The 61,741-nt window shown below is 39.5% G+C and overlaps 2 protein-coding genes across 6 annotated transcripts; one reads left to right on the forward strand and one right to left on the reverse strand.

Annotated features, from left to right (window-relative positions):
- Positions 1 to 2,918: 2,918 nt before the first annotated feature.
- Positions 2,919 to 33,577, forward strand: RASSF6 (Ras association domain family member 6). Of its 5 annotated transcripts, XM_085304101.1 has the most exons (14): positions 2,919 to 3,033; positions 5,149 to 7,259; positions 8,695 to 9,049; positions 10,832 to 11,008; positions 18,650 to 18,739; positions 24,370 to 24,448; positions 25,475 to 25,626; positions 27,737 to 27,828; positions 28,275 to 28,459; positions 28,910 to 29,011; positions 30,297 to 30,348; positions 31,346 to 31,464; positions 31,549 to 31,646; positions 32,430 to 33,577. In XM_085304101.1, exons 5-14 carry the CDS (start codon positions 18,669 to 18,671, stop codon positions 32,503 to 32,505), a joined length of 1,026 nt encoding a protein of 341 aa, XP_085160227.1. In that variant the 5' UTR covers positions 2,919 to 3,033; positions 5,149 to 7,259; positions 8,695 to 9,049; positions 10,832 to 11,008; positions 18,650 to 18,668; the 3' UTR covers positions 32,506 to 33,577. The 5 variants fall into 5 exon arrangements, 4 of the variants coding, with proteins under 4 accessions (XP_085160227.1, XP_085160229.1, XP_085160230.1 ...); XM_085304103.1 differs by lacking the exon at positions 8,695 to 9,049 and having other exon boundaries at positions 5,149 to 6,444; XM_085304104.1 differs by lacking the exons at positions 2,919 to 3,033; positions 5,149 to 7,259; positions 8,695 to 9,049; positions 10,832 to 11,008 and adding an exon at positions 12,258 to 12,402.
- Positions 33,578 to 37,051: 3,474 nt separating this feature from the next.
- LOC146596312 (alpha-fetoprotein-like) lies at positions 37,052 to 50,220 on the reverse strand. The gene is made up of 14 exons (XM_085304147.1): positions 50,136 to 50,220; positions 48,683 to 48,743; positions 48,284 to 48,419; positions 47,134 to 47,336; positions 46,438 to 46,585; positions 45,546 to 45,643; positions 44,724 to 44,853; positions 43,715 to 43,929; positions 42,636 to 42,768; positions 41,772 to 41,869; positions 40,454 to 40,592; positions 39,442 to 39,665; positions 38,105 to 38,237; positions 37,052 to 37,096 (listed from the first exon to the last, which is right to left on the reverse strand). The coding sequence occupies exons 1-14, from the start codon at positions 50,218 to 50,220 to the stop codon at positions 37,052 to 37,054; spliced, it is 1,848 nt and encodes a 615-aa protein (XP_085160273.1).
- Between the last annotated feature and the right edge of the window lie 11,521 nt (positions 50,221 to 61,741).

Below are 61,741 nucleotides of genomic sequence, written 5' to 3' on the forward strand. Positions count from 1 at the left end.
GGGCTTCTGTGCCCATAGGCAGGGGGTTGTGGGTGGAGGCCCCAGCTGAGGCTGTCAGGGCCATTAAGGCCCATTAGTGCACTCCAGGCCCTGAGAGTGGGTAATCTCTGTCGCAATGAGATTGCTATTTAATGTGGGAAATACTATGTTTTGGCCTGTTTGTTCTTGCTAGAGGAGTTTGACATAGGCATTAAAGAATTCAGCTGGAAATACTAAAGGAGGAAAACTTTGTAAGACTCACCAACCTTTCTTCTTCACTTTCAGTTTCATGCGACTTTCTGCGATCTTCTTAAAGGTCTGTCTTGTTACCCAATCTTGCAAAAATCCTTTGCATAGAAATAAAATTGAATCTAAATCATTTCTAAGAAGTTAAGGAAAAATACAAAAATTTTCTTCCAAATTCTGGCACAGCAATAAAGAACAGCAATGCAGACCTTTCTGAATTTCTTGGCTTCCATTTTCAAAAGGAAACCAGGCTGTAGAGAAGTACTGCTGTATTTGATCYGTATCCAATACCTACCTCCCAATGTAAACAATCTTTACTACTATGCTAGGKGAAGTTATCTGTTCCATGCCAGACACTGAAGGGATTTAAAGTCACATGTGCTTGCCCTRGGCTTGATCCTGTGTCCCTCATCATCAATTTCCTGATGACTTGAGTGGTTCAGGATCAAGGTTTGTCCATCTTATCAGCTTCATTTGTGTGAGTAGAAATGAATCCTCTGAATACTAACATGAGTAATTGTTCACAGTATTGACTGAAAAACTATGCTATTTTACTGCACCCGTATTGATGAGCATCCCCAGAGATGCCGCTGAGCTCCTTTGAGGCAGGTATAGGTGTGGGCAATGAACAGTGTATGTCACTTCAGGCAAGGCACAGCAACCAAAGTTTTCTTACCCGTTGTTTGATTGTGAAAGCCTTTGGTTTTTCTAAAAGCTTGAGAGTGGTATGATTTTCAGAGTCAATTCTTTCTCTAAGCCAGTATATTTAAATCTCAAAGTGTGTACCCTTATCCATTAATTTCACCATTCCTTGGGTTTTTAATGATAATAATTTTGTTACTTTTGCTGAATTTTTAGAATAATTTGTTCACATTCCAAATGAAAGATGCTACATAGAGGTAACTTGTTACCATTAGCAACCATTGCTCACTTTTCTGTAGRGAAATTGCCTTTGCTGTTTAGCAGAAAAAAAGAAAGAATGAAGAAGTATGCCCCCTAGACATCATGTACAATAAATTTTAGAAGTGTTTCCTGCCCTCCCATTTTGATTTGGTACCTATTTTTGAGGAAGATACCATAACACATTAACAAATCGCTTTGGCAGCAACAGAAGTGTTGCCAATGATGTGTATGTGAGAAATATAGAATAAGACCTAGAATAAAAGGCTAGTTTCTCTGGCAGATTTTGAACTGCATGTTTAAAAGTTTTCCAGTCTGTTTTAAGATCCTACCCCAATACAATGTCCAAGCATGAACTTAAATAAATTGTGTTCTTAAGGATTGCCRTGTTCAGTAAGTATTTTACTCAGTGAATAAAATAGTCATGTGATTATGTGATTTTCAGAACTGGAGACTTAGAGCTATTCATATTTTATTTAATGAGATATAGCATCATTTATGATACTACATTAAAAGTAACAAGTAGGAACAAGTTAGTGCACACATAGACAAATCACCCAGGAAATGGCAAGTTATTTATTTGCTATTTGACCATTCTCTTTTCAACACGTGTATAGTCTGCTTTGGAATTCGTRCACGTAGTGTTTTACTGTATCAGTTTGGGGTGCTTTTATCTGGTCTTGGATGTTATCAGATTTTCCATATGGATAATAACTAACAAGCAGCATGTATTTACTGATGAAGTATCATGCAACAGCAGCAGCAGTAACAACGGTGCATGATAGATAGTGGGGGTCTCAATCCAGTATAAGTCCTCTCAGTAGAATCCTTTTCTAGCACTTGTTCTAGCATCATTCTCTTATCTGTCACATAATGATTTTTTTGTTGTCCATTTGTTCATTTACTGAGGATGATGTCCAGAAGGAAAAATAGGATCTATTCCGCATGCTTGTCGATGCAGGTGATCAGTGCTGACATGCCCCCTAGGAACTGCAATGCACCAGCATCCCAATCATTTTAGGTTCTGATAGATCAAGCAGATAAGAGCTCAGTCCTATATGTCATTATGGTGTTTGAGGGCAAGAGAGAATTTTGTCTCTTCACAGTCCAAGAACTCATTCATTCCAAAGTTAAATAGGGTATTTTTCCTGTCTGCAACCCTGGCAGAAGGAGCGTGTTGCATCTATTAGAAGTACGGGCTAGTAGGACATACCCATGTCTTGTTTTGTCAGGAATCAGCATTTTGGGTCCAGATTTAAGTGGGTTTTGTTTTTGTCTTTTTTCCTTCAACGATGTTTGGCTTTACTAGGAGTTTGGGGATTTCTCTTTGTGAGTGCTCCACCAACAACTTCCAGCAAGCAGCAGATTGCTGTCATTTCAGCATCAGTTACCTCCTCTGTCACCACTAAATCTTATGACTCAAATCAGACATCTTATGTTTCTCCTTGTTATTTCTTGCCCAGGAAGATCTTCTTATATCCCTGAGAACGGTCTCATTTTCTGTTTCACATCTATTCTCGTAGCCTTAGAGCAGACACCCCTTAGTCAGGGTAATGCTAAATATGTTTCTTCAGGTGCAGTCCAGCTGGCCACCAGTTTATTGTAGAGAGTGTATCAATGACATGCATCTAAGTCCATCCCTGCCCTCCCTATATTTTTCCTCTCCTTCCCTCCCTCTTTTTTTGCCCTGGGATGCCACAGTATAATGCAGCATAATAAAATGCAATTATAGTGCTTCATAAAATAGACTAATTATGAACTCAATTTTTTTCTCATGTGTCTTTTTTGGCCAGGAAGTGTGTGGAAGACCAGTAGCACAATGGTACCTATACATGAAACATCCTGCACGCAGCAACCCACTCTCTGAGCTTTATTCCCATTCAGTTTTCTGTGAAAAATTAAAATGAGGTAAGAAATGCTCAGAACCAGTGCTGACTACAAGTATTTATACAGGGAAAAAAATATGGATACCTCTCCGATTAATCCTTTTTCTTCTTTGTGGGCTCACGCAGGTCCACAGTTCCACCTTGAGGTGGATTCTGGCATAGCACCCTTTGGTCACTGTACGGAGTTGATATCTTGCTCTTCTCAAGGGTAAGATATAGTTCAGGACAAAGTCCAAAATCTGTTTGTCTAACTGAACTTTTCACTAGTTTGGAGTTCACTCCATCTAGACCATTATTTATTTGTAAGAATACTTCTCCTCTTGCACAGGAACCTGCAGTTGTCCCATGACTGAAGTTGTCCTCAACACTTTCCTCTATCTGTGATCATATATGAGTGCTTGCATCCTCAAGAAGTCACTGATGGGAGATTTGATTGATATGGATTGTACAGTATTTGTGTGCCTTTTGATGAGTTTTACGGAATAAGACTTTTTCCTTTTAATATAACTCAGATTATGGAGAGCAAAGTTTTCACCTTTCAGATTGGCTATGTATCAGATAGCACAGGCCCCAATACATATCTCTGTTGCATTTGGATCATCTCTCTCTGATATGAGAGGTGACCATTTATTCCTACATTCTTTTTTTTCAATTTTTTTAGTTATTCTTCTTCTCTATGAGAATAATTTCTCCTCCCCCCTTGACTGTTTCTTGAACAGTCTTCAGTGATGGAAGTTGCTCTTTTCCTCCAGCAAATCCGAGTGCCTGTTCTGCCTTGGTCACTGAGGTCTGCACATTCACTGATTCCTGCAGGAATCAGTCGTCCTAGCTGCTATATTCCAGCCTGGTACCAAGGCAAGTTTAAATGAGACGTTTGATGTCTGCTGTGTTGTGACTTCACATTTTACATGTCAGAGTTTGTATTCTTTTCTTCATTTTTCTGTGTGACCGTTCCCTGAACTTATAAAGATACATTTTGTAATTCTAAGAGCCTTTTTTACACTGTAGTTGAATTACGTGGGCTTTTAAAATACCTCTGCAACRTAAGTTTTAACATAGTTGTGATTGTCTCTGGACTCCTGACAGACAGAAGACATTCTCACCAGTGCCTTGGTAACTCTGGTGCAACGAGAAGCAGACAGCTCTATACTCACCATCAGCGGAAATTTTATTCCAGCTTCATGGAGTAACACGTGGTTTTGTGAAAAACAGTTATATCAGCCAAATAGCAGCATCCTTGGGGTTACACCATCCTGTGGTAGTTCCACTTGACTGCATCTATATTATCCTAGAACTACAGGGCAGGCACTCCTCACATCAGGATTTGTAAATTTTTTTGTCTGTTGTAGTACTGTTGACTGAAATTAAACATTTATTAGTATTAGCATTTATTTGTATTGTGATGGCCATATTTTTCAGTTATTTACAGACCATGTCAAAGGCTGACAAGTAGTCAAAGCTGTTTATAATCTAAAGAATCAAGAAAATGTAGAGAAGTGAGAAGAAGCCCAGTGTAAGAGAAGTAGTTGGCAGATCAAGTTATTCTCAATAGTATATGATCTTTACATAGACCATTTATAATGCAATATTATTTTCTGTAAGTTATTTAATGTACCAGGGAAGGTTGAAGCAGAATGTTTTTCTGAAAAGGGCTCTAGTGAAGAAAAGAATCAAAGAAAATCATACGAGATCAGTATGGACAGCCTAAGGAAGAACTGGCAGAATTTTTTTTGATTTTACATTCTCAAGGATTTGTTTGCAAAATCCAACAGCTGTTTTCTTCTTGTTTTGGCTATTGAATTAAAAATAAATAYGTATTTTTGCAAGATGAATGAGTAAATTTTCAGTTTAGAAAATTTCAATTGGAAATAAATGTTTGCAGAGATATTTCATTCCATCAGAAGTCATTTCCCACTCAAAAGACTTCCACAGCAAAGAATTAAAGTGTTTTTACACAGAAGTGCAGAGGCCCTGGTAGCTTGCAGAACTTGAGAGTATTGTAGAATGACAGCTATAATTTGGTACATTAGATGACATTTAAATACCTGGATATAGAAGACCTGGAGCACCCGCATTTGGACATCTTGGCTCAATACTGTTTTGATTACCTTCTCTGTTGTGTGTTTTTATTTTCTAGTGCAAAAGGAAAACAAAAGCCCAGYGTTAAAAATGAAGCCCTTTGAATAAACTCATCACAGATGCAGGATGTTTTGCGCTGCAACCAGTCACTCTGGAAAAGGAAGCCAAGTGGGAGCAGCAGTCTCAAGTACATCTCTGAAGCACGTTTTGCTGCAGAAGCCACAAGGGGCCACTGCAGCTCAGCATGTCCTGCCACCAAAGCCCCACTGGTTCTGGCAACAACCTGCCCCACTGCATCTGGCAACAGCTCAGCACACACGGCTTGGTCAGCTGACCTGCAAGAACTCCACCTAGTTTAAAAGAAAAGTGAGAGGTTTTAAGTAGGGTTAGCTTACTGCACTGAAGGCTCAAAAACTGCCAGTGCAGCGCAGTGTGTGATGCAGGGAGAGTCCTGCAGCAGACATCTGTTAGATCAGCTTAGGCTGCCATCAGACTGCAGTGCAAAAGGGCTACTGCTCATTTGCTGTGTGGTTCAAAAGCCCTGCTTCTTTCATTTTACATATCATCTTGTTTCCACTTACCACTAATACTTTTGTGTGAGCTGATCTTAATAGTGGTAGATAGGGTTTCTTTCTTAGCTTTTTAAGGGTGAAGTGTAATTATTGATCTCCCAAATGTCCAAAAGGAAAAGAGACTTTCCTAAGAAGGAAACACCCACCCTGCTCTGCCACACCAACTGGTTTTGCAGTATGCAAAAGTTTTGCAGTCCAGGCAAAGCAAAGGGCAGCAGYTCCTTAATGAACAGGGAACTAGAAATCAAGGGCCAGCAAGGCAGGGGTCTCACCAGGCAGGGACTCATCCTGTGGCAGCTGAGCAAAGGAACAGAGCACACCCAGAGAGCATGGCCACTTTCAGTCAGAGTCCAGATCCTCAGGAAAATTCATAGCAATGAATCCAATCCAAAGAGCCAGTCTACAGTCAGAGACTAGACCAACAAGGTCCAGAACCAGGCACAGGACTATGTCTGAGCTGCAGTATAGCTCAGACAGAGATTTAATGCCCAAGGCTGAGCTTAAATGAGTTCCCAGGCCTATGGGCAGAGGGGAGGTGTAGAGGTCCCAGGTGAGGCTGGTTAGGGCCAAGACCAGTGGGTGTGCTCAAGCACCTGACACTGAAATAGATTTTACTCTTCATTTTGCAGCATGCAGYTATATATGTATGTTGTAACCACGTGAAGTCTGTTTTGCTAGGAGGAAGCATACCCTGGACTCGGCAGGGCCTTACCCATTGCTGTGGGGTGGAGGAAACTGAAGTATCCAGCCCCAGAAGAATATTACCTTTGCTGAAGTTTCAGGTAACAAAGGCAGCTGACTATGAACAGTAGAGACAAAAAGGACTGTTAATCTTTGAAAACATTGTTATTTAAGTGTACATCCAAGACATAGGTGACAAAACTGAAATAGAAAAAGGACATGTACAGAWGGTGGAAGCAGGGACAAGCCAATTAGGAGGATTATAGGGATATTGTCTGACCATACAGGGATGGGACAAAGAAAGCCAAGACCCATTGTTTGGAGTTTAATCTGGCAAGGGATGTTAAGGACAGCAAGAATGGCTTCTTCAGATGTATCACATTCTGGAGACTAGGGAGAAAATCTGGAAGAAAAGGAAGACTTTCCCTAGGTCAAGGAGGATCAGGTTAGAGATCATTTAAGAAAACCTGACATCCGCCAGTCCATGGGCCCTGATGGGATGCATCCACAAGTGCTCAGGGAGCTGATGGACATCATTGCTAGGCCACTCTCAATTATCCTTGAAGGATGTGGAGATCAGGAGAGGTGCCTGAGGACTGGAAGAAAGCCAATGTCACTCCAGCCTTCAAAAAGGGCAAGAAGGAGGATCCAGGGAACTACAGGCTAGTCAGCCTCACCTCCATCCCTGGAAAGGTGATGGAACAGCTCATTCTGGATGTTACCTCTAAGCACGTGAAGGATAAGAAGGTGATCAGGAGTAACCAGCATGGATTCACCAAGGGGCAATCATGCTTAACCGATCTGATAGCCTTCTGTGATGGAATGACTGGCTGGGTAGATGAGGRGAGAGCAGTGGACATTGTGTACCTTGACTTCAGCAAGTCCTTTGACACTGTCTCCCACAACATCCTCATAGGTAAGCTCAGGAAGTGTGGGTTAGATGAGTGGACAGGTGGATTAAGAACTGGCTGAAAGGCAGAACTCAGAGGGTTGTGCTCAGTGGTGCAAAGTCTAATTGGAGGCCGACAGCTAGCGCTGTTCCCAGGGTCAGTGCCAGTCTTATTCAACTTATTCGTAGTGATCTGGATGAAGGGACAGAGTTGCCTCCTCAGCAAGTTTGCTCATGATACCAAACTGAGAGTAGTGGCTGAGACACCAGAGGGCTGTGCTGCYGCTCGGAGGGACCTGRACAGGCTGGAGAGATGAGCAAAGAGGAATCTTATGAAGTTCAACAAAGGCATGTGCAGGGTCCTTCACCTAAGGAGGAATAACACTAGGCACCAATACAGGTTTAGGGATTGACCTGCTGGAAAGCAGTTCTGCAGAAAAAGATACAGGAGTCCTGGTGGACAAGTTGACCATGAGCTAGCAGTGTAAGGWCCCTTCAAACCTCAATGATTCTGTGTGACATCATATGTGAAGAAAGTGGTACCAGGATGAACATTCAGATCCATCTTGTAAAAATGATCATTGATCTGTGAGTCTTCAATTTCAAGTTATTTCAATAGATATTTCTTAGTTTTTCACAAAGGTTTCTTTGTGAAAATTTAATGTCGGAAATGAAAGTATATAAATTCGGTGGAAACTCTGGCAGTGCTACTTAAGTGACTACTGTGGAAGAGCACAGGGGCCATTGAGGAACTATGCAGCTACCAGCTGCTGTAGAAGGCCATTTGGCTCCCCATTCACATGCCTTCAGTAACAGTAGGCCATTTACTGCTGAGATGCTATTCCCCTTCCTGCAATCTCTTTTGCATAAAATGTCAAGCCTGAAATTGCTTCCATTCTTGCACCTGTTAGAACCTGCGCTTTCCGCAAAGACCTGGAGAAGCATACCATACAACTCATGGTCCTAAAGACACTCCTATTTCTTTACAGCTTCTTAGCTGATTAAACTTCCTGTTCCTTGAACACTGCCTTCTGTGTGCAGCAGCTCACAGTTTCCCAAGGTGAGGGTTGCTTTCTATGAGTATGGTACCTCTCTTTGCTGCCAAATGCTCTGTGGAAGCTGGGACAACACCATCCCAGAGGCTGAATTCTCATTTCTAGTGGGCAGCTTGTTCAGACTTTTGACTTGTAGGGACAAGCGTGTTGGCTAGAAACAAGTATTACCTGCAGGGCTGCGAATGACAGTTTCAGATGGATCAAATTCCAAACTTGCAGACACAGCCTCTGAACAACAGTGCAGGGAAGAATCTTTGCAGAAATTCAGCATCTTCTAAACAGATATTGACTTATTTATGTTCCTTTGCACAGGAGCATGCCAAGTCCATAGTCCAAATCAGATAGTGACTTTATATACAACTGTGTTCCAGGTGCCTCCATTCTTATCTGGATTTGTTTTTCCAAAGCACTTCTAGATCAAAAAGCTATTCAGATACCTGCAGTGATGAGATCAAATTTTAGCCTCATTAATTCCAATGAAGCCTAGCAGAAGTTGTACATGTGTGACCAAGCACCAAGAGAGAATTAGCCCTTCGGAAGTTAGAGTGATCATCGTTTCATCCAACGCCATTGAAATGCCACCGCCTCTGCCATGGAGCTGATATATAACTGCCATCCACTGTACACAGCACTCACTGTGCTCTAGGACTCTGTTCAGAAGGGTTAGGGATTTGGTTGTCTGAATAAGAAGAAAAACAGTAGAATATGTTCAGAAATGTCATCTATGAGAGCAAACACTCAAGATGAGAATGCTGTGRAACAGTAAGTATATAAATGTATTTACTCTTTGTAAAGGATGCTAGAGAGCTAAACTCCTCCAAAAGGCGTTGTTTGATAGCTCAATATAAAAACAGTGCTATGGAAGGACAAGCAGTTGTGGCATCTGTGGGGTGAGCTTTAGCAAGAGGAGTTAGTTGTTAGACCTGAGGAATGTCCCAGTGTCATATACATGTCTGGACATTCACAGGGAAAACTGAGGAGTCAAGAAGTTCTTCAAACAGCCAGACACAAGGTAGAACCCCAGTGAGTCAGCCCAATCTGGTTTGCTTTGCACTATCCCCTTTGCACCACCCGCTGTGTAGTTTTCAAGAGCAGCTAAATAAACAAAAGTCACAGACACTCAAAGATCAGCTCTTTTAATGTCTGTTGAGGTGTTTTATGCAGTATGAAAGGTAAAAAGTTATCTCCCTATCTGGACAAGTTTTACAGTGTAATGCAGGTGGTACTTGCTTAACCAGTCAGTATTCATTATGGAATTGTTTTCAAGTCTCCAGTTTTCCTCTTTAAATGCTATCTTCAAGGCAGTTTGATGTACCACTGAAGTTACTTGTACAAAGCAGTGTACAGTGAAGAGCTGCACAATATACAGAGCTGCTAGGAGACAATCTGAAGGATGTCTGCACCACATAGCAGCTGTGGGCTAAGGAGTGTGGGCTAGTCAGACGCAGAGGCAGGCTTCAATTGCCGTGCATTCTCTCCATTCCCACCAGCCTCTGATTCTTCACTTCATAATTACATAGCAAGACCTATAGAATACTCTTTCTCATGCTGTTTCTTTTCAACCTGAAAATTTGTATCCACCAGGGTGTTACATACATCAGGCCTCTGAAAATCATTATGGCCTTATCTGCATAGGAGAAGCTCTGGTGTGTGACAGCTCTTTTAACARAGTCTGAAACTGGGTGCTTGAATAAATGCCTTTATGCTCTTCATATTGTTTATCTGGGCACTTGATATGAAAGACACTACAGTAACTGAACTCTTTCCAGGCATGCATAGACTTTTTCTTTACAGAGGCTCCTATGAAGATCAGAARTGTTATTTCCGTACTACAAGTGAGGAATGAATGCACAACATAAATTAACTGACTTGCCTAGTACTGTTTGGTGACTTGTGATTGAATCCCCTAGGTCCTGTAATGATGCTTTGTTAACTAAAAGATTTTTTTTTCCCCAGTGTTGGCCAAATTTCATCATTTTATACCATCAAGAAATTTGGCCCAAAAAATTAGTCATGGAAAATATGGAAAATAGTTTTATGTCACACAATCTTTTTATTTATTAAAGTGGTTTATAATCTCAATCTCAGTGCAATGTCCACTAAACTCATTTTCCACATCCTCCCTCATCCTTACAATTTTCTTGAAGTTTATAAATTCTAGTAATGCCTGAGTGCATAGGCTCTCCTTCTGTTGTCACATCCATTGATTGTCCAGAAGCATAGTATTGTGTGAAGAATTATGCTTGCCATTGGCAAGTATGAACAAAAATGATGTCTAGAAATCTAGGCTACTTTTTATTAACCACTCAAGTGTTTAAATAGATGATGACACAGGATATTTACATAAATGTTCTTTAACCCATATCCAACCTAGTACTGAACGAATTAAACATTACTAGGTGTTTGCTTTATAATTATGACTCAGCATCAATGGCTGTGGAGCAGGAATATTTATCTAAGCATTTACATTTTAGTTGTATGCTATATAATAGTGACAATCCTGAAGTGCAATTTATTAATTTTTTTTTTTAATATATCTTACAGTTTATATACAAGAAATGGGCTGCTGAGTTCTGCTCTGAGATTTGCCAGAGACTTATATGTGCTGAGAGTATCTCAGGATCTGGAAGTGTGGATTTTCAGAAGATGAAATTCTGTGGAAAAAGAGAGAATATCTTTTAAGATCTGGCCAGTAGAGTAGTGAACACTGACAGCATGTTGGTAAGCAGCTTTTTCCATATCTTCTTGAGTTCTGTAATTGGTGGGCACATTCAACAAGGCTTAGGACATTGCTGCAGATTGTATGTTAGAGATATTTTATCATTCATTAGACAGTGCTATGTACTGTAGACATTTTCCTAAGTCATGAAAAAAAGTTTGATTTTCATTGTATTCATTATAAAATTAACTCATTCTAATTATTGATAATCATTCTTGTTATGGCTTGTGTATTTAAAATGTGACTCTTGGACTGATTTTGAGTGTAGCTGAGACAGTTGTGTTTCTTCACGGARAACATGGAAAATAGATACCTATATATGTATTTTGTTGATTCAAAATCTATTGGAATTATAGTTATTGCTGAAGTTTGCTTCRTGATTTGGGATATCTTAGGATGAGGAGAACGAGGAAGGCTTGGACACAATAATTGCCCTCTCAAATACTCACACAAATCTTTGCAAAGCAAATCCTCTAATTTATACTCAAACATAAAGGCAAGTGTAGAAGTAACAGAATGAATAACTAGTTATTTTGAAATGACAGCTCCAGCTGCAGGAAGGTATGAGCCCTTAACAGGCATGATAGGGATAGTTTCAAGTGGGAATTTAAATCTGTATCTGAAGCTTCCTCAAAGTTTCGGAGAGTATAGATCTAGTATGACCATCATGTGAGCATTACAGAGGRGTGATCATGTGTGTAAGAGGATCCTCAAGTAGGGGTGAGGAGAAGGATTGTTGCTGTGTTATTTATTGAGAAGCCTGCTGGCTCTCAAGCTAAGATTCAAGAAGAAAGATGGTCCAGAGGATTCCTACCCTGAAGGCAGAAAGCATACAAATGTACAAGGACACAGTACCAAGAGACTTGAGGAAAGATGTGGATAGAATTGGTATGAGAAAACAATGTTTCACACAGAACGTGGCAGCTGAGGGATGCCAGGATTTGAAGGTATTTTGAGAGTAGAGAAATCGCAGCCTAGAATTGCTGTTAAGTTAGCCGAGTGTGTTGAAGCTGTGACTCACTTCCTAGCTGGATTTTCCTGGTTGGAGCAAGAAGCTGCATGACTATAGCTCTCTTCTGCAGGCCAGTGCTYTCTGGTTCTGTCCTTTGTTTCATAGCTCCAGGCCAAGAAAATACTTCTATGGCTTTATAAATCTCTGTAATTCTATATGGATAACTTCATGAGCGATAATCAGTGCAAAATCATGATGCCTGACTAATAGGGGTTCATTTTATTAGGTAGGATTTTACCCTTCCAATGATGAATCACAAGAACCAGGACACTGATACTTACCAAGGGCTTTCTGCCCAGGGAAAGGTCAGTGTCTGGGAAGTGCCATCTCCATAAAAAGTGTGGAAAGCATAGCCCTCAGCACATGAACTGCCACGAACTACAGGTCTGCTCCTTTTCTACTTATTCTGTGAATTTGGGGGGGAGGGTAGTGTCACAGAGCTACAGGTCTGCTCCTTTTCTACTTATTCTGTGAATTTGGGGGGGAGGGTAGTGTCACAATGTGATATGTGAGAGATAATCGTATAGCCTGCCAAAGATAGGAAAGAATTAGAATGGATGTATGTGCTTTGCATATTTACTGATTCAAGCTAATGAGTTGTTGCCTTGTTTCTCCTCAAGGCCATACTTATCAGCTGTGTCTACAAAAATCTATCCTATCACACAGGTGCTTAAGTTGGCACTTTGGTGGGATAACAGAAAATCATCTTGCTAAAGAATAGTAGATCCTTGGCAAGGTAAACCTAATTGTTTTTAATTTCTTTTGTTGTTGCTATAATCAAAATGATCTTCCCAACCATTGTTGTAGTAAAAAGGAAAGAATGGGTGAGGTGATCACTTGGTGTTTTATGTAAACTTCAGGTCTTGTCAGCTGAGGATCTGGGTTGATCTTTGCCTTGTACTGTCTGTCTCAGAAGGTCCAAGAAGAATTTTCTGTGTTTGGAGTAAATAGTGGTCAGGAATTATCCAGGCACAGCTATTTGCACCTAATGCTTGGRATTTTTGTTGTCATTATAAAACAGAAATCTGGTGTGAGCTTGTGTATACAGGGTTGTGCTTCTAGAAAGAGGAAAAAAAAAACAGTTCTATGAAGTCTGGCATGCCTCTGAGATCTTTCCATGGCCAGTCTGTTTATTCTGGTTGTGTACTATAAAAATAGAACAGGAATTTCTGAGAGTTTTTCCTAATTTTTAATAGTTCTTGTGGTTTTAGTGATATGTTTGCTAATGACTTGAGCTTAAGCTATGAAACAGCTGAACTCCAACTGCCAATTACTTATTAATTTAAAATTATTTGAATATTAATCTTGCAAGGAGCCCAAAATGCAGCTAAGTATTTAACGACTTGAGGATTCTTACATTCCCTTCCTATTTTACAGAAATCATCATTGACCTTTCTTTTAAGGGCTGAAATAATACAAACAAGTTGTGACTTAGTTTATATGCCCTAGAAATCAAACARTATTTATCGTGAAAGATAAGAAATGATGCTTCCTCTGCATATGATCCTTCCTCTGTGAAAGGGAATGTTCTCTCATTCTTTTACTTCACAATAGACTAGCATTTCTCTGCTTTGTGGTTCTAAAGACATCTTTTCCTTATGTGCTATGTATTCCTGCTCTGCACTGAGTAATCTCCACAAAGTAACATAAGTTAATTGTGTTTGACTTTAACTCAAATGAGATCAGAACTAGACCATGGGTGGGAGTAGCTCAAGCGTGGAAATGAAAACTGGAAACAAACTCAAGCCATGTTCACCAAGCCAATATAACAGTCAACCCATTCGGTTTAATTGGAAATGAGAACTATATTTTTTTATTACCTTAACTTTTTTTGCTGCTTTATTAAATTAACTTCTTAGTAGGATGTCGTTGCATGAATCTAAGTAAAGTAAATGAAGCATAAGGATTTCAAAATTCTTCTGTAGACTTAGATATCCCCCCAAACTGAAACGAGCTACTACAGTGTTGGAAACTGGGACTAAACTTAAGAGTAAACCTAGTGTAAGCTAGTCATAGCATAAGGTAATGACCTGTCCGTCAGTTGGAAAACTCTTCAAATATCTCTTAGTGCTTTATGTAAATGTCTGTCAGAGGAGCATACTTGTCAGAAACAGATTGGTTTACAGGTGTGAAGGCCCTGCTTTTTCTCTCTGTTCTAGCTGTCTAATCCAGGAGTTTGAGTATCTGAAGTTGTGATAGTAATGGCCAAACCTCTAGATCTAAACAGCTCTGAAGGTTATATGGATTTGTGTTATCTGTACAGGAGAGGTAGAACTTGGTGAGATGCTCCAAGCTTACAAGAACATGGAGCTTTTATTCTGTTGTGAATTGAGCCAAAAATTCTTTTAYTAATTATTGTCTTGAGAATTTTCTCCCTGTTAAATGTTTTAATGCAATCCATTGTTAAATTTTCTTCTGGTGCAGAGCTAGAAACTAGAGCATAAACCGTAATTTCAGATATGAAGCATATTGCATTGTATGTATGATTGTGAGTCTAGCTTTTGCRAGGAATACAGCAGCGGGTAATGCTATGAGCTGGAATCCAATAGGAATGGGTCTGACCTGACTCTAAGTCACATAAACTGATAAAAAGCAGAAGTAATTTGATATCAAGCCCAGTGCAGTGGGACTGGTATGAAGGCAAACTCCAGCTCAGTATTTTTCATGCTTTTCAATCTGTGGCTCAATAACATGCTGTTTCAGGCTTGATCCCATGGATAAATTGCTGAGTAGAAATGACCTAGCAATCAATATGGTATGTGTGGCTCCTGCCCCTCACCCCCCAGCTTAAATATATGCTTATACAATTAGCTGCTGAGCAATTAACCTGGTAGTGATGCAGTCTGTTTTCCAGACACAACTCTTGCCTAATGAATAGTAWGCATAAGGCTATTATGCAGTTAAGCAACAAGTTGAATAATACAGCTGCGTGTGATTAGGTGCTCAAGCTATATGATGAATATTGCCACAATATTATGATTTCATATAGTTAAAGTTATGAGTTCATATAATTAAGCCTCAGCTGACTGTATGTATTGGTTATCAGATTAAACATTGAAGATATATGTCCGTTTGGAGAAGGAGAAAGCGCTTTATCCCGTAGATTAGAAAATCAGTATGAAAAGCGTTAACAGTGCTTTCAGTACAAGAGGTTTTAGGGTACAGCCTGTCAGCAAATAATTACCAAGAGTCAGCAAGCTGCCTCTCATTATACAGTTAGTGATTAAAGTGTTAACTGGAGCCTCCCTATAGGTGTAACTGTGACTAAGAGAGTGCTCCTGTCAGCTGCTTGGAAGAAGGAAAGTGGGTAGGTCAATATTCCCGACATGCACTGAGACGCAGGGAGTGGCTTGGGTTTCCAGCACTCCCAGTTTGTTGAGCAAAGTAGTAATTAACAGCTCTGTGGGTTCTGTAAAGTAGCAAGGGTAGCTGACAGCTAGCGCAATGCTGTCATGCCTCTTCTAGGGCTCAGCAAAAGGTGTGTGAAACGCCTCCTCTACTTCTTCTTTTTTGATCCTACTTACAGGTAAGTGAAACGTAAAGCTGGAGCTGTTCTTCTGACASTGCAGGTTACACTGAAAGCAGTAGAAAGCAAGGTACTTTGCAGTCACCCAGAACTCGAGTCAAATTCCTTTCAGGTAATGGGTGTGCCGGAGGGAAGGAGAAATGTTCAGTCAGTCAGAAATCATCCTAAAAGAGGTCCCTAATTCTCCAGGTGGCTTGCGAGAGTCAGAGTTGTGATAAAATAGGTAGATAATAAGCAGTGCTGCTGTTCTATGTAAACATGGGCAGAAGCTTTTGCTGCCCTTCATTCAGCTGCCGGTGTGACCATAAAGGTTATGTTGGTGACCTTGTCTGTTCTTGTTAGCCGGTAAAAGCTATCTTTCCTAAGCTACCTGAAATAGTAAGTTATTTCTCTTCATAATAATGGTTTACATGCAGTATTTCAAATATACTTGGTAGAGTAAGGCTAGTATCAAACCCTGCTCTCTTTATTCCTAGTTTATGCAAGGAGAGCAACCACTGAGATCTCTTCCTTCAGGCCCTGAAAGCTAAGGGGCTGTATTCACTGAGAGATACTAACTTCCTTCTGGTTTCAGTAATCAAATCCTGTTCTGAATCTGCCTGAGCTGAAGGGTTTCCTTGTGCTTGTTGTATTCAAGTGGAGCTGTTACTGCTCTGCACAACCCTGAAATGTGAAGAAATCTTCAAAATTACAAAATGTATATATTTTCAGTATATTTTCATTTTTACTTTCTCAGATATTGGGAATAAGTAATCTCCTTTGAATGTGATCTTTGCTTTGGTGGTGAGGGTATCTGATTTCAAAAAAAAAAAAAAAGTCTCAGAGAAATGTAGCCTGTGACTAGTTAACATCTTATTTTGATAAAATCGAATTTTATATGCAATATATTTGAATTTAGTCTGTCCTAAACTCATTTTTATAGAAATAAGTAATGGACTAACAAGTCAAAATAACGGATAGCTGTGAGTCTTAGGAAGTGACTTCCATAATTATGTGCTGTGGTGGCTACAGTGTAGAGCTCTTTGTGCCATACAACATGTTAGATATCCATTCTGTTGATTACTAAGATAATAGAGAGTTGAGCTGTATGGTTTATACATGCTAAATTGAGAACATTTGCATGATCCTGACTTCTTGTATTTCTGGAACAGCTTCTGAAAACACTGAGGAATAATACATAGAGATCAGTAGGTTTTTCAGGGTTTTAGTTTTCCTTCGCACTGGTGGGAGCTCTGCAGCACTTTGCTCACTCCGCAGTCCCAGTCTTAAAATAATGGACTTGCCAGAAAGCAGTGTGGCTACTACAAGTAAATTAAAACGCTGCCTTGCTTCTACTGCTTGGGTTACCTGTGGCATTTCRGAGATCCTTCTCCTACCAGCCTCCCTTTACAGTCACCTCCTTTTATCATTCTGTACAATCTGCCTGGCTGTTTGCTCTTGAGCTTACTTTTGTTGTTCCTTCACAGTTCTGTCCCTGTGTTGTCCCTTAAGCAAGTGTCAGTGTATTTAATAACATTAAACAAGTTCTCTCATCTCCCTATCCACTAATATTTTGAGTTTTTCTTAGAAGTAAGAATTTCAGGTAAGATGTAGGTCTTGTAGATGGAAAATTCCATACCTTTGCTAATTTTCTGCTTTGTATCCTGACATGACTGATGATCTTCCAGCTTTAGGAGTGGGTAGATGGTCTTCTCCCCTGCCACCCCTGTCCTGACCTTCATTTTTCTAGACTCTTCCTGCCATTCCTGTCTTCATCTGGAGTTTTCTCATTTTATTTCTGCTGCACTCCTTGTCTRTTCCTGTCTTTTCCTTCTGCTGCTGCTCGTGCCTTCAAGATATGTCTTAAGCTGCAGTCAGTCTTCCTCCAAGCCTTAAATTTATTCAGAGTTAATTCTGAGGCCATGAGGTTAGCCTAGCTAAGGTGCCACTTCTAAGTCAGCTAAGTGTAAAGATCACTTCTCTCGGTCTGTGGAAATCAGCTTTTTCCTTCATATGAACCATGTTAAGGTCAAATTATATCTAAAAATATGCAGCTATGAGCACTGAAGCATTTACAGGGTTTGTGAGAGTAGCTGTTCTAGGCTTAATAATGGCAACCTGGCTAACTGCTTTCATAAAACAAGCTGTTTCCTGACAGATGAAAGAGATTAGTTTAAGTCTACATCAGTAAAATTTTTCCATTTTTATCCTAGTATAAGTGAAAATGGGCATCGTGTTTTGCATTAGGGAAATTCATCTATCATAGAGCCTGAGCAAGAGGTGAATAAAGTGGAGTCATCAACTTAGAATGCAGTACTTGGGTATTTTACTGCTCTCTCTGTGTTAAGCTTTTTCCTATCTGTGTGATGCTACTTCCTGAGCAGAGCTTAAATTTTGGCAGTGAAGTACCATTTGTCAATCTTGATTTTCTTCAGTTACTTTTGTAYGTCTGCCTTTTTTTCTAACACCTTAGGGTGAATGAAAGCAGCTAAGACTCTCTAATTAAGCTTATTGGAAAATGCATTGTTGGAGTCTCACTGGTCTGGCTTTTTGCCTACACAGTTTTACTGAAATCACGAGTCAGAAATCTGTAAGTTATATTGCTACATTAAAGAGAGACCAAGACTATAATTAAAATAATATCTCYGCTTCTTTCTCTGTATGCTGCAGGACACTGACAGCGATCAACATTTTCCTGGTCTAGTCTTAAAAATCTGATTAAGCATGATTTGCTGAATCACTTCTCGTGTGTGTGTGTGACCTTGGGCAACTCTCTATAGTTAGCAAGTGAATTCTCGCCAAGAAATGGGTTGCAGTCTCAGTATACTGAGAAGAGTGAAGAATAATCATAGAGTTCTAGAGGAATCCTAAAACTCTTGGGAAAAATTGTGTTGTTTGAAACTGTAGTACTGGGGATTGATATGCGTGGTGGGAATGGCTTATGTTTTTTTGTAGTAGGAGTGAGAAAGATCTGGGTATTAAGGCTAAATACAAAATAGCCCAAATACAGTGTAATGAGAAGTTCTCATCTGGCAAGATGCAGCCTTGCAAACTAAGATTTCATTGTTAGTTTAATAGTTAGTCTTTTTTAGTGGCTTAAATGAATATAACTTTTGTTTTGTTTAGTTTCGTCTCTTCTGAATAAATGAAGAAAGTTACTATGAAAGCACAGCATCTACCTTCTGTTTCCATCAATGAGGAGAAGTCTATAACCAGGTAAATGATTACATAGAGACAATTATTTTGCTCAGTTCCAGTTATTCCACATTTACTCGTTAGATTGGCAGTGGATCCTACAGTGAGCTGAGCCTGTAGCAGCAGCAACTACAGTTCACTTTCTGTAAGGTGTGTGCAAAACAAAGTGGAGCTTCATATGGTTTTCAAAGAACTGAGCCTAAACCTTTTCGACAGCACGTTTAGTTCATTAGGTAGAACAGTRCTTTTGGAGGATACTGAAATAAAACTTCAAAGTAAGGAAGATGATCTTCCTGTCTTCAAAATTTTTTGCATTTGCACATGAATTCCAAAGTTTAACTTCAGCTATGCCTGTCTGACCTKTGGGTCCGATATCTAGCCCCAGATGGCAATGTTTCTCTGCAGAAAGACATATCAGATTGCCATCTCGTTTTGTAGTCAGTGAAAGTCATTCTTTAACCTGTTTATGCCTACTTTGGAACTGCACTCAAACTGTATTTCATGGCATGCTTTTCAGCAGGGAAGTCCTGCTGTTAGGATTTATGTAGCATTAGGAAAAATTCCTTAGCCTGCTGGTGCATAGTTCCATCACCTTTTTATGGCCCAGCTTTTTCCCTGTGTTGATCAAAGCACAGAAGCTGGAAGAGAGGGCTGTTGTCTCACCTTATTTTCCTCCCTTTTRCACTCCTATGGGAATGCAGAAGCCGCCAATTGTAAATGCATCCAAGGATGGGACCTGTGGTAGGTTTTTCCTCAGACTGCCATAGATGCTTACATTTGAATCCTGATATCCTTATATGCTGTATGAGCAGTACCATTCTTTTYTGCCTTTTTAAGGGATGGCATCAGTGCTTTACCCAGGGCATGTAGGTAAGCAATAAATGTATCCCTCCCCTCCTGCTAAATAGTCATTCCCTTTAGGCTGATTCTACTTTGGGATATAGTGCTTTTGTATCAGAGGTAACCAGTGTAAGCTTTCATGTACTTAATGTACAAAAGCACCAGATAAACCTCTTTAGTATTTTGTTGCTATAGRTTTGCAAGTATAACTGGGTGAAATCTGGAGCATGGTAGAGATGCTTTTGTTACATTTGTGGTTCTAGGTGCCATTCAAGTTTTCTTGCCCTGAGAAAAAAGCAGATAAGCATTTTGGTACTTGCTGACATACTGAACATGCTCTCAAACTTTATTCTAATGCTATTTTTGGACTATCTTAACACTTCTGTGACTTGAGCCTGCTGTTATTATGTAATTCCTCTTTCAGTTGTATTATGGAAATCATGCTGATGCAGCAAGCCTGCTGTTTGGGAATTGCACAATGGCTGGATCAAAAGGAAGAACAAAGCACGTACAATTATCTAGTTGGCCTAAATAGTATGTCTTTAGGCATAACTGACGATAATATCCATGGATAAATGCATAGTGCTCAGCTGAGAGAAACACAGGTGGAATCCCCTGGATATATATTCCTCCTAAATATATTCAGGACTTGGTTATGTTTGCCTCCAGAATRCTTGACCTTACTCCTCTCTTGTATGCTGCCTTCATTGCTGAAAAAGATGGTGGAGTTGCAGTAAATGTTGACTTTTTCAGGTTTGTCACCAACTAGTTCTTTGAGTTATTAAGCCTTGGCTTTCTGTAGTGTCTGCATTTGGCTATTGTCCCAGAGGCATGTGATGAGGAACAGTATTGCAGTGCAACTGGGACACTGATTTTTCTGACAGTGTAACTCTGAGGAGGTGAATGTGTGCCTCTTTGTTAGGGCAATCTGTGGGCATTTTGAGTGTGAGAATGTGTTACATTAAGACTTATTCTGGAACTAGTAACCTGGTGTGTGTATTACTCCTTCCTGGGGCAAAAAAAGTAAAGAAAAYGATTTACTTTTCTAAGGTCTCCCTACTGCACAAGGAAAACAAGTCAGTGAGTGGCTGTTAAACTTCTCTCTCAGGGCTTTTCTAATGGCTTGAATGCTYTGTCACCGTCCACTGCACTAATGCAAGACTGAAATCTGAAGGACTTGTTTATGCAAACTTAAGTGGAAGTTAACGGGAAGTTTTTCTGGGCAGCACAAGAAACTAAAAACATATTTAGGACTTGCTCTGTTGAAAGAAGGTTAAATGCAATTTGTCTCAGAGATAATCCTTGCCACATCGCTTAGTGCTTTTAGCCTGTGATATTTTTATTATTYATTTATTTATTGCCTTGCAGCCAAAATGGGCAAAGAGCAGTAGATGGGCCTTGTTGTAAGGCCCARTCCTTAGCACTTCCTAATCTGTCTTCAAGCAACTGACTCCCTAACTTCCCACCTGGAAAACACTTGTGAAATAACAGCTGTCAGTGACATGATTGCCTAAGATACTGGTTTGCCAAGCGTAAGAAGAGTTATGTTTTATGTGTCTCGCATGCATGCTCAGAAGGTCTGTCACTACACATGTCCAAAAAAATATGGGTTTCATACTTGCACCTAAATCTGCAGTTATATCTGGATTGTGCCTGTGTGTGAGGCTCAAATGTGCTTAGTTTGGCTTACCTGTAGCCAGTATGATGAAAATTTGACTTTTACCTGATTCATACCTAATCCCATGATGACTTTGCYTTTTGGTGGGATAACTTAAACACAATCCCTTGTAGCTTCATAGCTCGTTAAATATGAAGGACCAGTAACAAGCCATTCCAGCACAGCGGAAACGAAGGCTTTGAACAGTCACAGTAACAGGATTTAAAATGTAAGTAGCTTCAAGTAAAAGTTAAAAATGATGCTTTGGAGCCCAACTCTTGGTTGATACCTCCTGAATTGTATTGTCAAGTATTTATAATGGGTTGTYAAAGTCAGTGGTTTAAATCCAGGGTGCTTTGGAGAAAATGCAGTTAATCTTATGGAGTTCAGCGGGTAAAAGATCTTGCCCTAATCTTACCAGCTGAATAAAAGCCATTTATCTCTTCTCCTCTCTCCTTCCATGTCACAGAAGGGCGTGGGGGAGGAAGCACTGAGCAGTATGGCACTGCTAAGGYCAATCAATTAAGTGGAATAAATGAGGGATACACTGTGCCAGGGAAAGCCTTTCATCACACRTGCTACCTGTGCCTACTCCTGTTTAATGAGCCTCCTCGCTGTGCCATTTCCCACTSCAGTGCATCCGAAGGGTCGAGCCTGGGGGAAGGTGAAGTTCTCACTGAGCAGYTGAAGTGTTGGGCTCTCGGGCAGCAGCTCGGCTGCAGGGTGCATCTGTTCCAACTCTAGTGTTTTGCCTCTACATGGTGTCAGATGTCTGTCTATGTGGTGTCAGATGACTGTGTAAGCCTCTTGTTCCCCTCACTCTGCCCACAAAAAAGAAGCAGGTACTTTAGATCTGTTTCCTGTGTAGAAAAATGCACCATGACGTAGTTCTGCTTAGTATTATCCAGAGACGCTGCTTAGTATTACCCAGAGATGTTCTGTTTTCCAGATGCTTTAGGTATGTGGAAATGGATGAGAGGTGAATGAGAAACATGACAGAGCAGAAGGCGTTTGCTCTGAAATGAGATCTCAGAGAGTGTAGACAAGAGAGAGTGAAGGTGCAAGGTGACTGCATATGTTCTAAGTCACATCTGCGTATGTTCTAAGTCACATAAGAGGGTATATGGAGTAGTAATAAGGTGCTGTGATGGAGTTGGAGAGAAGATCCTTTGGTTGACAGATTGATACGCTTAAAATCACACATAGCAACCAGTCAGCCCAAGTGTTTCCATCTGTGCTATCTGTATTTTTATTTATTTMTTTATTTATTTATTTTTACTGAATTCATCCCTTCCTCTTTTCTGGTATCAATTGCATGCAGTTTGTCTTAAGTGAGATCGYCTGAACGCTGTTAACAGTTAACAATCAACAACCAATCCTTACCTCTCCAAGCAGTCTTTTCCCAAGCTTTGTTACCCTTGCTATTTGAAATAGCCTTCCTGAATTGTAGTCTAGATCTTCSTTGGTTTATAATTGGTGTGAGAAAGAGCATTTTCTTGATGGTTCTGAAACACATACTGTTTACAATTCTGTCTGTGTTCAGTYCTCTCTAGAACAAACTGTGGCTAATTTCCTCTCTTCCCCCTCCCTCCCTTTTTTTTTAATAGCTCACACTACTTGACATTTGCCTTGCTCTCCTTTAGATTTCATTGAATTAATGATGTGTAACAGTAGCACTTCAAGGCAGCATCCTTTACCAAATCCACCCTTGAGGGATAATTCAAGTAGACTTGCTCTGAACACTGTATTCCTGTATATACATATTTGTATGGTGGTTAAATTTTGTGCGACAGCATGGCATTGCTTACTTGTGATCAGCTGGTGCTTAGCAGTAGCCAGAAGGTGCTCTTCTGCACTACTGCTGCCTAAGCAATCGTTCCCTGTTCTGTGTTTGTGCATTCGATTATCTCATGTGTCATTTGTTGTTTCTTCCACAATTACAAGGCTCACATGCTCCTTGTGTCAGTGGTGTGATCTGGTTGCTGCACCAAAGCTGTCCTAATGGTCTGCAGGTGCTAACTGAGCAGTGCATGTAGGAGCAGCGTTTGCACAGGGTGTCAGTTGGACTGTGGCTTTAACCACCTGGAATGTCATGGGTGTGCAGTGCGTGTGCCTGTTGACTGCTTACACTCTCTGGATATTGAGTAGCACAGTCACAGATATCGGTCTGAGCTGACTGCTGAAGTTTTCCAGTAGATCCGGAAATCCCATGCTTAAAATCAAGTAGCCAAAGTACTTTTTTCCAAGGGGARGAGGAGGCTACAACCTGGAAACTTGGACTTACCAGTAGCTCTGTTTTGGCTATTTTGAAAAGTCCTGAAGTTTGAAAAGGTTTCTAAAACCTTCTCTGTTCCTCAGACTGATCTGCAGTGTTCTGAATTTATCACGCAAGGGTAGAGATGGATGTGGTTGTCTTTGAAGTTTGTTCTTAAATGTTAAGCTTTATCAGGACCCCTAGCCTTCAGATTGCCTTCCTGTCTCTATGCAGTATTTTCACAGCAAGATGTTGTGCTCCTTTTTTAATTTAATTTTATTGCAGACTGGCTTTCTGTTCGAGATCTGAAAYGATGGGCATGTTTATAACTCTTGCCAGAAGTCTGTTGGCAGGTATTCTGTTCATGTCCATCCCCTCTCCTCTGAGCAATGACTAAATGCAAGCTGTTATGTTGCAAGTAGAAGGCAACTAAAATAGACATAATGTAGATAGTTTAGTAAAAAGAATACTTAGCCGGAGTAGTGTAATGAAAACAATCCAAGTGGTGGGGAGGAGAATGGATTTTATAACCTAACAGAAGTCATTTACAACACTTAGGTATGGGAGTGTTTCTCCTGTTTGTTTCTCCATTCATGACTGTTACAGAAGTTCAAAGTACAAATTATTCTATGGCAGTGTTATTAACATCATGTTAGAATGTGATTAACTCATTTCCTCTCTTTATCAGGTCCTCAAAGAAGCAACTAATAAGCAACCCAGTGTTTCAGACAAAATTTTACTTCGGGAAGATATTGTATTAATCACTAACAAACCCATACAATGTTCCAGTGTGGGTAACAAACACATACAAGGTGTTACTCTGCCCCTGGATTAGCACCTGGATTTTACAGTGATAGAGCAAGAGTAAAATGATTCTTCCATTATGATCTTTTCTTTCAGAGAGCAGCTAAGTTCTCTGCTGAAGACATATAACTCTTATTATTCTGATCAAGAAAACCTGCAGCTGTCATATAGTCAGGTAAGGAATCCATGCAAGAGCAATATTTCATACAAAAATCATAATGTTATTGTAGGAAAAGCTCTAATGGGTGCTGATATTGAATGCAGCTGGACTACAAACAATCTAGAATATTTGTTGCACGTCAGTGTATTAGATGTCATTTTAATCAAAATATAGAGCTGACAATACACCAAAGCATGTGCTAAAGCCAAATTTCATGACGAGAAGAGAGCAGAAACGGGTATGCTTAGAATAGCAGGGGTGTCAAATGTATAGCAGCGTAATCTCCATGCCATCCTGCTCTTCAGTGTATCACTGAAAACCATTCTTCAGGTCTAGCTCTCAAGCCTTATCTCCAGAGTTCAGAAAGAGTGTAACTGCACATTTTCCTGCAACATGCAGCTCCCASCCTGCCTCCTTAGCTTGAACCAATGGAGTGGCAGGACCTGGGTAGGCTGCCAGTCTCTTCTCAAATGTGGACCTCCAAAACAGTGAAAATGCTTGTTACAATAGCCTCGGTATCTTCCCTTGACAGAGACCAGAAGAGTCTGTGCTGTACTGTGAAGCTAAAGGACTGATGATTGCACGTGTCTTGTCTCTAGTATCACAGAATCCTTGGTTTTAAGGTGCAAACTCTTTCACAGGTTAGGCTTCTGTTCTTCAGCTGTTATCAGGAACCAAAAAACCGCTTGCTTCTGGGGGAGGAAATCCTGAGGAAAAGCAGTATGAAAATGGCTAGTCCTTAGTTCTCCATCCTGACTCGCTCTGCAGTGAGAGAGTTGTATTGCAGCAAGAATGGGTACTGATAAGGTCTTTTGRGGTGAGGCAGTGCTCCATATGAGCAAGGACAATTTCATTAACTTCAAACTCCTCTTTAACCTGCAATTGTTTTTCCCTTTACCGTTTCCTTAGCACCCTAATTTTATAGTTGTAGCCAAATGGAGGATAGCTACAGATTACACTTGGACTTGTAGCCTGTGTTATTACAGTCAGTAAGTACTGATCATTCCTCCCTTTCCTTTGCTTTTTTTGTTTGTTTTTCAGACAGAAGGCAGCAAACCATTTATTGAAGGAATCTTGTCAATATTTTGGGGAATCCGACACCCTATCCGATTAAAAATTCAGGATGAGAAACAGATACCTTCTTTTGTTACCTTGAAATCAACAGAGAATGTGGGTTTGTTCACCAGTAAAAGGTAGTGTTTTTACTACTATAAGGAGAAGGTAGACTGATATTTCAAGAAAACTCATGTGAGTGGCTGCACTGGGTATGGTGCTTGTATCCCAGATTTCCCAAAGGCTGCAGCGGTCACTTGCACAGTAGGACTCAGAGCCAAGTGTAACAGAGGTTCCTCTGGCTTTTCAGTGACTGCTGCTGCACAGAAAGGTGCATCTTTAATAGGTCTACCTTTTAGCTTTAAATTGGTTAAGAAGATGAAGAATGAGCTTCCTCTTTTCTGTATTGACTGTTTCCAAACAAGTAGCAGGTAATTGAGAAGGCTCCGTCTTGCTGTGCTGGAAGAATAGCACTTTTGCCTCTCCGACTTCAAGAGCAGCAAATGTTTAGCCCTTCCCCCAGGAAATCCTAGGAGAAGTGAAGCTCCCATGTCTGCAWCTTTCCCCAGGCTCACCTTTGCTCAGCAAGCAACCTGCCACATTTTGGTCTACCTGTGCTAGCTCTGAAAGACCCTGTATTGGTAGGCATTGTATGGCAGGAAGCAAAAAGCTGGTAATGTGKAGCTGGTAAAGCTAAGTGATTCCCTATCCCGGGTTACTTTCTCAAATATTCAAAGTGTAACATCATTGCTTTGCAAGGCAAAGTTTTAATTGGGGGACTAATACTGACTTTGTCCATGCTAAGTTGGATGTTACAAAGCATTATAAATGGACACAGATCAGCTATTCCTTCAGGCTATTGCCTATGAGATTGTGTGTCTAAGTGCAGTGTGTTGATCTGGATCCTGCTATGTTTGCCAGAGGTTTAAGTTTGTTTAGGTGCTTAGAATATTTCCTTTTCTGTTTCTAATGTTATTTTTCCAGCCTTGGCTGGTGATTTTTGGATTATATTTGACAAGCTGAAGCAGAGTAGTGTGTAATATGAAAACTGAGCCAATGTTTATTCTGAATGTTTTCMTGATAAATATATTAAATATTAAAGAGCTCTTTATCTTCATTATCCATTGTCTTGGGTTGCATGCGGTATTAGAGTGAATTATGGATTATATTCTATGCTCGTTGCAGATGTACAGCTCCAGCAAAGCTGGGGACAATCTTTCTATCTCTTGCTATTGAAGTTAATGGGTAACCTAACAGGAGTAATCAGTAAAGAACTTGAGTCTCAGGCAAAACTTGTTCACTTTGTTTACCCTGAATAGGCCTGTTGATACTGCCTGCATGTGGCCTGTAGGTCCATTCTGGCAGTTAAAGTTTTGCTCTGTCTTTTATTTCTTGAAAAATATACTACTACTAATAGATTTGAATCTTAAAGTAAGTATTCATTCACGATCACAGAAATGTGAAACTGCCCAGACATGCTTTAAGGTATGCAGAACAGCTTGACTGTTTGATCTTGGATGTTTTAAACGCACGGAAAAAACTGAGATATGCATTTGGCATTTTCGCTGGAGTTGGTTGAATATTATTTTAAATATGTATAGAATTTTTAAAAAAATTTCTATAAATTGGTTATCTACTGTTCTCTGTCCAAACAGTAACTGGCCAGAGAATTTTTGCTGAGAATTTATTCAATGAATTRTGGAAATAAAGAGATAAACACCTTGGTTTTAAAAATCCAACTTTATCTCAGACCTGAGAGAGCTGAATTGAATTCTTGTTCTCCTACAGAGTTGGTTTGGATAGCACTAGGGGCTAGTACAGTAATTTATTATTTCATATATACCAGAGCTGTCTCTGGATATTTAGACCACAAAGTGTTAGGAGCTTGGGTTTTTTTTCTTTGTTTTTTTTGTTTTCTGTCTGTCTATGGTATCTTACCTGTGATCATTCTAGAACATGGCTATAGAAGAGATTGAAGAATTACTGCAAATAATTTAAGAGGCATCTTGCTTCAACATCCAACAATCTCTAAATAGGATTATGCCTTTGGGATCTGCAGTCATATCACACTTTACTTACWGTAGTTGTATTATGAGCTAGAATTACTGGCTTCATATACTTCATAGAAACTATAATCATGTTCTGTAAACTTTTAAACAGGGATAGAAATGCATTATATGAAGCCTGGCTACAAAATAAATTGAACTCACTGGGCGAATGAAGAACAATCAACTATGTTTGCTATTTCAGGGGAATGACACGCTGGGGAGAATTTGATAATCTGCATCATATTAGTGGGGAGACATTGAATTCTGCAGAAGAAAAGTCAAACTTGGAGAAAAGTTAGTATTGCTGCTCTTCTTACATTCACTGGCAAACTTTGTGACTGTGCAAAAATAATTTGACATAGTAAGTCTTCCCCACAGGTAAAATAGTATCTATCTTTTCCTATGTTTAACATCTATTACATGCTARTAAAATGCTGAAACAGAAATGCTGCCGTATAACTGGTTAGTGAAAATATTACTGTACAGGTAATTTTCCAAGTGGCCCATACTAGTTGATTGTTTTCACTGAAGAAGTTATTTCCACAAAGAATACAAAATACTGAACTGTGGCCTGTGGTTGCTGCAGCTCTTTGACTCTGATATGCATGTCCTTCCCCTTCTTCCTTCTCCTACCCCCACAAGAAGCCCTTGATTGAGAACCTTCCTTCATTCTGTGATAGTATTGGCAAASAGGGTAGAGCAGCTGTACAATATGCTGATGCAGTTTCATTTTTGTCCAGGTTATTCATGTTATGAAAGCAGCACTCTGAAGTCCAAGAGCGAGCAGGAACATGACTCTGCTACCCTGCCCAGAGCCCTAAGYAATGCTGCAGTGCTGAGGAAGAGGACCAAGTTCCCCATGATAGCAAGAACAGAAGTGGAAACTCACAGGTTTTCTATTAATGGCCATTTCTACAACTACGAGGTGTGAAAAGTTGCCTATTTATGCTTGTGTTCCTTCACCTGAAGCTGGGTACTGGGGCATATGGAAATCTCCAGAGAGCTTTTGGACACCCTCTCCTGGAGCCCTCGTAGCCAGGGAGGCTCTGTCTCGTCTGTGGGGCCTGGCCTGTGTCACTGAGCCTTGGGCCCTGCCTCCAGGRTTTGGCTTCGGGTCCATTCGGGAAGGCAGGTTGCAGGTGTGCATGGCTGCTGTGTGGTAGTGGTGTTTATGGCGGTCCTGCATCCTGCAGGAGGAGACCATTCCCTTCTCCTGAGCACACCGCTTGCCCTTCCCTTTAAGGCAGCAGTGGCAGTGTACCTGACCATTTTCTTTATCCYGGAGCTTTGCTATATTTAGACTCTTTGGATCGCAGCCATTCAGTACAGCAGTTTGCTTATTTGTGCCGTTGTTGCTGCTGGTCTTATTTTCTAGACATCAGTTTTCACTCCAGCTTTTGGATCAGAAACGAAAATAAGAATAAACAGCCATATGAGAACAAGAGAAGTAATAGAGCAATTGCTTCGAAAGTTTAAGGTAAGTTTCTGTGTCTACAGAGGCAAGTACAGCTGCATTCTAGGAAAGTTAACTCTAGGGTGTAACACTAGTGCTGTCTGTTGCGAGAAAGAATGGAAATAACTGGAAGGATAGTGCACAGAACACATCATAAAAAACAAAAAACAAAACAAAACAAAAAAAAAAAACCCACCTGGGCCATTTCTAAGGAGGAAGATAGGTTTTATTTTACAAGTGGTTCAAGGTTGTTTGACTCTAGGGAATGTATATTAAATATATACTGTCAGAGAATGGGTTTTCTATAATCGAATTCACAGGAAGGGAAAAAGCTGCCACATACTTACCTTTTCCTAGCACAGAGAAGACATTTGTTTAATGCACGTGGCCATGCTTCCCTCTAGTGACAGGCACTGCTAATAGTATTTTGCTAAAAGCAAAAGGAATTCTAACTTAATTTAGTCCAAGTGTTTGGGCTAAATAAATTAGGCTAGATCTGGGCACACAGGAAGCTCCAGAAAGTTAGATTTAAAACTAATACTCAAAATCGGTGCCATAATGTCTGGAATTCCTTTTCTTCAGAAGCTTATTTGGTACTGTCTTCTGTTAACATAGCTATATTTGGTTAGAAATATATTTACTTTGGTTCTTTGTTTATCTCAAATGTTTAATTCTACTTAAGCTACATAGACAAGTAGCAAAAATAATAGTAAAATAAATTATTTAAAGATGTTGCTATTGCATGATGACATTATACAGACAGAAAAGTGAGGTGAAGTAGTAAAAGGAGAACTTAACTTCTATGAATAGTATCATAATGAAGTAAAGTTGTAGAGAGTAAGTCAAAAAATAAGTATGTTCAAAATGACCACTGTTTTCTAAACATGGTCATGCAGGCTAGTGAATGGGAAGAGATCTCAGGTTTTTGTCTTGATGCCAATACTCTTGGTAAATCTGATTGATTGTCACCTAAGAGATTTGTATGAACTTACTATGGACTTTTCGAGGAAACAAGACTGCAAGGATCTAGTGTTTTCTAAGATGATTGATTGCTGTTTGGGGAAATGGTAGCTTTTGTAATCATGTAATCATTTTGTAATCATTGTTCAGCCCAGAGACAATGAAAATGGCAGTGTAGTTTGATACTGTATTCAAATAGAGTATGTTAACTCTTCTGTAGAGGGAGGCCCAATCTCAGACTTTGATTTGGACTTCTGACTTGAGAAACGTGTTGAGTGTCTACTGACAATGAAATGCTAGAGAAGCATATCAATCAGTCTGAAATGACTTTGTTTTTTGCATTTAACAGATAGAAAACAGTCCACTTGAATTTGCACTTTATATTATCCATGCATCAGGAGGTAAGCCAGACATTGCTGTATGATTGCTTCCCCTTTAATTATCCTCTGTGCACATGTGGGGACCACTCCCCTAGGTGTGACAGAATCAGTTGCTGGCATGTGTCATTGCCCTCATGTCCTGGTGCAGGGTGGGATTTCTACCTTTGGGGAGATATTTAGAGATGTGCATTGTCCTGATGGAGAGGAAAACTAGAATAATCATTTCCTGGGTGCTTTTTCCTGCAGAGTCCTGCAAGTACGGTTGGCTCAGACAAATAGACCTTCCCCTCCCCCCCCCCATAATTAAAGACTTGGAGGTGTCTTTTAGCTTTAACTTTTGTTCTTTACGGCACATGGCATCTAGTGATGGCAGGCATCAAGTGGGTGGTTTTGTGAAACATTTTATTTAAAACAAAGGTTCTTAGAGAGTGCTAGGAGAAACCTAGGACGGCTTTGAAATGCTAGCTTGATAAACACATCTCCTAAGCATGTTTCACCTGGAGTTTACAATTTTGAATTGTAGTCCTAGGTACTAGATGTCTGGTCAGAAGTGCTCCATTTTTATGGGAAAAGGTATACTTTTGCAGCATAGTCTACTCTCTGTTTCATTAGGAAAAAGGAAAAATTACCATTCTTAAAAATAATAACTGAAACAATGAGAGAAGACTGAGGAGAAATTATGGCAAATGTGAAGTTGGAAGGATACTTGTGAAAATTAAGCTGCAGATTTTGTTTCAGCCAGTTATGATTGGCTTGGAATCAGTCTCTTAAATGCATACCTGCTCACCTGAATTGTAGCTCCTGTCTGTTGTTGGGTATACCAATTTCTTTCAAAATGTATGGTGTGCATTTAGGTGCCACATCATCCTGCAAATATGTGTTTGAGACTTGTTATCTAATAATTGTATATTAGTCAAAGATAGAATCTTTGCCAAGAAAAAACGACTACTGAGGGCATGAGGTATTTGGAAGCATGGTTTTATGTTCTATGCAACATCTCACTTCTTTTGCATCCCAGAAAAGAAACAACTGAGGAGTGGAGACATTCCCTTACTGCACAGACTCCTACAGGGGCCTTCAGAGAAGATTGCCCAGTTTTTTCTCATGGATAGGAATGCCGAGGAGGTCAGCAGTGATGTACGTATATCATCATTCTAATTGTTCTCAGTATTTTGCCTAATTAACCTATTCACTGATGTGAATTTCTTGCCTTCATGACAGGTTGCTCAGTATATTCAGTTTCATCTTCCCTTTTTGGAATCAATTCTGCATAGACTGAATGAAGAAGAAGAACAGGAGATTCAACAGACAATTGCAAAGTAAATAGGAGTAAAATTAGTGGGTTCACTGTCAGCGCAAGAGAATTACAATTACGGGTTGGCTCAAGAGGTGAATGCGTTTATGTAGTAGGAGGAAGTTTGTGCTGTACTATGACTAGTTACATTAAACTTTGTGGTTTTATAATATTTGTTATATCCTGAATCCCTAGATCAGCTGTTCTTAAAGCTTTCAGAATAAATGCTAGACTATATCTATGACATCCGATAAAGATTTGACAGAAGTAACCCAGTGATAAGGGAGCTTGACGGTTWATTTCTATTTTACCTCATTTGTCTTCTGAGCCTTAGACTAGTTTCTGAGCTTCKGTTTGCTGTGATCTATTTCCCTGGAGGGTATAAATGCATTAAATATTGTGGTAGTATTTAGGTAGCATAGCATTTCATCTAGACACTTACAAAATCCATAGTACCTCTTTAAAACTTCCATTCTAATTAATTGCTTGAGTTCTGATAGTAGYTTGAAATACACAACAAGTATGAGGGCCTCTTAGAAATGCACCAGTAGCCCTAAACATATGGGAGACCTGAGATCAAAAGCAGTGCCATTCTACACTAGCCGAGAATCTGTTATCAAACAGCCATCTGATAATCATTTTGAATAGAAATTGCCAGGGAATGTAAAGGAAAAGGTAATGCTTGCCATTTTCGATCAGAAAAGCTTTCATTAAAGTATTTTTTACCCGTTCAACTAGCATGTTAAAATTTGTGTAGGATTTTGGCAGTTCTGTGTTACTAAATGCCTCCTCTTTCTCTTTGTCTCAGATATCTTAAAGAGAAGAATATGATATGCCAGCACCTTCATAGTCGAACTGTTAAAAAAACTGAGACTACTGTTTGATATGAATGGCCTATTGTGAATACTACCCACGACCTGTGCCAAAAAACAGTCAGTATATTGTCTTGATCCTTGAAATATTACAAATGTGGCATAACTGAAGAACACTTTAAGCACAAGGGCGTTTAAATTTTTAAAGTTTCTTTTGATTATGCAACTGAGACTGAACCTACTTCATTACAGCTCTGGAATACAAACTGGGAACCACCTTAGAAGATGCATGAAAKTCTCCAAATAGTAAATAGTGAGTCCAACTCAAAAAGTTGACGGAAGGGGAAAAAATCCTGTGAAAAGCACAAAGCTTTGAAACCTACTTATTTGCAAGCCATTGCCAGGTGTGTTCCATAAAATAAAAATGTTGCAATTAGCCATGTGTTAAACATATCAACAAAAAGAACAGAAAGTACATGGCTTTTCTTGTATTAGAGAAACCTTGAATTTAATTAGAAAAAAGCTTTTTAGTAGATTGAAGTGACAAAGGATATTTAGGTACCTAAGATTGCAGTTAGGCTTTTCAGTTAACTTGAAAAAACACCTACACAAGCAAGGTGCCTGAAATCCCACTGCTTTTAGATTGGTCATTACCTAACTCACATAAGCTTTGAGTTACCACTTTAAAAAACTGAAAATCTGCTTTATAGCTACTAAGCTCTTGAACATAGCAGTGAATTTCTCTCAAATGCCTCTTAAACTGCAAAGTAGGAGCTCTTGTGAAATATTGTTGAATCTGCTTGATCAGTTTCTGGATGACATCTCAGCTATTTTTGTTGTTGTTGAAACGTAAGCTATGACTTGCTCCTCTACATGTTTTATATTTGAAGATTGAAATGAAAAGTGTTTGGTAAGAAAGATTAAAGGACTGTAACCTTGATCATAGCCATGATGGGTCATGTAGGGTTGGGGCTGGCATCCTTTCCCYGTGATCCTGGAGATGCAGTTTTTGGACAGTCTACTGCCCCAGCACAGCACACCACAGTTAATTTTGTGGTCCTGTCTGGTCAAGTCATGCCAAGTAGAAAAGCTCAAGTTGCAGAGATGTAAATAAAATTCAAGTCATGCACAAACTGCCCTCCTATATTGGTTTGTTTTTGTTACGTGGTACCTGTGTTTCTCCTCAGCTGTCATTTTCTTATGAAGAAGACACAGGATAAACACTGTGTGAGGGAGGGAATCACAGTGCAGAAAGTCCTGCTTAGAAATCATGTGGAATAAATGAGATAAGAAAAAAAAAACTTGGATGGTAAGTCAAAAATGAAAAGCAAATATTCTAATTAAAATTATTGTGGCAATCAGGGCAAATAGTTTATTTTAATGWACAGTCTATTATAATTCTGTCCATGAAGATGATTTGTGGCAGGGGAGGACAGAGGAGAGGACTTAAAATAATTAAGCAGTCAAGATATATGGTATTAAGTAACATTTGCCTGAGARGTGCGAATGTCAGTTCCTTAAAATAACAAAAGCATGGATGCAAATGTCATYGAAACTTCCCAAAGGAACCACTCAAATATTTATTTGCCAAGTTTCAGGAGATAGGAAGCTCTACTCAAAACATCAGATGTTTTCCGTGCAAGGTAAGTTCAAATTTTAAGAAAGTCTGCAGTAGTCTACAGTTCAGTTATTGCTTTTACCCCAAAYCAGGCAGAAGTTGCAGTTTTATCAGACTTCTGAAGCCAGGTATGTCTTAGGTAGTAACAGGCTGTTCTCAGGCACTATGTAAGTGTGCTCAACTCAGTATAGGAACAGGCCTCTTCAGCTGGATTTCTATCTTGAGCCTGTCTAAATCACTATACAGCACAAAGCACAATTCAACTGGAAAGCAATATTCAGATAGCTGAAGTTCATGAGCAAGGGGAAAAAAGTATTCTGTACTCRCTGGAGACCTCTAGCTGCTGCTCTGCTCATTGTTTGAACCAGAGTAAAACTGTTCTTTTCTTTCAATGCAACACACAGAGAGGCAGAATTTCACCACAACTATATCAAGCAATCGGTGATCCTATCAAGCTAGTGAAGGATAGGCAGAATACATAACATAAAAAATGTGAATGAGCTTTTAGTCTTACTTCCTGAATAACTTATTTCAAWGTTTTTAAGTGTTCTTTTTCCCCATATGTAATCTGTATGAAAGTATTTCAAGTTGTTTATGCAGACTAGCCCATTTCTCTGTTACAGCTTCCATTTAGTAAATACTTAAATAGTTGTATGAAGATATACTATGAAAATATTGGAGTAAAACTTCCATAATTCATTGGCCTAAATTACAAGCATTCAATGCACAGACTATGTGAAGAAGAGGGAAAATGTTTTCAGCTAGGTTCTCCAATTCCTTATGTATGTACAGTTTCTAAATTGAGCTATTTTTGCAGTCATCTGGCTTTAAATAGTTGAATCCCATTAAGTTCACTTGTGTGGCTGAACTGGGACCAAGGTACTGGAGAAAAAGACTGTGGAGTCGAGCATAGATTATATATAGCATGTGCTGGGTTTTAAGCACTAGTGAAATAAAACTGCCACATCTCTGTGGTGATAGTTCTTCATGGATACTGCAATCATTTAAGTGAATTATATGTTGAGTATAGACAAGGACAAGGGAAGAATTTATCCCATGGCATTATTTGGTATGGAAAGTAACAAGTAACACAGTGAATGTTTCACACACAAACATGAAAGTGGAAAAAAAAAGGGGGGGTTTCTCTTGAATCCAGTCCTAAGGTCTTAACAATTTATGGAAAGCAAACAAACACAGTGCAGAATTTATCTCATTTTTCTACTACCAAGCTGCACAGTGAGARAAATTCTGAGTCATCACTGGAATTCAAAACAAAGAAAAACCCAAATCACCTCCACAAATTCATTCCAGAGGACTGATTTTCATCAGAACATAAAATCCTAAGAAAATGCTGTGCTAAAAGAAACCTTGGATGGTCTTTTRTCATTTTCTGTATTCAAAGCATCACTGATGTTTTGGTAATGCCTGTCCAATACATGTGTGTCTCTTTCAGAGCTCCCCAGTGATGGAGGCTCCTTGCTTTTCCCAGCCTGTTAATCCTTGTGCTTTATTCTCCCAGCTGTGCACAGGGTCAGGCCCTTCTTCATCCTGAGATTGGCCTTTTGTGTATATGAAGATCTGCGTGTTCATGCAGCATCTCTTCCTTAAGCCAAACGGCCCTAATCTGTTCTGTCTTTGTTTTCTGAATCCTTGACTATTACCCCCTGCTCTTGTTTCAGCTGAAGTTTTTTTCCAAGAAGTGAAGTACCCAAGATTTGTCTTAACACTCTGGCAAAGCCCTTACTAGTGGTGGGGAAAATGGAGTAATGATGCTGTGTGCTACAGGCCATGCTCCAGTTTATACCCCAGTATGCAAGCAAGATGCCAGTCTCTCATCATCAGCAAAACACTCGTGACTCGGGCAACTTGTGATTTGTTGCAACGGTGTTGTTATCCATACAAGTCCCTAATAAGTAGCTTTCTTGTACTAAAATTCTGCATCTGCTTAATCATGCCAATGTTAGATGTTAAGTTTGTCCTAATATAATGTACATGGGTTTTTCTAGCGTATTCCTGTAATCTGCTAAGATCATTTTGACATAAAACATTGCAAACACATTTACCAGGAGTTTGGGTGTTATATTCTGTCTTGCCCTTGACATTTGGCTAATCTGTCATCTTCATTGTCCTGTTCAGGGTTCCCAAGATAACTTTTTTTTTTTCCTGTGCTTGAAGGCACCTTTATAATTACCCTTATACTGTAACAGCAGCCTATATTAATGAATGAATGCTGTATTTCAATGGTAGTGCTATAAAAACGCAAAAATAATCCCCTGATGATTCAAAAACAATTTGGAAGTGGTCAAAAGCATTTTTTTTTTTAGTGGCATTTGTATTAATACTTGATAAGTTTAAGATTGAAATACTTTTTTTTTTTTTTTTTTTTTTTTCCCTTCTCTCAATCTGACTGGTACAAAAAGAATAATAATCCATCACATAAGCTGGTTGTATCTAAACCCTGAATTTCCATTTATTCAACTTATTTTTTCTATGGATTTATTTAAAATGATACAAGAATCTGTCTGGACACACCAGATTAGGTTTAAGGTTTTTGTTTCAGTTTAACTTTTATCTTTGATTATTTTGAATCAAGTTGATATGCGCCAGATATGAAGTTCGCACACAAGTTTCTCCCCTGTCTGAGTTAAATTGAAGCATACATCTGTCTTTCAGTTAAGCTGAGCTTTGTAGGCAGACCAATTTTACAGCTCCACAGCTTAGGAGTGTCTTTGTAGGAATTTGTTTTCTTTTCCTTGAGGCATCTCCTTCACCTTGGTCATAGTAGAAGATCAGTGACAGAACTCTAGCTGGTATAAATTGTCATGACTTCATTAAACTTATATTTACGCCAAGCAAAGACAAAAACATAGTATTCTCCACTATGATAATTCATAGAAATCTATTTATACTTTATGAATATTCAGAAAAGCTATTCTCACTGGTTAAAATTGTGACTTCATATCATTCATCAAATACCTTCCAGTATGTTACACAAGCGTTTCATGCTGACAGCATTTTTTCACTTCTTTTTATAAGTTCTGGTCCCTGGGGAAAAAAGCAAAACATCTGTGAGCAACAGAATTGGGATGGTAAGGTAATGTGAACAAGTTACGTGAGTACGGTAGCAGTGAGTCAATTACTTATTATTTAGATCCTTTGCAAGTTGTATACAAACACTATACATGCAGACTGCGTTTACATATGTCATTATGTTTAATATAATTCTTGCTTTTACTGTTTAGCTCAGATTGTCTTAGAACATTTGGTAATTGTTAAAACTAAAATTGAGTTCTATTATGAAGAGTTAAGATGGTTCTTTGTAGCTATGCTCTTCAGGCTCATTCAGAGGCAGAAACTTATTGGTAAAAGTGAGTATTTTTCTGTATTTTATCATTTAAAGGAAAGCACTGTAGATATTTAGGAAAAGAGAGAGCAAGACTCTTGAGTCAAGGGTCAAAGACTTCAACTTCAATTAAACAATATATCAAAAAAAGTTGAAGTAGGGAGAAGCAGATTTACTGGAAAGTAGAGAGAAATCGAAGTAGCTTTGCAATATAAAGTTAAATGAGCTAAAATAATATAGTAAAGAATAGAGGGGAAAGAACAGGGTGAGGAGGAAGGGGAAAAAATAGAGGAACTGCTTTGATCTAGGATTTGGGAAATCCTTTCCCTCCCTATCACAGAGGAATTACTGAAGACAGAAATTAGGAAAGTACTGTCCCTCAGGAAAAGAATTTGGCCTATAACCTTCAACAGTGCAAATCCCAGTGATTCTGCAGAAGCTGCAGATGTAGCTAAGCTCTATATGCATAAATTGCTGCATATAAACATGAGGTTCATTAGGGATGTTCGATCATTCATGAGTGAACTAGAACATATATCCACCTATGGAGGTAATGAGGTTTGTCTTTGGAAACATAACAGAATGAATGCCAGTTAGCCACATCTGGCTTTTGTTTACTAATGGAGAAATTTGGGAAATCCGTGTTCCTGTGTATATTGCATTTTTCCATCTTGACTCAGAATACTTAGGTGAAAACGGAAATGTGATACCTCTCTCATAAAACACGCCTCGTGGTTTTCTTCTTCGCAGCATTGCTCTCTCATGGCAGTGAAAGCTGCAGTGACGGAGGTCAGCTGCTCCTGCGTGATGTAGGGCTTGTATTTGATGAGGTTGATGAGCATTCTGCAAGAAAAGCAAAGCAAGCCCAGTGAAGCAGGGAGGTAAGCATGCRATGCATAAAAGCACTTCTAAAACACCAATCCTGCAAAATCAGTCTTTCATTACCTCCTTTCTATAGTCTCTCCTAAAACACCACCCAGAAATAAGTTGACAGCAAGGAGCTAATATGTGCACCAGTGAATTGAAAAACAACATTAACTTACGAAATTGCTCCTCTGTGAATGGATATACAATTGGTTTAGGTGTGCCCCTCCAGAGAGTTCACAACTGTATGGGTTTGCCATAGTCCCAGTTAATAGCCAAGTAGCCTGTTTCTTGCAATACAGGAGGAAGGGTGGGCTTCCAGGGTGAAAGGTTTTTCTGACAAAGGCATGCCAAGCACCCAGAGCCTTTCAGGGACTGAAGGAGTCACTGGGGTGAGAAAAATACTTGGGCTTTCCAATTCTGGCAAACTAGCATTAATCAAGCCATAAAGGTAATGCAGTTCTTGAGACAGTAGCTTCCTTGTTTTTTGGGAATCTATTTTGTGATGTCTTGTGTAGTTTCGGTAAAGCACAAAGGTAGGGGTTGAGGATGTTTCTGATCTCAGTATTTTAAAGCTGTGTTGTAACAGCATTGCCCCAGCATCCCAAAAGTAGCTTGACATGATAACTTCAGAAGGGGTTAAAATACCACAAATCAAGGGCATCATGCAAATTTCAGAGCCCCAGTTTTACCGTTCATTACTTTAACGTACGTATCCGAACGTGAAGTCAGTTGCCCTGCTACAAACGTAAGGAATGGGGCCACATAGGCCTCAAACTTTAAAACTGTATACCCACTTGATAATTCTTGAGCAGGACTGAATCTGAGAAAACACTGTCTTTGTTCTATGAAGAGTAAATTTCTTAATGGTACGTGTAGGGATCAGTTTTGAAATTTTTGGCTTGATGTCAGTAGGGAGATGAATCCCACTGTTTCCATTCTGGCAGTGTATGTACCTGTACAGCTGCTCTGAAAATGACATTCCTCTAATCAAAAGCAAGTAAGTGTAGGTTGAACCATACAGTAAAGAAAAATAGTGTGAGTGGGAAGAAAGCAGCAGCTTGGAGGTGGAGGGGTGGGGGGATGGCTGTATTTACATGGAGTATAGTAGAAGAAGAAGAGAAAGGTGAGCATCACCAGGAGAATACTAAACATAGGGATAACACACTTAGACATATCTTACTCCTGCTTCTTATGCTGTAACTGTTCCTCTTCAGTTGTACACAAGTCTTCGTGGAAAGTGAATAGACCGGGAGTCAGTGGTAAGGGCACGTAATTCTCATCAATTTCTAGTTTCCCTATGCACGGTCGCCTAAGAGCATAGGAACTACTACAGCAGTGGCAAACGCTTGGGTTTATAGGATTGTCCAGGTGTCTTCTACATATTTCTCCGAGCACAAGATCCAGCTTTACCACAAGGAGGGGGGAAAAAAAAATACAATTTCACATTATTGTTTCATTTTTTCAAAAATCCCTGAAGTGTTCCTTTTACCAAACTTATAAATAATAACTAAGAATTTAAATTATATTTTGTAATAGAAATTTATTTCACTATTGAATGATGACTTCTATCATTTCAGAAATGGCCCAGATTTTTCAAAATTAATATATGCAGTTTTAGGCACTGTCCTTTGTGCACACAAATTATGCAATTTCCTCATGAAACCTGACCTGCATTTGATTTATTTTCATCAGCAGGATTTCTGTAGATACGTTCTACTAGTCATATAAAAGTGACACCATACAAACGCATGCCTGGAGGACAGGCTGATACTTTTTAAGTACTTTGGTGTGTGAGCCTAGAGAACTCCTATGAGAGMGCCATACAGAATTGATCCTTTTTATGGGACAGTATGGTTTCAGGCATGTAGAAGGGATTAATTTCTCAGATAAGAGATGATTAACTTCAAAGGGAGCAGGGTCAGATCCCCAGGCCTGTGTGACTGTTAACTGTTTAATGCTAGCCTGACAATTTCCTGATCCTCAGGTAGTGTAATTCAAGCTTTAACTTCAACAAAGCTGAGTCATGCTCACTTCAGCCATGTATCTGGAAGGATATCTTCCAGCCAGTTCAATTGCTCAGTAATCATTTTGCTCATTTACAATACTCTGGGCTGTCAGATCCTGATGGCAGCAGGAATAGTGTTAGAGCTTCAGAAAAAAGTAGGACCAATCTGAGAGAAGGAAATACTCACATTTTCCTCAGCACAAGGCAGTAGCTTGTCTTGGCTTAATTGGCAGCATTTGGAGCCAATTTTAGTCATCTGCTTGGTGAATTTTATCAGCTCTGCAGATGTTAGCTGAGGCATCTTCTTGGTGAAGCTCACGAGAAGTCTGAAATGATATTTTTTTTTATAGTCATGTTTTATTTCCATCAGGCCGTAGTGAACAAACCACTGTCTACACACATGTAAAGCTTCAGGCGAATCCTAAAGAACCCCACTCATTTGTACAAGGACAGGACTAAGCCTCATGTTTATGAAACATATATAGGCAAATATAGCATGTTCTGTTTTGTTTGAGAGCTCTCCTTTCTCAGAGTGTCTTACCAGGTTAATCAAAAATAATGATGACATTACTGATTATATGTTCTGGGGCTCTATTTTGAAATGGTATGTCAATTCAAGTGACTTCTTGACAGACTAGATTAGGGCAGAAGATAAACTGAAACAAGGTCACTTTTCTTTTCTTTTAGAAAACAGCCTTATTAGCAAACTTGGCCAGGAAAACTTTAACAACTGACATAATAGGCAAAAGAAGCAGGTCTGCCTGTTAGAAACCTCCAGGTCCAAAGGTTTTTAAAGACAAATGTGCTAGGGAATACAAAAAGCCCTATATATCCTCAAGAGAAGGAGAGCAGAAACCTCACTTTAAGTATGCAAGCAGTTTACATATTTCACTGAGATTACTTACTTCATGTCACTCATGTGCTCATTAGCATTGCTAATCAAGGCCAAAGTTTCTCCACATGGCTTGTGCTTGTATGTTGTTGTGGAAGAGCTACTAGTCAAGCATAACATACGGCTCCTCTAGTAGGCTTTGCTCTACCTACAGTAGTTAGGGGTGTTTTGCTACCACTGTTGATAATTACATTTGCTGCAAGAAGGGCATAGAGATAAGCCTTTGTAAATGGCACAGCAGTTGCCTTTTGGCCAATTTTACAGTGTTTTAATAACAGTTTACAACTCAGAACACAACTAGAAAGTTAAAAAAAAATCCTAGGAAACTTGATATTTTAGGCAGGAGATTAAACAAGTTGGCGTTGTATTACTTGATGAACTGGGATAAGAATAGACCTCATGAGAGGACATGATGTTGTATTGGAAAAGGAAAAAAAAAATTCTAAAATCTTTTAATATTGTGGACCAAATATTCAGGTGGTATCGTAAGCCTAGCTTTTTATATATATATATATTTATAACTTCCATTTCCATGGTTTTACTGGCCAGAGTTGTGCCCAGCTGGTACAGGAATAATGTGAACATGTAAAAAAAAAAAGTAAAAAAGTAATACTCGTTTTGGAAATAGCAATCTCCTTTCTCCTTGTAGATGTCACAACTTGTCTTCATCACGCTTTCCGTTTCATGAATGTGTTTCTTCAGTTCTTCTTCCTGAGGAAAATAAATTAATTTGAGGAATCACTGTATCAGGAGGAATGCAAAATGCCCTTATTCTGTCATGAGGCCTTGATATCCCTAACTTCATTTTACCTGATAGATACCACTCCCTTTGTATTTCCATTAGAAAATCTTCACCTGTCTGAAACTGCTAAACTGCCTGAATGTGATTAATGTCCACCTTGAATTACATTGAAGTACTTCATTTCATGTAACTGATGGGAAGTTAGGCCTGAGACGCAGGGTGCATTACTGCAGTGCCCGGAACAGCCTCTTACAACACCCCTGTGGGGAGAGATGGTTGGAGGCCCTAAGCTGCACATTTGCACAAAGAGAGGGTTTTGCTCCTATCCCATCCTCAGAGAGAAGGTTCCTTTTACCCTGATGGCCTGGAGTCTTTTTTACCTACCAGCTCTCTTTTGATTTACCAAACTCCTCCTGGGAGAAAGGTAATGCCAAGGGAGGAAAGCAGAGGGCTGCCAGGGGCTGCAGCATATCCTGCCCCCGCTCTCTGCAAAACCAAGTTCCTTTCCCCAGCAATAACAGACTCATTCAAGTAAATGAAGACTGTAAGGGCTCTGATTGTTTTTTCTGTATGGGAATCAGTCATGTCTTTTAATATTTGCTGGGTTTTTTTACAAGGAGATATGGGTTCCAGCTCTAGACCTGGAGTATGCAAATTCACTAATTAACTAGAACCAGTCCTGTGGTGATGTGCTTGAAACCATCAGCGTGTTGTATGAAGCGTAAGAGTACCCACCCCTCTCCTGCAGCAGTCATCTGGAGAACTGGTTTTGCAGCACTTCTCCAGTAAGTCCTCATATCCTTTACCAATCCTCAAAAGCATTTGAGCAGAAAACTCAGGGTGTCTTCTGGAATATTCRTAGAGAAACCTGCAATACATGGAGTATGTCAGCATTAGGAATTAGAAATAAGCTAAAATAAGTGCCCTCAAGAGACTGGAGATGATAAAGTCAGCAGAGATACTTTCAGGATGGCTTTATCTGACCACGTACAGATAAAGTTCAGTGCAGTTCACAGAAACCCAGCCTGGGAGTCAAACTGAGCAAAACACAGCTAACTGAGCACAACATTGCCAGAGCACATCCTGACCATGCAGCTGTCCCCGTTTGACCCAGCTTGGGTCATACATAGCTTACAACTATTTGAGTATTTTGTTTCATTTTATCTTTTTTAATCCTAGCTAAATGCTGGTGAAGTAATGTCCTATAACAGACCAATTTCTCAATGGATGGAGCAGAACTAGCTCTTTTGAAGTGATCACTTTACCTATCTGCAACTTGCCCACTCTTTTAGGTGCCGCTTTCATAAATGGAAATGATCTATTTTGTTTTAAGTAAGTAAATTCTTTGCCTGTGGGACTTTCTATTGCAGCCTTGGGGAATCTTTGCTCTGGAAGGTAAAGGTAGGATTGAACTTCACAGGATTAAGGAACTTGGCTAAAACAGAAATGGGCCAAACCTATTTGAATAAAGATGTGAGTCTGGTTTAGACAAGTGATTTAGAGTACCCACTTCAAACTAAATCAAAGCTATATTATTATCAGAATTGATATCAGAATTGATAGCACCTAAATTTCATGTTCTCTCTTCAGTTTTGTCCCTAAAATAAGTCATACCCTGTTCTGTTTGTTCTCATTCCTTCTCCTCTAGGGTTGAGAGGTATTTACTAAGATAATTTTGTGATACCATGTGCCTATGTGCTCACAGAGCAGGCAAGTCTGAGGCTGATGAGCCAAGCTTTAACTTTCAAACTAGCATATTTGACAAAAGTCATGAAATGGCAAAATTGAGAAGAGTAGAGGAAGACCTGTGTTACCTGGCTAAGTGGGTATCTTTTTCCTGAGCAAAACGTTCACATACTCCTTTGTCTTCTATAAACTCTCTGATGTGGGGGGACAAATCTGCAGGTTTGTCATCATTTTCTGCATTAATTATACATTCACTTCTTTCTAACAATGGCTTTTCACAGCAGTGTTTAATTTTGCTTGATAGGCTGTCTTGGTTGGTGCAGACATAGGTTAGAATCTGTTCCTGTAAAGTAAAGAAATGAAGAAATGAAATTTTATCTGACTTCTGGTTCTGATTTTGGTTCTTTTTTGCCCCCCAAGTAGGAAGGTCTTTCAGTTGAGGACTTAGCTAGACCAGCCTATCTCATTATTATAATATTTAATGTAGTGTCTGCTGGGAACATACAAACAAGTTCAGGCCTCAGTTAATACTTAGAAACCTAGTAAATAACAGCAGTTAGGTTAATCTTGTAGCACTTCTTTTTTAGAAGGGTCATTATTGTTATTGTCCTTGCACAGAGAAGGTGATGCCCAGAGAGAAGAGATGGTTTGCTCAAAGCAGTGCAGTAGATGTTTGCCAGAACAAGGAAAGAGACTGCAGCCTTACTGCTCAGTTTGCTGTAGCCTCTTACCTAACCTTTGGAAAGGTGCTAGTTACCCATCCAAATGAGGATGTTAACATGGACAAAAAGTGAGATCCCTGGATTTGATATGTAAGAAGCTAGACAACAACAGGACAGACAGTTACTATGTTTTGTTGAAAGTTATGCAGGAACTATGTGGCAAAACTAGGGGCTGCARCCAAATCCACTGAGGCAGTGTTCGGTTATTTTAGTCACAAGGTGATCTTTCTGACCTTTTTGATGTTACCATGCCAGAAAGAGTCAAATGGGATAATTGATCAGATTTTTAGACTGAAGGATTAAACTCACATTTTGAAGAGCAGTTGATAAAGCACAGGAGGGGGAAAAAAATGGAAGGAAACATGAAAAAATGCATTCAATTTCTGGAAAGGTATAAACATTAAATGAGTTTTACCTTATCATGCATACAATCCAGCATGTCTCCACGACAGCAGTCCTTATGTGTGTTAACAATATCCACTACAAGCTTGCTAATGATAACAAAATCAGCCTTAGGGAATTTTTGACTTATCTGAGCAAGTTTCCTAGAAAGAATAAAGATAGGTATTGTTTATATTCACAATGTGAGACTGTGATAGTTACCATTTTGCTATGCAGGGTGGTATCCAGACCTCTTAGGAATGGTCTCTCCCTGCTTTCCCTGAAGTTAATACATAAATGTCTCCTGAAACCAAGAGCTAATATTKGCAGGGTTACCTAAGGAATCCTAGGTGAAATTAATCTATCACATTTTTCTCCCATCTCATGCTGAACACAAAATTAGGAGCAACCTTGTGTCAAAACTGGATAAGAGAGCTGGGCTGTATTCTGCTCAAAGTCCCTCTAACTTTCATCACAGAGAACTGAGTTCTTTTCAAATTTACTTTTAAATTTTTGAATGCTAATGGCAGTTTTTAAGGTAATGGTGACTACAGTCATGCATATATTTCCGTTCCTAATCTGTATTCCTTGTTAGATAATGCTGTTGGTGATCTGCATGCAAAACTGACAAGTACAGTATTTACAGCCATTGTACCAGGTGCAGGTGTGGATCCACTCTCAGCTAAAATGTGACACCCACGGTTTATTTCACAACACACATGCCAAAGAGTCTACTGCAGCAGTTTAGCAGAAATTCAAAGCTCTAACAGGGCTTTATGTCCTGGCAGTCAGTGAGGCTGTTCTGCAGCCAAAGCAAAGTGAAGCCTCCTCTGATTAGAAAAAGAGGGAGACTCACAGAGCCTTTACAGTCCTTTCTCCAAATTTCTTTAAGATTCCACATGTGTGTTCCTGCTTCAGGCCATCTTCTTTTATTGGCTTTATCACCTCTGGTGCCTAGTATAAAGAAGATGCAAACCATTAAAATGAAAGAATAGGGAAGATAATGCTTCATGATAAAATTAGTATGTTAATTTTTTAATAGAGATTTTTAGTAGTGAAAGAAAATTGCTGTTTACTCTCCAGTAAAGCAGAAGAAGTAACTGTTGTCTTTGCTATTTAGTCACCAGCATCTATTAAACAAGAGTTACGTGAAAAGAAACCCGTTTGGAACAGTAGTTTGCCCGTTGTAGTGTAGGGGGAGAAATCTTCACTGTGGCTTGGCCAAACTGCATAAAAGGCATCTTTAGCCATTCAGCGAGGAAAGGTTCCCTGTGCCTGTTTTCCCTGGTTACAGGTAGGTTTCTCCAACTGTGGGGCACGTCTCTGCAGAGCAGTTACTTGGCTGGGGAGGGGCTGTGTTGTGGGGCTATAAAGAGGAAAAATATCAGACTTCTGCAGTCTGTGCAGTACCACTTCCTCTCTTGTCAAGTTTACCACAAACCCAGGACAGGTAGCAAAGCTGGGATGGGAAACGATACTCTAGGGGGAGTGTGGGGACTGTGGTTCCCAGCAGGGCTATGTTCGCCCAACATCCTCAGGTAAGGCATTTTCTGTTAAGAATTTGAGCTATAATTCAGGAGAGCCTTTAGGTCTGGTTTCTGCCTGTCCTTAACAAGGTAAATTTTAGTATCGGGTTCAGATGGCTGAAGGAGAAACAGCTGGATGGTAGCTCTGTTTCTGCATTTGTTTAGCTGCACAAAAATAAGTGGTTGCATATTAGTAAACTATATACCTGCAGTATATAATACCTGTCTCTGGAAGCATTTGTCCAGGTTATGAGTGGGGTCATTGGTGCTTCTGCAGCAATTTCTCATCATCTCATCATAATGAATAGCCACAGAAAGGATTGTTGGGGCATAGAGGAAAGGATGCCTTCGGGAAACCTCATAGATAAAACTAAAACACAAAGAGAAACGTCTTCAGTTTTGGAGTGAGCCCGTACATGTGGGGGATAGTACTGCTATTGTAACATCTGCCAGTATGTTTAAAATTCCAGTTACTAAAAGTGACTGTTTTCCTGCCATAACAACAGCCTGTATAGTTCAGTGATTATTTCAGAAAATTTCTGAGGCTGATGTTTTCAGGGAAATTAAAGGCTTATATCCTACCAATTTTGGACTAGAGGCAGCAAAACATCTGCTTGGCTTGTGAGACCTCAAGTAAGAAACTGGATTGTTTCAAGTGACGTCCTTGTGTAAATTATATTGAAATCAGCCAGAGGGTTTATCATTTGGAGTTATATCCAGTGCTGTGGTGACAGAAAAGGATTCGTGTGATGACAATTACAGCTAGATAAATTATGCCAATATCCTAATACTGGGAAGAAAAATGAGGATGAGTTTGTGGAGAATTTAATATTGACCTTTTGGATTTTTCTTGCATTTGCTGTCTCTATGCTGCTAAGCATCGTATCTAAACAACAGATCTATGATTTGTTTACTCACTATCCTGTTAATGAATGTTGGTGCTGTGAATAATTTTTGCAGGCAGCTTCAGCATTTGGTCTTTCAAAAGGAGAAATGAATCCTTTTGTTGAGTTTTTATGAGAGAGGAAGCAGTCATTTCTTTCAGAGCCTTTTTTAGCACAGCAGTCAGCAAACCTGGGAAGACTTTCCTCTTGGCATATTGTATCAAAGAAAATTCTGTCCTGTACAAAATTAAAAAAAAAAATCCTTATGAGGATTCCACTTTCCTTTGGAAGCTCTCTGTGAAAATACCTTAACACAACAAGCCCTTATTTGCATAAACCTAGAGGTTCTCTCTTTTGTGTTACCTTTTGCTGTTATTGCAGTGAATCTGAAAGTGACCTCTAAAACATGTAAGTGATGATTTCTCTAAACATGTACATGATGATTTCTCAAACTCAAATGCCTTTTTATGCCAAGCTAGGCTTTGAAGGGGACTGTCAAACACACTGTATACTTCCCACTGCACTTAAAATGATATTCAGACCCTTGATAACTGTTAAGATGGTTGTTGCATTTGTATACCGCAGTTGCCAGGATAGCAGGATCTGTGCTCTCATTTAGAGTGAGATTTGTATGGTGAAAAGCATCTCATTTTTCGTTCAAGGATCAATATTCAGATTCAGCTCTCAGTCATGCGTCTGCTGGGAACTGTTGTAATCCAGGGTTTGGTTCAGCATGTTTAATATATCAGAAATGTGCCATAATGCAGATTGAATACTTAAACATGAATGTCAATCTCCCAGCTCCAAAAGTTTCAGGATACTAGCATATGCTGTGTTAGTGCCATCACTGTCAAAAACTGGAATGTGAACTGATGGATAGAGAAATCACCTGTACGTGTCATCTTTGCAGATATCTGGTTTGGCTTCTACTGAATTTTATTGTGCATTTATAGATGGCATAACTTTCTGAACATCTTTTTGAAAGGTGAAGAATTTCTTGGGGGCACCTTTGCTTTCTGACACTTATAAGATGCTGTATACAGGGGAGGCTTGACAAGTAAAGCATACTCAGGAAAGTCATGTCTCCTAGTAACATGTTCCTCTTTGGAAAAACATGTCAGGGCTCTGAAATTACAAGTCACTTCTAATGAGGCAAAGATTTTCAAACGTACAAACGTACTTACCAAGGGCTTCAGGCAATCCTGGTTGTCTTTGCCTGCAGCAGCACACCTTTTGGCAAGGTCAGTGACATCTTCAGCCATTTTAACTATTTTGCCAAAAGTACCTTCCTGCACGTACTGGGCAAACATGATCATGGCACTACAATGAGAACACATACCATTAAATATGTGGCTGACTACCTTAAAAAAAAAAAAAAAGGTGACTTGTGTGTGTGAGTGGTCAGCCTGAATCAGACAGTAAGAGGGTCCACATCACCACGGGAACTAGTGGAGCTGGTGTGGGCGAAGGGAAGGGTGAGCATGTGACTCACGGTACAGGCTTATCTCCGAAGGAGGCAAAATGCCACAGGAACATTCATTAGCAGCAAATCTGCAAGTAGAATCTTTATCTGGACAACTTACATGGCTTTAAAATTACTCTCCTGCAGCTGGGAAAAGTGTTGGCCAATGGTGGGCTTTGCCTCTGGAAAAAAAAGATAATTGATTTTTGAATAAAAATGGCTTCATTAAAAAACCCTCCTTTTTGGTGCTGGAGTCTCAGAAAAGGATAGTTTTAGCCTGAGGTACTAGTACTGGGGGCTGGGAGACATGAACAAGAAGTTTGACCTATGCACAGGAAGAAGGCATCATTTCTCTGTCTACCTGAAGCATGGTGGGGAGAAATACGTGAAAACTTAGAAGGTGTTCGGCTACTTTGATGACGCAAGGCACAATCATTGTATGAGCAGCTTAGATAATACATTTTAACCTTGCCTTAGCTATTTAAAGGTTTCTTGATCACTGGTTAGGTACAGATCAGGGATTCTGGTTTTGGAAGACATGGACTAAATTCAGGACTACATTGGTAGGCAAAGCACCAGGAAATTYGTGGAGAATCATCCTTCTATGTGTGCTGTGAATTGGCCCAGAGGAAAACAAAAAGGTCTAATGTATCTGAATATCATGTGCACATAGTTTTCCTTTGCCAGTGGGCCTTTTCTAGTGGCCAGACTTACTCCTAAGAATTTCTTAAGTTTCTCGTTTGTCAAGAATCTTCCCAAACATTAATTTTAATGTAAAGGGCCTGCTCACAAAACAGAAGGGTATCCTGTCACACCCCTGTGGGWGGGATTGGGATCACTATAAAGGGGCCAAAAAATGAAGAAATAAACCAGCTTCTCACTCTGAGTAATGTGGGGGTGTGAAATGAGACCATGCCAAGAGATAAATAACATCAACATCTGCTGTGTTTCACACTGCTGGGCCATTTAATTCATTTTGAAGTTCTAAAGATGAAAAAACAGCTGACTGACAAAAACATGTAACATGACAGAAGTATCTTAACCCTGCACTCTGGGAGGTTTCTGATTGTTTCATTTTTGGCATTTAGCTTAGGAACCTTAGTGAGAAGTGCAGTCATCCTACACCTCTTCAGCAATCAGTGAAGAGAAAGGAAAGGACAATACATAGCAATAGCATAGCTTAGTTACTCTGAATGATCATGTGGAGGTACCACCTCCCTCTTGTTGTTTCCCTCTTTCTCTCTCCCCTATGAATTATGGAGGGAGCTTAGAAAAACTGCAATCAGAATTTATTTGAATAGCTTTTGGGGTACCAGAAAATAAGTGTCATAGCTACATCCCTGTGGATTAAAATACCCTTCAATATTTATCCTTCAAGTTAMACATTAAGAAGTAACACAACTAAGGTTGATCACGTAGAAAATTAATACAGGTACAATTTTGTTGTTTACGTTTGACTCATATGAGCATACAATTGGCAGTTTTAAAAYGAGATCCCAAATAACCACATGCAACAAATTGCAGTCATCAGTATTACATGGAAGAATAGAGTAAAATATGAGATATGTACTTACCTACATCCCGATAACTTCTGGGCACGGCTTTGGCTACAGTAAAGCTTAATAACAAAATAAAATAAATGATTGTTTTCCAATTCATAATGTCAGATTTTGGCAGTGTCCTGAGCTGGGCTTGGTTTATCTGTGAAAAGCAGAAAAAGTTACGAGGAAAGGGTTTCTTTTATACTATCCCAAGCAGTTTTTGGTTAATCAAAACCTTTTGCTGTCGTATATAAGATTAGATGTTTTAGAATATTCCCACAATCGTTAAACATGCCATTATTTGCTCAGTATGAACTGACCAGCTTGTTGCAAAAAGGGACCTTGTAGATTCCTTTTTTTCACAAAATTTAGGCAAACAGACATTTTCAACTTATCACACTTCAAACAAGAAGTTAAACATTCTGTGTGCTCTTTATCGTCCTTATGGATCTCTTTTAGTTACAAATTTGTTCAAAGGTGAATGCTGTACAAGAGGAGGCTTGGTAACACACTGTTGACTGAAAGATCCCAGGTTCAGCTGCTAAACCAAGATTTTTGCATTCCTCCTTGCTGAACAAGCTAGCTCTTGATCACAGCTGCAGAGATGTCCTAGTGGAAAAGCTGTCTAATACCCTATACAGTATATTTGCAGTATTAACAGCATCAAAATGTTTCTGCAATTTGGACAGAAAGTCAAAAACACTAGAATGATGGAAAGAAATCAAGTTAATAGTCAAGTTAATAATTCAGTTCATTTTCATAATTTTTAAGAAAGTATGTTATGTTCAACAGCACTATAGAAATTGCAGATTTTAGGCAATAGAGTGGCTTGAAAGATCTTTGTAGCAAAGAAGTAGGTAGGCAAAGATATGTGCCCTAATCTGAAGGAAGGGACAAAGGCAGAGTTTTCTGTTCCTTTAGCCTGGAAGTATTCCTTGTTGCATGCTGAAAGAAAATGTTCAAGGTCATTCATTATCACATGAGACAGCATCAAAAGAAAAAAAGGATTCTGGGAGAAAATGGGAGAATATTTCTTGGAGCAGGGGACCTGAAATCTAAGGTGAAATCACACCTGTCCAGGAAGATATTAACAAGCTCTGTTACATGCTTAACTAAAAAGCCCTGTAGAAAATAGATTTATCTGAGCGTAAGAAAGATGTCTCTGGTCTGGAGGTTATTGACTATTTCTAAATATGTCCTTCTCATTAAGCCCACAGGAGCAGTTAAGAAAGCTTTTCTCATCTGGCAGATAGAGTTACCAAAAAGTGGACTATCTGACATGCTGGCATTTCGTGCCGTTTCATTTTTGCTAGCTGCAGATCTCTCCCTCCAGACCCTTGGATCTGGCAGCACCCTGTGTGCGGCTAGCTGAGAGCCAGCAGGAATGGAGGGGGCTGCAAGTGGCCAGACCAGAACCCCCACGGGGGCATTAAACAACCTGAGGTTTCTTTGGGGCGGTGCTGTCTGTCTATGGAGCTCCTACATCAGTTTCCCCATGCGTAGTAAGGACAGGTTAAAGCAGATCCTCTCATTTTCAGACGCTAACACAATGTTGTTACTATAAGCTATAATAAAAAAGTGGGATTATTTATTTGAGGAAGAATTGCAGAAACAACTGAGATACTGATGCCAGAGACTTTTTATAGCAGGATCTCCTATGACCCAGAAAACTGTTTTTCAGAGATTATGTATATGTAATATGTTGACTTAAATATTTTAGAAAGTTCTACTTGGCTGCTGTGTTTAAAATCTGTAAATTTAATTCCTCCACTCTCCTTTTCCATGCTCAACAGGTTGGCTAAATCCGTTCTAGCTCTCCTTCAAAATACTTGCTGCTGCTAGGATGGCAAGCTGCCTATTTGCAATGAATACTGTCATTTGCAGGAGGGAAATGTAAGTATAGTATTTATCTGGAATGAAAGAGTATGGCAAGCACTAGAAATGAGCTCCAACAAAGCGCATGGTTGCAAATTAAGAGTATTTATTGTTCTTCTCAGCATAGAAACTACTGACCTCTTCAATTTTGCATCTATTGAAAACATAGCTGTTTCCACCTGTTTTCATCTTAGGAACTGTCTTGTAAGCTTCAGATAGAGCTAAAAGAAGCTGATGGTGCCCAGGGTGTGGTGGGTTGGTGTGAATTCCTGTCAGCTGGGGGTGGTTGTTGTGGAARTTCATCAGGCCGATGAAATCCCAGGGTAGTTCCTGTTCCTGTGTAAGAAGCTTTTGCTCCATGTGCTATCACTGCAGAAGAGGTGGGTTAAATATATTTTGTTGGCTTTGTGTGTGTGTGGTTTTGTATATGTATATATACATATATAATGCTTGTCACCCTTAGTGAGAGTTCCGTGTGTCTTAAACTACAATCTTGGTCATGACACACTTGAGTCAGTGATTGTAATTCTCAAAATGCAGCCAGGTCTACCCAAAGCTAATAAAATAGTTTTGAGTTTGCTAGTGAGAAGAGCTGTTGAGCCCACTTTTGTTGTAAACCTCTTTTTTGCCTGGGTTGGCTTCTTCGTGCTTGTATCTGTACTTTTATTCTCTATTCTTGCAAGTCAGAAATGGTACTTTCTGGTAATGGATGTAATATAAATATAGGATTAAATTATACTCTTGCTTTATTGCACTGTGAGTTTCATTCTCATTAGATCCTGAATGTTCACTGTAAACTTACTAAGGTTCATAAGAGGTTCATGCACCTGGAAAAATTCAAGTTCTGTCTAGGTAGTGACAAGGTCTCAGTTTGTCTTTACAAAATTCTGAGCTTTACTGATATATTTGGTGAGTTCTTTTTTTCTGTAAATAGTTTTAATTACTGTTAGGGATGTGCCGTGTAAGATGCATGTTCTAACTCTCTAAGCTGTCTTGGGGGGGGGGCAAGAAGCAAACAAAGAAAACTTCTGATTACACTCATGTTCATATTTTCAGAAGAAATATTATAAAAAGAAGCAAACTAGGCTTTATTTGAGCATATTTTTTTGAATATTTCTCACTTGGATACTAGGGTCTTCTGCCCACAGAAAATACGATACGGTAATAGTTACAAAACATGAATTGGTGACTTGTGTCATTTTTTTTCTTTTCTTCTCCCTCCTCCCCTTCCCTGTCTCCCTTCTGGTGCCTGTCTCTATTGTGGTACCAAATGGCAATAAGTCTTGTGAATTTTCTAAGGCAATAGAATTACTTTCTTATCTTGGGGAGCCTTTTGCGGGTAGCTAACATCAGGATGCTTTGGTGTGGGGCTGGCACTGGGTGAACCAAGYGAGCAGGATGGCAGCAGTCCTCCAGCACCCGTCTCTGTCATCCGATGTGTCACCTGGAGCTGTTTGCTGATGACAAGACCAGTCTCTGGGGCCTTCTGCTGTGCCTAAAGTAGGGAGGCATTTCTGTGGGTTGCAGCGGCACCTGTTTTGATCTGTTAGGCTGTCTTCCTTTATCACCCTTGAAAAGACATGGCCCTGGTTGAGGGATTGGTTTTAATTGAGGCATGTGAGCAGATTATAGTCTGGAAAACTTTTATACTAGTTGTGAGAAGAGTGATACTTCCAGGCTGTGTAAGTTCTTTCTGTGGAAGGTAATACAGCTATTGCAATTTACATTAGCAGAGAATCTAGGCCAGATCTTTCCACTCTGCAGCTGTATTTGCTGAGGAGAGGGCCAGATAAGGAATGAAATAGCAACATGAGACAGCATTCTCCCAATGTATGCAAATATGCCAGCATGTAAAAGAAAAACATACTTTTCTTGGTAAATTAACATGGTAATTTTCGATGAATTACCCTGTTTCTGGCAAAGCAGTCCTTGGAGGTAACTGAGACGTCCTTTGTAGTATTGTAAATATCTGAGGTGGAGGCCTAGGATGTATTTTGGCGAAAGAAGACAAATCTGAAAAAGAAGAAAGAAATTTTAAATTTGATAATGAGAAATGTTGCAAGTCATTAATGTTTTTGTAACTTTTGTGGATGCTTTTCCCTAGATAGCTGCACAGTTATCAAACCATTAATCTGTGCAGCCCAGAAAGACAAGGCTTAGCTCATGGCCTGGGCAGAGGAGTCTGGTGTAACCAAGGCGTTTAATAGCCTCAGTCTGTTTCACTCTTGAGCACTCCTTATTCAGACCTACAGCTCTGTTTAGTAGGAATACAATTTTGCTGCTCATAAAGGCTTTATCCATATTTAGTTTTCCTGTGTTCAGTAAAGCCTCATGTTCTTCCTTATCACATACTTATTTTATTTAGAAAAAAGGAAGAAAACATAAATGTTCCTTCCTGTAAACCATTGTCTCAAAAGACAATCACTCTCCTGCTTTCTGGGAAAGTAAGAGATGGTCCAACACGTCACTTCTTGGTTTATCTTGTAGCTCTTCCTGCTTTACTGCAGATTGAATCTGGGAMTTAGGGGTGGACTTTAACATCCCACCCCTGCTTTCCCCTTCCCCCAAATCTTTTTTCTCTCCTTATTCATCAAGAGGCTGAAGCTAAGCTGAAGCAATCACAGAATGGTCTTTAAATCCCTACAAATCAGGATTTCTATTTTGTATTTTTAAGAATAAAGAATTCAGCTGGTCTGGAGTCTTGCTGATGTGTGTGGGAACAGTCTTTCATCTGTAAAGGATCTGGTCCTGACTAAATATTTTGTTTGTTTTATCTGTAATGACTTGAGCTTATATAACCATGTTAATCCAGAAATATTCCTGATATATAAAATGCAGCATGAGCTTGTTGATCTGCTGATACCAGAGTGGCAGCACAGTCACTGTCAGACTGGAAGTGTGTTAGCTGCTCTGCCCTAGCAGCATACTCGAATAATTTTTTGGAAATGAAGATTAACTCCAAGAACTGAAGAGCAAGTGCTTGTAATAGCTGGATTAAAAAAAAAAAAAAAAAAAAAAAAAAAAAAAAAAAAAAAAAAAAAAAAAAAAAAAAAAAAAAAAAAAAAAAAAAAAAAGTTTTGTTTTTATATGCTAAAAATTGCAACAAAGGAAATACAAAACTACTCTTCTTCTTTTCCTTCTTCCACTACCTGACTTGCAGAATTTTCTATTGAAAGGTAAAATAATTTTGGCATTTAATCCATGTTACCTAGTTAGTGGTTGCAGATGCTCTCAGAAACCTTAAATACATTCTAGGAAAGGGTATGTGTGGTGTTTTTTAAAAAATCCCTAAACCCTTCCACAAGACTTAGCTAGGGCAATAGGTAACTTGTCTCTGTGAAAACTAAGAGATCTTTAGTCCAAACAGGTTTCCAAGAACTCAGTCTTAAGGTAGAGATCCTCCATCCTCTCACTGGCATGATGTGCCTACAGATGGCATTCAAACAAAATGCTTTGGTCTGGGACTATGCTCAGCTCTTCTTGCTGCAACACACTGAATTTACTACGTGTATCACTGCAGTACTGGCCAGATCCAGCCTAATTTGCGTGAGAAAGTCTGTGGCCTGAGTGTTACAGCCTGAGGCTTGCTGAAGCAGAGCAACATCTTGCACTTGTTTTTAGGGTCTGCCTCAAAGCTTATTGGAGAGAGTAGAAGGTTGTCTATTAACATTAAAAGATTAAGATACATTACAATAGTATGACGGTTAATACTGCTGATGATTAACACTGAAGCTGTATCTCAAAACTTAAAGCCTGTTACAGCACATACTGCATAAAGCTTTCTTACCTGCATCTCCAGCAAGCAGGAAAGGGAAAAAAGGGAGGGAGCTAAAGTTGCTTATTTCACAGCTGCAGATTATTTAACAGAGAGATTACTTGGGAACGCTACAAAATGTGATGGTAAAGAACTGCTCTTTTCAGACCATGGAAATGACTAACTGCAGGAAAATCACTTGAACTTCAGTTTTGACCTGGAGATGACTTCCAGAAGGAAACATTTTGCCAAAAGTGCCTGTCCTAACCTATTTTCTTACTATTTTTGTAATCAAGACCTCTTTATTTCTAAAAGGCTTTCTAAATTAATGGATCATCCAGTACAGGGAGAAGTATAACTTGCCTCTTGAAATAGGGAATTTTTGACATGTCACTAAAATATTCTCTCATTCCCTAGTCTTGCCTCTTCTTTGCCAATATTTGTTGAACAGATAGCCATGCTGGTGTCATAGGCAAAAATGTATTTAACTAAGAGGAGTCTGTTCTGATTCTCTTAATCTTTAGGGAACTAAAATCTTTAGGAGAAACTAGATCTTTTACATAGATATTCACACTTTAGGTGCTTTGTGTGGCCTCTGCGTTTGGGATGAATTTTCCCTTGAGTGCTTGTTTCCGCGTTTCTGTTATGCACTGTGGGCGTAAAAGCATGTCAGCGCAGGAGACGGGATAACCTCTTGCGGTACAGGTGGGAGCATGCCTGGCCCACACACATCTGTGTGCTACCATAAATTGGCACTGGATGGCTCTGTCCTGCAGTTCCTCTGAGTTGTTGCTTGGCTGGAAATGAAAATCTTGATTCACCTCTTCTCTGGCAGTGCTTTTCTCTTTGCCTTTTGTCTTTGGGCTTGTAAGGACACATCTGCTGCTTGTATTGTGTCAGAGAGTGACATAGCATTGGAAAGTGCATGATGTGCTTTGTGTGGCTCCAGTGTCTGAAACTGTCAGGTTTCCCAGGAGCACTTGTGTCTGAGTATTCGYACTGTGGATCCATTAGCGTGTCAATGCAGGAGAAAGGATAACTTCTCGTTACAGTCTTGGTGTGTTTGAAAAGCTTTCCCTTCGTGAGAGGCAGCATTTGGCACTCAAAGTGACTCCTGGCCAATTAAAGAGACCAGTGAAGCTCATCAGAACAGCTGCCAGCAGCGCTGTGGTTTGCTCAGTGTTACTGCGCTTAAGGTCAAGCGCTAGAGATTTCACCTTGTCTTCAACTTCTTCCATTCTGGTAAATTATCTAGAGCACTACAAAGAGAATCAAAAGGGAACAAGGTTTCCTAAGCAGGAGACAGATGAGTACCGTCAGGAATAGAGTATATTCATTTGCCTCAGACTCTATAGCCCTCTTCTCCAGATAAATCTACATAATAGCTTGCCACCTTTTTTTTCCTTCATGACTTCTCTTTTCCCTTCATCCCATGTGTGTGGTTGTGTGTTTTTTTTTGTGTGTGTGTGTGTGTGATGCTGATGGAGGGCTGTCTGTCATCCAGGATAACTCTGCAGGCTATGTAAGATGTGGCTTACAATGTGGCTACCATGGTGATGCAGCCATCTGGTTTACTCACAGAGATCCAGCCCGGAACCATGTACTATGTCCAAGGATTCCTGGGGACCTTTTGTTCTCGAGGCAATTACTCTTTAGCTTCTACAAAAACAGGGTTTCATCCATATTCAGACTTATCCTACCAGCATCAGCTGTGTGAATCTGTGCCTTTTTCCTGGGCGTGCCAAAAGCAACAAAAGCACAAAAGGAAAAAGCAGCCAACCRTGCCACCACTGCACTCCTTAACCCTCTTTCTGCTTCTTTGCCACAGCATGGTCAGACTTTCATTCAGGGGATCAGAGCCCACCTTTTACTTTAGTCTTTCCAGACACCAATTCAGATTAAAGTTTGATATTCTGTATGTTATCACCTCCATGACACAAGAAGTGAATTGTACCGTGAGACTTCACTACTCAAGTTTCCACCTGCCATACTCCTCTGCAGCTGTTCCATTCCAGGACCACATTAACAGCAAAATACTGTTTTCCTGTACAGCAGAAAAGGAGTATTATAGTAACTCTGCAAACTATGGATCACTTCAGAGGAAACTTCCCTTATAGCCATCATTTTAGGTAGTAAAAGGTAATAGAAAATAAATACCTTGAAGATAGAGGACTGACACCTCTAGTCAGGGTTCAAATTCTAGCCTAGTTCAACTGGTGGTGTTGGTGCTTGTAACGTTTGATCAAGAAAACTGATCCTCTGCTTTTGCTCTACGGGACATGTTCTCTCACACCTAATGAGATGGAGATGATCTCATTGGAAGTAACCTTATCTTCCTTAGATGAGGATCTTTGGATTCTTCTATTTTCCCTCTTTGTGGCACTTTTCCTAGACTCTGGATTTGATTAGTTGTGGTCCCCCACCCCGAGGAAGAAAGAAGCAAGCAATTGATCCTGGGTGGATTGTGGGTGTCGGGAGGAATCTGTCACCTGGTGTTTAGTGAGAAAGCTTTAAAGAAATGATGCTTTTGTAGAGGCTGTTGCATACCTGTTTGTTACTAAAACACAACTTACTGGGAAGCAAAGTATATATGTTAGCTAGGTATGAGAACAGAAGATGAACCTACAACACCTGGAGGGGAGGAAGGAAGCATTAARTTAAAATCATTTTCTTTTTCCTTCTCTCTCTAAATTTCTAAGCAAAACACTCCTGCTTTTATCTATGTTTCAAATCCCGAGGGGGTGACTACATCAGAACTGGACACAACAAAGTACAAAGGGTGATATTTACAGCTTGTCCTTGTTTTTATCTGGCACCTGTAGGCGTGATGGCCTGGCCAAGTGAAACACCACTGCTGTATGTCAACACAGTCGCAGTTATCTTAGTACAACACAAACTTTGGTTGCAATGACCTGCTTATGCAGCACTTTTGGCTGAAGTGAGGAACAACTTATAGCAGCCCTCAGGTGACAAAACAAAATGCATGTGCTTTCCAGATGGCCCCAGTTCGTTCCTTTAGCTGATTGGTAAAAGACACTTCTCTGAAGACATGTGCTTGCACAGGCCACTCCGGACCTGCTGGAGTCATAGGTTTCAGCGTGCAAATTCCCCTTTGACCCCTACTCAGTGTCTGCAGTGGGTTTTTCTGAGGTTTCCTTTCCGGCAGAGTTATTCTCCTGTCAGATTGGTTTTTAATACTGGTAGCTCTCTTGAGACAGCTCCCTTTCCAGCCTACCCCACAGGTCAAAACTGGCCTGACTCTTCTAGCAGCCACACAGAGCAGAAAGTCTCCTTTGGAAGCTGTGCTGTCTGCTGTTTCAGCTCGCCTCCTGAAAGGGATGGGGATTTGCTTTGGTTGAAACTCACATAGCAGCTGTTTTGGTCTTGAACCAGTAAATGGAAGGTTTCTTCATCTTCTGCTCCATCAGATTTCAGTGAGACTTTTTGAGATGCTTTTTCCAGGCAAAGGCCCTGTCCTTCAGGAGAATTTTATCGTGTGCTCTAACAGGCCAACAYTGTAATGAGCCAGCGACTCTTATTGCTTCTTCATCTTTTCCAGACAGCTATAAGAATGTGGTTGAATAAGTAGTTTTGAAGAACAGACTTGAAGCCTGATAAATAGAGATTTTTGGATTTAAAGCTCGTCCTTGATAAAACGCTTGTAAGCTTACTTTTCAGTTTTCAGGTACATCATCTTGTTTTCTGCAAACTGACATCCCTGTGTGTGCTTCTTGGGTTTATGATGGCAGAGTTCTTTAATCTGTTCCCCATATTCACAGGGGCTGGTGTTCAAGTGCATGCACCCAGCAGAAATACATGCTAGAAAAGATAGTGGTAGGAGTCTAAAATGGCCTGCTTCCTAAATATGAGTGAGTTGGACCAGCAGCCATCGCACAACTTGTTGTAAGACTCTACGGATATGCTACAAGGAAGGGAAACTGAAGAATAAGGAGGCAGTGGCTTTTCTTTCTACCATGTCTGCCCTTATATCAAGCAGATGTTTCCAGTGTTTCTTTCTACTATCAAGATGTTCATATTTCTATGCAGACTTATTCCTGGTTCTCAGAAGGACAGAACATGCAGTTCTGGAGAGACTAATTTCCAAAATGGATTATAGAAAAGTGTTTTCTCTGGAGATGTCTAATGAGTTTACCATTGAAAGATAACGTTAATGATGAAACCAAAATGTTTCCAAAATATYTGGGAAGCCTGAAATGCTGTGAAGTTCATAATTTTTCTTCAGAGAAAAATTTAGATTTGTAAACTGATATTAACACTCTTCAAAAATGTAGTTTGAGACTTCAGTGATGTTTACTGTACATAGCATGTTTATTGTACATATTCTGTTTTTATATTGATGTCTGCTACTGAACTGTTTTGGCATACAGAGAAAGTAAGGAAAAAATGAACGAATGCTGTTGAAACCAAGTGACTGAAAAAGTAGGTTGTATGTCCTCAGAGAACCAGCTTGGCTGCCCCTCCGTTTTCATTGTTCGTTGGATTCCCCCTTTTTACACACAYAATCTTTCCTGTAATTGTTAACATTCTTGTGCTACAAGCCTGAAAAGGATCAATCGCATTGCAAGTACTGTGTACATGTTGTAGGTGATAAATGCATACTTCACAGTTTAATGTACAGCTGAAATAGTCCATGTATACATAAAGATATCTTTTATTATTCATGAGCAAATGTATTACAAAACCCTCTCTACAAACAGCCACTCTAACTGGCTGAACTGGCATGCACAGTCACATGTAGAAGTGAAATATATGGATTCCTATGACTGGTAAAATGGCTACTTTTTTCCCCCTCTATTCTTTTCAGATATTCTTGATATGTTGATACTCCTTAACTCATTATTCTTTTCAGCATTGATAAATACAGCCCGGAAATCATCCGTATATGAATCTCTTTGGAACTAACAATTACAGAAGTATTAATTATAAACACATTTTTAGTCTCTACATCTTAACTGAAACCTTAATTTAAGATGCTTTGTATGTGGAATTATTTAATGTGCAGTCTGAGAAAGAGCAATTGAAGAGACGTACTAGAGTTGACAGCACTCTAACTAGGACATGTAAGAGCTGTAATGTGAGATGGCCTGGAAAGATTGCAAAGACTGGAAAACCAAGGATAGGCCTACAGGTCTTGATAGATATATGCAGATAGCACTGATTTCAATGCTGTAGATTTTTTTTTTTTCCCCCAGAGCAAGCTTGATTTGTTCTAATTAAATACAGCTACGCTGTCCTAGAGCAGGTCTTAGCAGTAGTGAACAACTACAATTCCATGCATTAGAGAGAAACTACAAATATTGAGCGATAAAAGAAAAATGTGCCCGACTGTGACCAATTAATGATTCTTGTTCAAGTCACAAAACTTTAAGTCTTTAGCAAGATGTTTTTTATTGCCTGGAAGTCATATAAATTCTTTTGAAATAATGTGTAACTGACTTAGTGATCAGAAGATCAAAATTTTTAACCATATTAAGATTTGATTTTCTTTTCTTTTTAATTTTCAACCCCATTGATTCATATCTCTGAAGGTCTCATTCTAATTTCTACAGTCCTGCAGAAGATTCACCATTTGTGAACTGCAGAACTCATGAAGAGTTTTAAGGCCAAGGAAAGTACTTGTGTGAAATGTCTTAGTACAGAAAGACTCTAACCAAAAATACTAGTCCTCATTCTGCTGTAGTAGACCTGTTTTTCTGTGCTCATGAACTGAAACTAAGTATGTATGAGGAAATTACAGTGCTTTAGTGATATGGAACCCCAGAATTTCTCTGTTAGGAAGTTCCTGCAGTGAAGGGCATGATTTAGACTGCAGGCTTCTCAAGAGGCTTTCTATTAAGTCAAAAGCTCTGTGAAAAAAACTGAAGACATAAACAGAAGTGTCTAAAACCAGATCTGTGTGCAACTCTCGGCAAGTTAAGAGATATTTGAGTCCTAGCTGGCCTCTTTTTAAGGACAAGTTGCTTGTCACCTTACTCAGATGGAACAGTTC

Source organism: Rhea americana, unplaced genomic scaffold, assembly GCF_003343005.1.
Source record: "Rhea americana isolate MKP2758 unplaced genomic scaffold, rheAme1 scaffold_203, whole genome shotgun sequence".
Classification (NCBI taxonomy): domain Eukaryota; kingdom Metazoa; phylum Chordata; class Aves; order Rheiformes; family Rheidae; genus Rhea; species Rhea americana.